This window comes from Ruditapes philippinarum, unplaced genomic scaffold (genome assembly GCF_026571515.1).
Source record: "Ruditapes philippinarum isolate M1 unplaced genomic scaffold, ASM2657151v2 ctg5527_1_1_1_1, whole genome shotgun sequence".
In the NCBI taxonomy this organism is placed as follows: Eukaryota; Metazoa; Mollusca; class Bivalvia; order Venerida; family Veneridae; genus Ruditapes; species Ruditapes philippinarum.
The window spans coordinates 1-65,267 of NW_026852289.1; the positions used below are offsets into that span (position 1 = coordinate 1).

General features: G+C 31.2%; 2 protein-coding genes and 1 long non-coding RNA gene across 3 annotated transcripts; all 3 read right to left on the reverse strand.

The window, feature by feature from the left end:
* Nucleotides 1-174: 174 nt before the first annotated feature.
* On the reverse strand, nt 175-37,185 carry LOC132755406 (neurogenic locus notch homolog protein 1-like; the record flags this gene model as incomplete). Its single annotated transcript, XM_060746277.1, is given in 23 exon segments — nt 175-345; nt 855-1,025; nt 1,340-1,516; nt 4,384-4,560; nt 4,715-4,891; nt 5,341-5,517; nt 6,036-6,212; nt 6,520-6,696; nt 8,211-8,387; nt 8,622-8,801; nt 9,332-9,469; nt 12,060-12,173; nt 12,568-12,681; nt 27,787-27,900; nt 28,842-28,955; nt 32,100-32,213; nt 32,789-32,902; nt 33,416-33,529; nt 33,936-34,049; nt 34,957-34,978; nt 35,739-35,852; nt 36,504-36,617; nt 37,074-37,185. Coding segments are annotated over 23 exon segments (3,124 nt in total), but the record flags the coding sequence as incomplete, so codon positions are not given.
* A 20,228-nt stretch (nt 37,186-57,413) lies between these two features.
* LOC132755390 (uncharacterized) lies at nt 57,414-62,446 on the reverse strand. The gene is made up of 9 exons (XR_009629201.1): nt 62,347-62,446; nt 61,878-62,028; nt 61,680-61,749; nt 61,361-61,427; nt 60,965-61,049; nt 59,886-60,012; nt 58,852-58,893; nt 58,243-58,320; nt 57,414-57,965 (listed from the first exon to the last, which is right to left on the reverse strand). It is a non-coding gene; the product is annotated as an uncharacterized LOC132755390 (long non-coding RNA).
* Nucleotides 62,447-63,396: 950 nt separating this feature from the next.
* Nucleotides 63,397-65,101, reverse strand: LOC132755397 (adhesion G protein-coupled receptor L4-like; the record flags this gene model as incomplete). Its single annotated transcript, XM_060746268.1, is given in 4 exon segments — nt 63,397-63,561; nt 64,056-64,176; nt 64,350-64,393; nt 64,963-65,101. Coding segments are annotated over 4 exon segments (412 nt in total), but the record flags the coding sequence as incomplete, so codon positions are not given.
* Between the last annotated feature and the right edge of the window lie 166 nt (nt 65,102-65,267).

The window sequence follows — 65,267 nt, forward strand, 5'->3', positions numbered from 1 at the left end:
AAGAATTTTAATTAAAAAAACTCTGGTTTAAAAATAAAGTAACCATGATGTAAAAATAAAAACATTATAAAAACTCACTTACTTATCACATACCAGTAGAGAGTTATGACAAATATTGATAAAATATCATAAAAGTTGTAAATACTATTATAAAATCAAACGATAAGCATATACTTATAAAGCAAAATGGTTCATTGGTCCAAGAGCCTGTATCCTGACATTCTATCCTGCTGATTCCACTGATATAGTAGCCGTCATTGCAGGTGTACGTGGCTGTTGCCGAGACCAGGGTACCAGCTGTGTACGTTACCTGACCGTTCTCAACAACTGGTGGAATTCCACAATCTGAAATGAAATACTGGGTCAAAAAAGTTAAACGTTTTCTAAAAGAAATACACAATACAATCCATTTCTACTATCTAAAAGATTTCTATGAATATCAAATGTGATTTTGGTAAGATCCACAATATCTGTTATTCTAACTTCCAGGGTTTGTAAAAGTCACCTGACTTGTTTTTAAACCAGTCGGTGATTCTGTCGGAGTCTAAAATTATTTAAACATATGTTCACGCTTCGAACGAACCCAAAATTGATAGAAACTATACAAAAATGCAAGCTTTGACTTTAACAAAATGTAATTTTAGCGTGATAGGAGGATATAAAATCATTTTAATATTTTTGTCAATAATTTTCCCTGAGAATTCCTTTTAAGTTTAAAATGAAATCATTTGGCTGGTAATCAATATTGCTATTATGCATAAAAACATAACAAACAAGGGCAAAGTTCAAAAATACATAATATCAATTATATTTTAAAACATAACTACTAAGTTCCAGCATAAATAATATCAGACCTAGTCTACATTCTGGAACGGTTCCCCAAAAACCAGATGCTTCACAAGTAACATTCGGGTTTCCAACCAGGCCATAGCCGGAATTACATTCGTAGATGGCGACGTCACCAACCTGACTACCAGACGGTGTCTTGGAAACAGCATGTGGAACTGATATGGCGGCATCACAATCTAGCAAATAGAAAATAATAGAAATTACATATATTCTACTGAGTTTAAATAAATTTTCTTTAAATCAAATAATATTCATGCCGAAAAATATCCCTGGCTAGTATCTTTTAAATATCATTCCTCTTTTTAAAATTTAAAAATAAGATAATTTGAATCGACTTTTGTATCTGAAGTAATATGCAAAAAAAAAACAGAAAAATTTGAAACTACATTTAAATTTGTTTACTATAATTGAAGCGTGTACCATCATTATTGTAATGATCAAATATAAATCAATATTTTACTGTGGTAATGTGTTTATATAACTTTATTACCCAGAATTGTGCACACGGGTTGGTTGTCGCTCCACGAACCAGTTGACAGGCACACTCTTGAGGCAACGCCGGTAACTTCATATCCGTTGTCACATACGTAATAAACAGTTGAACCATAGATTGTGCCCGTTGAGTAGGAAATACCTCCATTCACAATATCAGCTACAAATCCACAATCTGGAAAAATAAATATAATCTGAAGATTGCCCGGAAAGAGAACAAATAAAAGCTATGTTATGGTTTTACATTTCTGACCGTTATGGTATAAAGGGAGGAGTAAATTCAAGAAAAAAAGCCCATGAACATTTTTTAGGACCAATTGTTATTATAAAAATGGGTCAAAGACAGAAAAGGCCGGGTTGCATATGTGTACAAAATATCATGAGGCTGTGATGTTACTTAAATTTTCTACCACTGTCTGACCATTGATGTTGAAAATTTTACTTAGTTGGTAAACCTGAAAAGCACCAGACCTGAAATGGAATCCCATAATATGGGACCACAGTCATGTCAATGCTGTGAACCACATATCAAGAGGCTGTGGTAAGAAGTTGTTGAGAAAACTGTTACAAAAATTTCCTACTATCTATTGATCATTAATTATGTCAAAATTTAACTAAATCGGCAAACAGGAAGTGGATGAGCGCCAGACCTGAAATCAAATCGCACAGTATGGGACCATGTGATAATGCTGTATACCAAATATCAAAAGGCTGTGATAAGAATTTGCTGCGTAAACTGTTACGAAAATTTCCAACCATTAACAAATAAGGTAAAAATTTAACTAAGTCGGCAAACAGAAAGTGGATGAGCGACGGACCTGAAATCGAATCCCACAGTATGGAACCATGTGTTGATGCTGTATACAAAATACCAAAAGGCTGTGATAAGTAATTGCTGAGAAAACTGTTACAAAAATTTCTTACTATTGACCATTAATGTTGAAAATTTAACTAAGTCGGCAAACAGAAAGTAGATGAGCGTAAGACCTGAAATCGAATCCCACAGTATGGAACTATGTGTGGATACTGTATACCAAATATCAAAAGGATGTGATAAGTAGTTGCTGAGAAAACTGTTACGAAAATTTCTTACTATTGACCATTAATGTAGAAAATTTAACAAAGTCGGCAAACTGGAAGTAGATGAGCGCAGACCTGAAATCGAATCCCACAGTATGGGACCATATGTTGATGCTGTATACCAAATATCAAAAGGCTGTGATAAGTAGTTGCTGAGAAAACTGTTACGAAAGTTTTTCCCCGCCCGCCGCCGCCCGCCCGGACGCCCGCCCGCCGCCCAACATTCACCATACTATAACCCGGGTTTGCACCAGTGCAACCCGGCCAAAAATAGGTCAAAGACAGAAAAGGGCGGTTTGCATATGTATACAAAATATCATGAGGCTGTGATGTTACTTAAATTTTCTACCACTGTCTGACCAAAGATGTTGAAAATTTAACTTAGTTGGTAATGCGGAAAAGCATGAGCATCAGACTTGAAATGGAATCCCACAATATGGGACCACATGTCAATGATGTGAACCACATATCAAGAGGATGTGGTAAGTAGTTGCTGAGAAAACTGTAAAGAAAATTTCCTACTATCTATTGTTCATTAATTATGTAAAGATTTAACTAAGTCGGCAAACAGGAAGTGGATTAACGACAGACCTAAAATCAAATCCCACGATATGGGACCATGTGTTAATGCTGTATACCAAATATCAAAAGCCTGTGATAAGTAGTTGCTGAGAAAACTGTTGAAAACAAACATTTCTTACTAATGACCATTAATGTTGAAAATTTAATTAAGTCGGCAAACAGGAAGTGGATGAGCGACAAACCTGAAATTGAATCCCACGGTATTGGACCATATGTAAATGCTGTATACCAAATATCAAAAGGTTGTGATAAGTAGTTACTGAGAAAACTGCTACGAAAATATCTTACCAATGACCATTAATGTCGAAAATTTGACTAAGTCGGTAAAGAGGAAGCGGATAAGCGACAGACCTGAAATCGAACACCACAATATGGAACCACGTGTTTATGCTGTATACTAAATATCAAGAGGTTGCGATAAGAAGTTGCTGAGAAAACTGTTACGAAAATGTCCTATCATTCACCATTAATGTTGAAAATTTAACTAAGTCGTTAAACAGGAAGTAAATGAGCGACAAACCTGAAATCGAATCCCACAATATGGAACCACGTGTTTATGCTGTATACTAAATATCAAGAGGTTGCGATAAGAAGTTGCTGAGAAAACTGTTACAAAAATTTCCTATCAATCACCATTAATGTTGAAAATTTAACTAAGTCGTTGAACAGGAAGTAGATGAGCGACAGACCTGAAATCGAATCCCACAGTATGGGACCATGTGTTGATGCCGTATGTCAAATATCAAAAGGCTGTGATAAGTAGCAGTTAAGAAAACTGATAGGAACATTTCTTCCTATTGACAATTAATGTTGAAAATTTAACTAAGTCGGCAAACAGGAAGTAGATGAGCGACAGACCTGAAATCGAATCCCACAGTATGGGACAATGTGTTGATGCTGTATGTCAAATATCAAAAGGCTGTGATAAGTAGTTGTTAAGAAAACTGATACGAACATTTCTTCCTATTGACAATTAATGTTGAAAATTTAACTAAGTTGCCAAACAGGAAGTAGATGAGCGACAGACCTGAAATAGAATCCCACAGTATGGGACCATGTGTTGATGCTGTATACCAAATATCAAAATGCTGTGATAAATAGTTGCTGAAAAAACTGTTACGAAAGTTTTTTCCCCGCCCGCCCGCCGCCCAACATTCACCATACAATAACTCGGGTTTGCATCAGTGCAACCCGGCCAAAAATTGAAAGGTAAAGACTTATTCTTAAGTAAACACATAATTTTAAGTTAACTTGACATCTACAAAGTTTTAACACTTCAGATTTCGCTTCATCATGTATGAAAAATTATACTAGATTTTTCTTCAAAATTATATTTCAGTGCAAAGTAATTTCGTGTTGGGTATTATTGTTATTGCGTACCAAGAATTTCACACGTCGGGTCAGATGCACTCCATCGGCCATCATCTTCACATGTTCTCTTGAACACACCATTGACTTGGTAACCAGAATTGCACGAATATTCCGCTTCTTCATTATATGTTGTTCCATGTACTGTCAATACCTGACCATTTTCAGGATCTGTTAGTTGTCCACAGTCTGAAACAAATCATGATGGTCTTAAAAGTTTAAATCATTATTATGCAATAGTTTTATCAGTATCACATTTGTATTTGTTTCATATTTCTTAATAATAAGCTTTTGCTATTTTAAACAAATTTAACTTTTAGTACACGCATGTATCAAAATTAACCTTTAATAATGCATGTAGGACTTGAATTATCCCAGTCTCCCGTGTTGGTACAATATCGTTCTGAGTCTCCCGTCAATGTGTAGCCAGGGTTGCATGTAAACACAGCAGTTGCTTCAAACTGGGTACCACCTGATAAATCCACACTGCCAGATGTCGGTGATTTCAAGTTTCCACAATCTGAAAAATAAATCATAGCCATATCAAAGTAGCAATGAAAATCACAGTATCATATTTCAAGTTTGTAGAAAAAATTGATAACAGTTAACACTTTGGACAAAAGTTATTTAAATAAATTCCTTTATTTACATTGTATGGCAAACATCTTGAAAAGAGAAGATCCGATCCTTTAAGAATAATAAAACAAAAACAAATAGTTGAAAATTTTATTGAGCAAACATAACAAATGCAACATCTCTCATGCCCCCTAGAACAGGCTAATTTATTAGGGCAAACCTCTTTTAAACAAAGACCTCAAAGAAATTATTTTTTTTTAAAAAACCGGAAAACTAATTAAGCTGTCACTCGGTTCTTTACACTTTGTTTTTAGTAATCAATGTCTGATACAGTCACCGAAATAACAAAGATTTCCAAAAAGCAAATTGTTTTAAAAAGTTTAACTTTAATACCTAGCCTGTCACAGGTTGGAGCAGATGAACTCCACGAGCTCTCAGCTTGACAAGTTCTCTGAAGTACACCATTAAGTTCAAACCCTGCGTCACAGGAGTAAGATGCCGTGTTGCCGTATGATGTACCAGAAGAAATATAAACATTGCCATTAGCAGGATTAGTTAACACCCCACAATCTGTATCAATCAATAAGTCTTGTCAGGAAAAATAAATACTTCTACGATGCATGTTATTAGATCATATCTCTTATTTTCATTTCAAAAGTAGGAAAATATTGATAGTAAAACATTCCTTCAGCAATATATAATAATATTCTGGTCAAGCATATTTTTAGACACTTATGAGTTTACAAGATAATATACCTTCACTGTTTTGCTAAAAACAGATAAACCTTCATTAGAAACATTTACTACTCTGATTTTTAATAAATAAAGGATATCTAGTTATAAAAATTAACAAAATTCAATATCTAATGCAGCAAAAGTGTGAGAAAAGGTAAGAAATTCGTTTGCCTAAAATACCATCATACCCCGAAATAAAAGTAAACATGTTTACTTTTTATCGTGCAATTTTCTTTTAAAAATAAAGAAATTAAATAAATATTACAGGGCGTCAGTGTGACATGCTGTTTTTTCTAATTTTCGGTAAAGTACAAGTATCTAACTTCTGGTAAAGTATAAGTATATTTATTTACCATTTATTTGACATACTGGGTCCGTGCCACTCCAAGTCCCGGACGCCTGACATCTTCTAGTACTGGATCCAACCAACGTATAGCCAATGTTGCATGTGAATAAAGCATTTGACAGGTATGTCGTACCTTCACTATTGTCAACTGCACCATTAGCTGGATTTGTGAGAAAGCCACAATCTGCAAAGCAAGCATGATATATCTCGCATGTTTATTGTAAAATTAAAGAATAAGTAGAACTTTTATGAAAGATACGAGTAACACAATTTTACCTTCGAAATTTTAGCTAAACACCGAAAAAACAAAAGATGACGATAATGTGATTTATAACAATTTTTAAAAAAGAGTTTAATATCCCTGTACTTATCATCGCAAAAGTTTAGTAGTGTGAATAATGAGCTGCAAGGACAGAACAGAATCATATTGAATTAAAGTCTGCGATTCACTTTGGTTTTGTTTAATCAGTACATGTAGCTTGGAAACAGACCTTTTATGTTGCATGTTGGCTTCGCATTATCCCAAGAACCGTCCTCCAAGCATTCCAGACTTGCAGCTCCGGCCATGTCGTATCCATTGTTACATTGAAAAACAGCCACACTCTCATAGGTCGTACCATCTGTTAGATCGACATTACCATTCGCTGGAGCAACAATTGTTCCACAATCTAAATATAAAATAGTACATCTAGTTACGTGACGCAAAGTATCGAAATCTAAATATAAAAGAGAACAACAGGTTACGAGAATCAAAATTCCGAAACTACATATAAAAGAGAACATGTTGTTATGACAATCAAAGTTCTGAAACAGAACATCTCGTTACGACAATCAAAGTTCCGAAATCTTAATATAAACATCTCATTACAAAAAACAATGTACCGAATTTTAAATATAAAAATAAACCTCTCGTTAAGACAATAAAAAAGTATCAAAATAATGTTTACTTACCGGAGATTGCAACCTTTTAAACTATGAAATTATGAAACATGTCGAAAAGAAAATCCAATTGTCCTGATTAATTTATACCAATTATGATGAAAATAAACACTAGTGTTCTAGAAAGTCAAATTCATTTTTATCTCAATAAATGAAACAAAGGATGTTTTAATGAAATTTCTGAATGAAATGTAGTTGTACATACCTGGCCATTGTTGAGTTCACTATTTCTTTAACATGCATTTATGAGGAGCTAAATAATATGGCAATCCATGCATAAGCTAGATGCAAGCTAGGTAAAAGGCTTGTGAAATATATAAGCAAGAAAATGTTACGCATGATAAAACTATTTAAAATACATGTACATAAACTTTATGAAAGAAATACCTTCAACAACAATTTGAAATGAAATAAATGTATGGATCAATGCTTTAAAATAGATAGGTTATTTTAACTTACTTTACTATGTGAAACATTTTTACGGTGACAATGCAACTTCGTATAAACTTAAAATTGTTTTAAGGTATTTCCAGTCGATGAAGTTCAGATATACTATATCTTTATTCAGGAAATCATTATATATCAAAATGTGAGAGATTTTAAAAGTAATAATAAAATGAGTTTATGTCATTTAAAAAAAAAGTTATAGCTTCCTAACTTATCAATAAATTTCTTAACAGAGTGACAACTCTTCGCCAATTATGTTTATGATATCAGCTGTGGATAGTATAATAAAGAGTTTTGACTTATTCATCTCAAAATGTAACGCAATCTAGACCTTATGAAACAAACAAAAAACATTAATTAGATTATAAGAAGTGATGTATATGCAGATAAGCAATAACAAATACTAGTTTATTTGAATCCCTTATATACATATGAAAATAATGTAAATGGATAAAGCGGCATAAGGATTAACATAGCACAACTACAACCTTGTGAAATATGTAGAATTTTTTCAGCATTTATATTGGCCTTTAAGAAATATTAGTATGCTTTATAGATATTTAGTCATAAGTATGCCAACTAGTTCTTTTTTTAACATTCTAATGTTTATAGAGCTTATAGAATGTTTGTAATTAACGATAAGCACATTGTAAGCAGGATGTGCAGTAATGGATGAAGCATAGCATATAGGCATTTTCTAATGTGGCAATGTAATGCACAATATGCATATATCGTATAGCAGAATATGTATTTAGCTGTATATCATATCAAAGCGACAAGAACTCAAAATACAAACCGTTTATCTGACAGACAGGGTTAGCACCGCTCCATACACCGGTATCTTGGCACGTTCTTGTAGCATCTCCTACCAAGGTGTAACCGGTGTTACAAGAAAACTCCGCAAGACCTTGGTACAGTTTATATGGAGTATATTGTAATGCGCCATTTAGAATAGCTGCCACGCTACCACAATCTGACAACCAAACGAATATGAATATCAGGGAAAATAGAAACTGTTATGTATCTGTATTAGATACTTTACTGCGAGAATTGTCACAACAAATTAAAAATAGAAAATTAATTATGAGTTGATATGTTTCTTTCAAAAGATTCAATTAAAACATAAATCAATTATACATTTTAGCGATGTGCATTGAATAGCTGCTGTGCTTCCAAAACTTTTCATTACATTAAACTGTTGACATACCTTTGATGACACATGTAGGCGTTGCCCCATTCCATGATTTGTCTGCCTGACACGTAACTGACGACAATCCAGTTAATGTGTACCCGGCATTGCAAGAAAAGTATGCTTTACTTTCGTAATCTGTTCCTTCACTTGTGTGATCGACAGCACCGTCTGTAGGCGGAGTAAGCGTTCCACAATCTGGTATTGTAATTTTTGTAATTTGTAATCGTTAATATGATGTCTTTAAAAGTTCTAGCGTGATTGTCACAAAGAAGTTAAATTCTAAATTACTCCATGGTCATTAAAGCTGTTTGTCTGCCGATATGCAAATATAACTTTTAATAAATATAAAGATTAAATAAATTGATGTAAAAGTATATGTATTATACTAAGTAGTCAGTACACACAATATGACTGAATTATAATTTTTATCGCTACATTTCCGCATTGTCACAAACGGAAAAACGACCTTATTTTGAATATCTTAACATATTTTAGCTATAATATGCTTATACAAATGCTTGTCCTACCGGTATTTACATAATTTGTTCATTTCATAACATTCACATATTGGAATTTCGTACAAATCAGTATGAATCTAGAGACAAAATGCTTTAAGATGTTTTGGAATTTCTTTTATAAAATTATATTCAAAACTAAATTTATATTAAGTACATTTACTAGTTTATTGTTTACAAACTATCAGTTTAACATAATATAATACTAACCAACACGACTACATGATCCTGTTGCCCCGGTGGGGTCTTCATATCCCGATTCGCAAAAGCATATACTGCCGTCACATTCGGCATTAGCAATATTGCCACAAACGACAGTTTTTGACGAACAATCGTCACCTAGTTCACCTGAATACATAGACAATATTAATCATATATCAAATTATTTAAAAACATGAACTGAAATGCTTCAAATACATGTATATGCAACGGCCATATGTAAAAAAGAACTCTCACTTTGTTATTCAGACAGTATTACCATATCCTTTGTTATGCAATTAAAAACTTATTGTATAATTTTACAAAATAATAAAAAAGAAGGATAAATAACATTAAAAACTCAATTTTCAAATATTGTTTTTCCTCATCAACTTCTTCGAAAATATCACTTAAATTACGAAAATTCCTTCAACGTTCAACAAACTTGTATGTGCCTGTTTGTGACTTAAATGAAACACACACAGGAAAAATTGGAAAGCTACTATGCTATCTCAACAGTATCCTTACGACTTTAAGGTGACAACGGACACTTTCCGTGGTACTACCATAAATGTCATTTAAACTAACATATTTTAGTAATAACTGCTTGTGCTTTAAATGAGTTTGCATATTTGAAAAAAATGCCTTTGTAAATAATAAATTTTGAACAAAAATCCTATTGTTGTTTTAAATCGTCCTATCAAAATTATTTTTTACCTTTTTGTCATCAAACTTTTGCAAAATAAACATAATCATAATATCTAGGGAACCGTGTCTCACATTTTTTATATCTTTTCTCAAAAAAAAAAAAAAATTACGTAACTTCAAACATTTTATGCGACTTTTTTCACCATACATATTACGTAAGTAAAGATAATTAAGTCACTGATTGAGCTAACAAAAATCCCTGACACGGTTCCCACCGTAAATGAATTCCCTTTCATGTGCTTTAAACCTCATATAAATTGCTTGATTATTAAAAAAAGTTATGCATATTTAAAGTTAGACCGACCCGCATCATACGAAGTGTCATATATCGTCCGTTCTCTCTCAGACCCCCGCGTTTCACGCTAAATTATTGCATAACACGCAACTATCGCACCAAAAGGGGCCACAAGCTACGGTTACATACTCTAACGGCTTTTTATGACCCATTGACATCTCACCAATTAAAAATCTGCTGATAAATATCAGTTTATAGCAGAAATTTCTTCAAATCCTAACGTGATATTCTGTCCGTCTGGTATCTGTCGCAGATGTCATGTGACTATTGGTGAAATTTGAGGCACTCTGTGGGGGAAATACCGCCTCCGTGGTCGAGGGGTTAGAGTCGATGACTTCTAATCCAGTTACCTCTCTGGCGTTGGTTCGATCCCCGGGAGATGCTTTGGTAGTTTAGCGCGGAGGAAGGTTGTCTAGTACTGGTGTAACTCTCCAGGAACGATGGTTAGGAAACTACCCGCCTATATGACTGAAATACTGTTGGAAAAAGGCGTAAAATGAAACAAACAAACTGTGGGGGAAAATGGAACGCATTTTTCATGGATAATTTATTTGTTTCACTTTCGAAGTTTTTTTTATTATCATCATCATTACATGTATTATATTATATCTGTGTCCTGCTGCCTGTGTATTCGTGTTTGAAATTTCGTTAGATACTAATTAATTTATTAACTAATTCATTAAAATAACGAAAAACAAGGCTTAATGAAGTCCTTGGTACGGTGTACAAATAGGAATGGGATATTATATAATTTTGTCCGACCAATTCATATAAATGCATGACATATTTCAATAGAAATAAAATACATTTCTCGATCAATTTGATCTGACCTTGACTTTTATTATCATGAATATTCATTGGCATATATCTCAATTCAGTTTCTTCTTGAATATACATACACTCAATAAATTTCATTCTTTGTGTCAGTTTATTAATGCTGTGTGTTCGATTTACTGGCGAACATAATATTCATATTCAAAACATTCTCTAAAAAAAATTTTCTATATCTGTCCGATTTTTCTATCGAATCATAAAAAATTTTCATCCGCAGATTATCATAAAAACATTTTAGAACTTTGTCATCATCAGTCATTGTTGTCTGTTTATTTTATACTGTAAGAATACGAGGTTGAATTTACAGCAAGCTATTGGATCTGTACAATTGTCTATAAACTCAATGTAATATCTATCAGATTACGGGACAAACAAATTATTATTTCAAACATTATTGTTATAATAGGCAGCTGTATGGTTTTAACCACCCCAATGTCGTTCGATTTGCCGCTATTCTAAATTATTTATGTTGCATCTTGACCGATTATTTCTTAATTTACTAAAAGGCTAAATAAAAGGTAGACGATAAATGTCGAGATATTCATAAAAGATGAAAAGTGTTGATACGATCCATGTATTACGAGTAATATGGTTCGGTTATTCAAGGATATATGAAAATACCGATTTCCATAATTGATGCCTTAACAGGGGGCGGAGCGTTATCGATGATTTATAGGTTACGTGAATACTAGTAGCAGATAAAAATGGTATATGTACCGGTTTAAAACGTTTAAAAACACATTTTTGGGGCTAACTGCTTCAAAAATTAAATCACGAATGTGTTCAGAAAAGGTTGATAAATCTACTGAGCAAAAAATTTCATTTTAGGTAATTTTAGTGATAATTGACTCCGCTGTCACTTTAAGCTCAGCACAACCTAAAATTATAAGATTTGTTACAAACCTGGTCTACAAGTTAAGCCTGTGAACCCGTTGTTACATGCGCAAACATATCCGTTAACTTGATCAGTGCAGGTGCCCCCATTCTGACAAGGAGACGACGCGCACTCATTTATGTCTGATAAAAACAAAGAGTTGAACTTAATTAAAATTCATATTATATACAACAGCATGCATTAGATGTAGCAATAGTGAGTTGAACTTTTATGTATTCATAAAATAGTATAAAGTTGTTCGAAACCATTTCAATTGAATCAAAGGAGAACGGAAATCCTCTCTTCAAGTTGTGTATAAATTTTAAAACGGTTAATATCACTTAAATTGTCAAAATTGCAGCTTTTTACCTGATATAAGTTTAATGTTGAATAAACGATTCAATGCTCTTGTAAAGTGGAAATAAGCTTTTTAAGCTTTCCTCCAAATTGTTAAGTTGTTGGAAGGGCTTATGATTTGTATAAATGAAATTTGATGGGCCTTGTCTCTTACTGGATATATATATTAAGCAGATTTACCTGTCTGACAATATTTGTCGGTGTAACCAGCAGCACATACACAAGTGTAATCATTTATCTCATCTACACATGTAGCACTATTTTGACAACTATGAGACGCACATTCATCGATATCTAAATACAGTAAAAATAACAACCATCACTTTACTAAACGCTCAATCATTTAGTATATAAATATCTGGAAAAAGGGAGATATCTCAGAAGCAATAAAATCAGCAATACATGTATTACAGAACCGATTTGATTGGGTCTGTACATGATAGAAAACGTGATAAAGAGCAGCAACTTTTGTCGTGAACACAATGAAAATAAGAGAAACACTTTTTAGTTTCTACTTTTAAAATCCAATTTTAAGCACTTTTTTATTTTTATTTTTATAATCCACAACAACTTTATATATAATCTAACAACTTTTTACAACTAAATGTATTTTACATCAAAATCCTATCATATCGCAATCACTTTCCTTTACAATACTTTTTAACACACACTAAACACTGTGACCATGCGGTCTCTTTTTATACTATGCTATCATGAAAAGCACGTGAATATGTTTGTGGTGGAATTTCAATGGCGGGAAAGTTAAAAGAGGAATGTAATATAATAAGACTTTGGCTCGAAAAACAAAGGAGCAAGTTAACATACAATAAAGTTAAAAGGAGAATATTCAAAGAACAGCATTTAAATACAAAGTATTCATTTCATAATCGCTATGTTAGCGACACTCCCGCCATAGAAAATGAGCGTACCATATTATTTTGATATTAGTAGAAAAATACAATATGTATGTTTTTAAGAAAAATGATTATTTAGAGCTAATTATAAATACGTAGAAACTTCTAAAGAGGATGCACATTGATTAACTTAGAATTGTCAAATTAATGCAATACATGACATATGATCTAATTCAAAATACATAAAGTAAAAACAATATGTAAAAAGTTTTTGTGTACAAAATAGTCTCTTCACAACCTCTTCCTGAGTGTTTCAACACACATTTTCAAACAAAGACAGTCTTCGTATCTCCACTCTATACAGAATTTATTGTTTAATGTTTTAGAAACTATGTCTTTGATTGAATCATCGTTATTTACATCATTGATTTTTTTATAACTTTTACTTAAAATAGTTTTTAATTTTTGGTTTTGCAATTTTCGCAGACTTTCTGTTTGATACATTATCTAGTTTCTTTGCACTTTTCTCACTGTCCGTGCCCTCTTTGTCATCAATAAAGGTAATATTTTTTCATCACATTCAAGACTATAAAGTAAGTTCAAAGGTCTTTTAGAAGGAAGCTGTACTTTAGCAGATCGAATTTCTCCATCATCAGATGCTACCTGAGAGTCGGTCCAAAGGTATTTGTGCGATATTTCTATCATTAACTGTGTCTTCACAAATTTCAAACACCTAACACTTATAAGCACTGTCATTAGCTCTAGTCTTGGTATAGTCATCTTCTTGACTGGGACAAGACGTGTTTTTGGCAAAGATTAATTTTGATTTCACATCAGTTGCATTTTTTTGCTGTAGATAGATTGTTGTGGCATAAGCCTTTGACGAAGAGTCACAAAAAACAAAGCAAATTGCATTTTACATATTTGTCTTGCGAAAACAATACTCCGACGTACTTTGATGTCAGATATCAACCTAAGTTGATTACTGATAAATGACCACTTATCGAGCATATGTTCGTCTGTTATCCTTGTATCCCAGTCGATACCACTTTCCCACATTTCTTGAAGCAACATTTTTCCATGAAGAATGACTGGTGACACAAGACCCATGGGGTCAAAAACTGATGATATTCCTTTCAGTACGATTCGTTTTGTCACTAATGAATGGTTTATATTCGAACTCACATATTTAACTGACAGAATATCTTATTTTATGTCCCAAACATATCCAGTTTCAGTGGATCTGTCAACTTCTGGAATAAGACATGTTTACTTTTTCAGTACTTAAACTCCACTTCCGAGGATTCATTGAGACGTCTTTAAACATGCATTTTGTTTCTTTATACAAGTCTACAGCTTGTTCATCGCTGGATGCTCCGGTTATAAAATTGTCCACATAAATCTCATGTTTCATCTGTTCTGATAGTTTAGTGTCATAAGTATTCAAATGAGCCTCAATCGTTGCACACAGAAGAAAAGGGTTTGCAATAATCCCAAACGGTACTCTACAGTAACAATAAAATTCGATGTTGTTTGGAAACAGCGATGGTCTTTTTATGTCTTTAATCCAAAATAATCTGGTTCATCGCGTTCTGAGACTTGCAGACGAACTTGAAGAAACGCCTTTTCGATGTCCGCAACCCTTGCCACTCTATGTAAACGAAATCTGATAAGTAGGCCACACAAGTCTTTCAGTAAAAAAGGACCTCGAAAAAAACACTCATTCAAACTCTTTGATTCTGGTGATATTTTTGCCGACGCATCATAAACAATCCTTAGCTTTGTTGTTGACTTTTGTGGCGTGATAACCGCATGATGAGGAATATAGTGATGTATAAATTCATTGCCTTTCCCCGAGTCTTGAACCTTCTCAATAACTCCTTTTGACAGTTGGCCTTTTTATAACATTGTTGTATTTTTCTAACAGGTCAGGTTTGTTTTCTAGTCTTTTCAAACACGACTTAAGTCGTCCAATTACAGATCCTTTGTTTTCGAGTAAATCTGGATTTTCTTCTTTACAATGTATCTACCATCCTGAAAGGTGAGTGTGCTTTTAAACTTTCTCATTGATAACTCATCATCATTCACTTTGTGTAGTCACATATGCCTATAGCCTCTATGTTTCAAAAATCCTCCAAATCTTAAATCGAGTGTTCACAAGAATCGATACCACAAAATACTCCTTTGTTTATAGTTGAAATGTTAACACTTCCGTGTGTGAGAATGAGCATGTTTGGTTCCTCTTTCTCTTTTATTCCTGAGTATGACCTTCCTGTTAGAATCCAACCGAGTTTAGAACACATCAGATACAATCCGGGCTGAACTTCAATCTTTTGTTGAAGTACAATGTCTAGGTAATGATCATTGCCGACCAAAAGTTCTATTTGAGATGTTTCATTTTTGTCGGGAAACGTATAAGCTAGATCTAAATTGTCTGCAATATCTCTGAATTCTTTCAGGACTTGTTTATTCAGTGACTTTCTATGTATGCGTCCACTTATCACTAGTAAAATGTTTGCTTTAAGACATAGTTTTTGTCGATTTATAAATTTTTTTTAAGTCACGCGGTTTCTTTATCACTCTAGCATCTTTACCGCCGAATGTAAACACATGTAACTCTTCGACATACTGCTTCTTGAATCTTAATTTGTCAGCTCGTGACTATCTGATATATGTTCTCTGAGAGCCACAGTCAAGAAGAATTCTTTTCCTGACACTTTCGTTAGACATGTTAGAAGTTGGGTTTGAATATCAGTTAACGCCGACTGCATAAACACAGATTCTCCGTGAGATAACAATGCGTTTTCTTCATTTTGCTCCATCGGTGAGATATTATTTTTATTTGCTCCGTTGCACTCATCTGTGATTCTTCTTGTGTTGTTTGTTTATATTTCCTAGGACACAGACTTCTATGATGTCTATTGAGTTGATTACAGTACACACACATTTTATTTGATTTGCATTCACGAATTTCATGACCATACTTAAGGCAACGATAACAACTACCTCTGATTCTATTCTTCCGTTGTTCCAACGTTGCAAATCGATTACACATGTCACTCCAATGATTCTCTGCACAATATCTGCACACTGGCTTGTTATGAACAGTTTCATTGGCCACAAATGTGTCGGCACTGCTACGGAATCTCTGATAATGATGTTGATTATGAAAATCTGTATTACAAGTATTCGTTGGAAATGCTGCGTCTTTCTTTATTCCTTAGTTCATTGAAATGAATTGACCTCCATGCATTCTATCATTCTTTCCTTTGTCAGACTTTTCACAAGCTGTAATGTAATCTCGTAGGTGATCACGCAAACTGTCAACAGTCCACTCATTTTTTGCTCCTTTTATTATTTCCAGCTGCCGGAGCACATCCTCTGGCAGCTTTGTGCGAATCACATTTTCTTTAAGCATATCAAAACTGCGTAAGGTTTTTTTCAACTTTATTTAAAAAATCGCAGGCTCTCAACCATTGTAGTTGGTGAATGAACATTAAGCATGTCTTTGTAAAGAAGATCAATGATCTCTTGTTTGTTTCCGTACCTCTTCGGAGAATTCCGACTGCAATAGAATAATAATATTGTCGTTGGTACGCGCAAGTCCAGCTAATGCTCTCTTCGCTTCTCCGCCTAGTTTGCTTAACAAATAACTAAACTTTTCTATGTTGGATAGTTTGGTGTTTCTGTGCACAATGGATTCAAAACAAAAGAGTCCCAAAATTCCCACATGTTTATTTTGTTTCCGTTAAACATGTCCAAATCAAGTTTTGGTAATTTAACCACACTTGTATTTTTTCTGTCCGTTTGCATTTGCACCATTATTTGATGTTGCTGTTCAATTTGTGTCATCATCATCTTTTGCATATTTTCTTGATGTGTCTATTTTTCTTTCTCATCATGTTTCAATGGTACATGTACAATTGACTCACAAAAGTGGTCAAAATCAATCATACAATTTTCCACCTCGAAATTTAAATTACAATCCTCATCTACAATATGTTGTAAATATTCTGTATCACTTTCAGAAAACGTTCTGTTAGTTTATCCATTGACTCATCAATTTCTCAGAATAGGATTTGAATAGACTTTTACACTTTTGAACATCTTTTATAAACTCAATTTCTGACACTGCACTCACCTCACATTTCAGAAGGTCGTTTGCTTTTTGAAGCTCAGTTATCACAACGTTTCTGTACTTCATTCTCACTCTTTTCAATGAAGCAACAGTTGGCATTTTGAATATTAATTCAGGTTACACAAACACAATTTTGTCAGAACACTTAATCGAGTAAAGAAATAATCCACCTTTGAAATGCACTTAACACCTTTTGTCACTTCTCATTTTTAATTTTCACTTCATACTTTACGTCCACTTTAGTATCCAAAACAGCAGGGCCATTTTCATTATGTCGTAAACACAATGAAAATAACAGAAACACTTGATAGTTTCCACTTTTAATATCCAATTTTAAACACTTTTTTCCTTTTTTTTTCTTTTACAATCCACAAGTTTTTGTCTCTCTCACAACTTTTTACAACTAAATGTATTTTACATCAAAATCCTTTTCATGTCTCAATCACTTTCCTTTTTACAATACTTTTTAACACACACTAAAAACTGTTCTCTCTATTTATACAATGCTATCATGAAAAGCACGTGAATATGATTGTGGCGGGAATTCAATGGCGGGAAAGTTATAAGGGGCAATGTTATATATGAATAAGACTTCGGCGCGAAAAACAAAGGAGCAATTAACGGAGTATCAGCATACAATAAAGTTAAAATGCGCATATTCAAAGAACAGCATTTAAATACAAAGTATTCATTAAATAATCGCTATATTAGCGACAACTCTCACGCCCCTAGCACCGGCTTACAACTTATCTGGGAAATATCGTGTGCTATATTATTTAGACAATTTAGAAATCACTCAATGTTATATTTTATTAAAAAAAGAAATATTCCAAATTTATCGAAAAAAAATATAAAAAGAAACGTATATGTTGTAAATTTATTTTTGATTGAGCCTGATCATGGATGTCAGTGGTAATTGCAAACTATCTCCACGCTCCCTACCAGCTTAATTAAACAATATTCACCATTTTAACATGATATTTTGTGAAAATTTTGAATTTACAAACATCCGCAAATGTGTTTATACGGCGGTTCATACAAAGCCTATGAATGAATTAAATAAAATTAGCAAATACTCATGTGACAAGAGTACACTTTTTGGTAATTTTTCGTTGTTTTTTTTTTTTTTTGTTGTTGTTGTTTTTTTTGTTGTGTATTATGTGTGTTTTTGTGTTGGTTTTTGTTTGTTTAGTGTTTTTTGTTGTTTTTTGTTGTTGTTGATTGTTGAAACCCACTGCAGAGTAGGAATAAAAATGAGCTTTTCGTACATTGATAGATAATCATATGCAATTAACAACATAACAACGGAATGGCATTTAAAAAAAATTATGAATACGTTTCAACGTTCATGATTTGCGAAGCATGTTGTGTTACATTAAATGCAGCTGTTGCGTTTCTATTGTTTTAAGGCATTTAACCTACAAAACTATAATATTATATAACTAAGTATCAATGGAATGTTTGTAAACCTTCTCTTAATACACTCTTTTAAAGCTATTACACCTATTTATTTTTAAATCCAATGCTAAACAAAGGAGAAATTTAAAAAAAAAAGCACACTTGGACTACCCTATTTGTTGTTTTTGCTTTTTTGTAAGTCTTTGAAATAAAGTAAGTTATATCAAAATATGTGAGTGAAAAATTGTGAAGTATACAATGCGATGTAAATGAGTCATACATCTTTCAAACTGGCCAGTGGTAAAAGATATAAACAATGTTATTTATAAGCTTTGGAAACCTAAATTGAATAACTGTCTGAAAATAGAATGTAAACAACTGTGCAGCCTATTAATAATTACATGGCGCAATTTGTATCATCTATGAAACTACAATGGTAAACTATTATTGCCAATATTTCGGACACTGGATAATAGCTTTACTTGCTTTTCATGTTTATTGTAAATAAGGCAATTTTGATTATTTATAAATAAAATTAAAAAGTACAATTTTTGCCTATATAGGCGAGTAGCACACAATAGTTCTAGTTGACTATGCATATTGTATTTACTTTTTAATGAAGACTTTCTCAGATTGAATTATGGGGGGGGGGGTGTTTGTTCTTTCTTAAAACCTTTTTAGGTGAAGTCAGATTTTGCTTTCTCTCTTGTGTGAGTTCATGTCATTTGTTCTGTTGTTGTTGTTTTTTGTTCCTTTTTAAAATAATTTATTTCATTATTTTTTCTTCTTTTAAGTCATTTTATTAAAAAAATATTTTTTATTCATTAATGAATCTTTTTTACAATTGCATGTGTATACATCTCTCAACCAACAACTTGTCTTCTCCAAATTAAAAAAGTCGGATTGACTTTCTGTAGTTTGATTAAAAATATTATACTTATTATACTATTATACTATTCATATACTCAATACTTTATCATATAGAATTTAAAAAAAAACTCTAGAAACTAATAACTGTAGTTTGATTAAAAATATTACTATTACATATACTCAATACCTTATCATATAGAAAAAATTATAGAAATTAATTACTGAATTGCCTTCATAATTCATAATTTTAATGATATATGGAATTTACCATAACCACAATGAATATTAGTGGTTAAGGAAATGCAAGTAAAAGAAAGCAAGTGTTTCAATGGTCAAAATCCTTATGAACTTCTAATATATACTTATTACAAGCAACTCATCTAACTGATAATAACAGTTCATTTTTTGAATTCGGATTGGAATGGAGATTCTTTTTTTTTAAATGGTAACAATTATAACAGTGAAGGAGTTGCAATCCTTCTTAATAATGAAGAAATATGCGAAGTTATTAGTTTTCAAAAAATTGTAAAAAGATGTCTTGTAGCATTAGAACATAACTATTACGAACAAGATATAGCATATATCATATATAAAGCATATAGCATATATTAATCATAAAGATGATGAAGCTTTTATTAAACTTCTTAGAAACTATGTTCTGGAAAATAATGATAAAAATTTCATAATTGGGGGTGATTTATAAGAGTTCATGATCCTCCAAAGGATAAAAGAAATGGTCTTTTTGGTTTACACCATAAGTCAAGAAACAAACGCAAAGATATCTGAAAGTGTAACCTAATTAATATATGGAGAAAACTAAATGAAAACTCATTTTAATATACATGGCGGTCAAGTACCACACCAAAGATTACTGCAGAATTGACTATTTTAATGCGACTGATTATTATATAATATCTCAAGGTAATATCAAACCAGCTTAAAAACTGACCACTTCTGCGTTACCTTACATATTAAACTTGAAAATTGTAATAGAGGACAAGGACATTTTAAACTTAATAAAAATATTCTTTTTGACAATGATTTTAAATTGATTTTAAATGAAAATATAAATGGGGCGGAAATGATAAATTCAGGAGCATCATCAAATATTCTTTGGGAACTTATTAAAGGAACAATAAGAAGCGCTCCAATAAAATATTCTAAGGAACAAAAAAAAAAAAAACAATTAGAAAAATCTGGAAACAAAGTGATCCTTCGTAAGCATCAATCACAACAAAATAACATAAGAATTGCAGACTCGGTTTGATTGAGTCTGTACATGAGGGATAATTAATAGGTGTAACATCCCTCACGCCCCTAGCACCGGCACGATCGGTACTCAATTCTCAACATTTAATAGTGCTGGCATGAATGGTCCCAAAGGACCAGAAAAATGTAACAACACTGAAGTGAAGTATGGGGCAACTCTTTAATTAAAGAATTGGCTGATCTAAACAGTGCACATCAAACATTCGATAAAATTAGTAATGACATTAATAATTGTAATACCGATGAAAGGATGAAAATTGTACTCGAAAGAATATCCATGAAACAAAATGAATTAGATAATTCATATATAAAGAAAACAAATGACCTATTAATAAGATCAAAAACTATCCATGTTGAAGGAAATGAAAAAAAATGCTAATTTAGAAAAGAGACATGCTAAGACAAAAGGTATTTCTAAATTAGTTATAGATGGTAAAGATTTTTTTTAAAAGTGATCAGATTTTTCAAGAAGAAGTGAAATATCATAAATTATTGAACATTAAAGTTCCACAGAAAAAAAAAGATATTCCTATTTTTGATGATAATACAAATGAATTATCAAATAAAGAACAAGAAATGTGTGAAGGTTTTCACTTAAAAATTATGCCTACTAAAAAGGCGAACTATCAGAAATTCAAAAACAGAGTATAATAACTATAATACATAAGGAAGGTACAGACCAATCTTCACTTTCAAATTGGCGACCTATGAGTCTTTTAAAAATTGACTAAATAAATGCTACAAAAGCAATTACTATTCGGATTAAAAAGTGATACATTATATCATTAGTCATAAGCAAACATGTGTTATGAAAGGACGCTATATAGGAGAAAATGTACGACTAATATTTGGGATAATGGAACACATTAAAAAACTAACAAGTCTTGTATTCTATCCTTCTCTGATTATCAAAAAACATTTGATAGCTAAATCATGATTTTATTGTTCAATTTCTCCACTTTTTCAGTTTGTTGAATTGCTTATTTCTTGGGTTAAACTCTTTCATAACAAAAATAAAAGTGTAATCATAAATAATGGTGATATGTCAGAATTGTTTCATATCCAACAGGGAGTAAGAGAAGGATGTCCCCTCTCTTCTTCCTTATTCATCATATGCATTCAACTTTTAACAAACAGGATTGCTAAAGATAATGACAAAAGGGGATTTATAATAAATAATAAAGAAATGAAACAGACATTATTTGCTGATGATGCAACATATATAAATAATGGACAGAAAGATTCTTTTAAAGAGGTAATTAAAGTCATTAATTACTTTAGAAATATATCTGGTCTCAAACTAAATACATCAATATCAGTTGTCTTGAAGGTTGGATCCCTCAAAAGAATAAATTTAAAATATGCAGAAAAAATGAACTTCACTTGGACATCAAAACGTGCAAAAAAAAACCACTAGGAATAACAATCTATACAGACTCCAAAATAAATATGCTTAACTTAGAACCTAAACTACGAGAATTTAAAACATGTTTAAAACAGTGGCAACATCGTAAATTAACACTGATGGAAAAAGTCACAGTAAATAAGACATTTGCATTACCAAAACTAATTTATCATTTACAGATCTTGATAACCCACCTGGCCATACTATTTAAGATATAACAACAGCAATTTTTAACTTTTTATGGGATGTTAAAAGAGTTAGAATTAAGCGTTAAACTATTATAAACAACTTTGACGTAGGAGGATTTAAATTAACAGATATAAAATCATTTTTAACTTCAATTAAAGCTTGCTAGGTAAAAAGGTTGATTTCAAATGTAAGCAATTGACACTGGGAAGCCTTTTTGAGAATATCTAAACCATTTGGTGCTAAATTATTTTTGAATGTAATTTTAGTTCTCATGATGTTTCAAGAATCTGTAAAATAAATACATTTCTAAGAGATATCTTAATTCCAGTGATTTCTGTAGTAAAAGCAATCCTCAAATATAAATGGAAATGAAGTTAGAAAACATATCATTTGGAACAATACTGTGATAAAATTGCAACACAATACAATTTACTGGAAAAAATGATATGATAAAGGTATAAATGATAAAGATCAACATTTTTAGTTTCGTACAAAGGCCTTTCATAAATTTGAAACACCAAAACAAATTAAAAGTCTTGATGCACAAGATTAGTTAAAATATCATCAATTAATCTCAGCTTTCCCAAACAGCCTTAAAGAAAATATTTCAACCCAATTTCTCTGGAATAAAGATGTTCTAATAGAAAAACTAAAAAGAACAATGCCATCATATCAGCTGTTGTATCAATTTTAAATGAATGCAATAACTGTTGTAAAACCAACTGCATCCATCAAATGGGAAAACATATTTAATGACAATGAAATAGATTGGAAACCAGTATTTCATATACCTTTTAAGTCTACTATCGACACCAATTTTCAGTACAAATTTTAATGCGTTTAGTCCTAACAAATAAATATCTGCAAATTATCATCTAGAAATGTGTGTGAATTTCGTTCTATGTTATGTAGATAGAATCTATTGAACATTTAATATGGAAATGTCTATTAACACACGTTTTCTGGAACAAAATTCAAATATATATATTCTCTAAAGGTAAGCTTAAGACAGGTGTATTTCGGTAAACATAACACTGTAACAGAAGAATCCTTGGTGAAAAAATGGTACAGGATAGACAAAAAGGTCACTATGCAGTACTTCGATACGACAAACTTTTTGTTAACGACTCCATTTATAGATACGATGATCACAATGAATGTATTGTTTTTGTTGGCAACACAACATGAACAAGTAAACACCGGGAACGTAAGCCGATTGGTTACAAATCAAGCGGGAAGAAGTGAAACACAACCACGTGACGTATCAGCTGACTTGAGGCAGCCAATAACATCAACACGACAAACGTCACAGGATGAGTATCTTTCTGATTCGACAATAGAATAGCAGGGCGGCCAAGGCATACCAAATAATCACTCACCTGGAACTGTAAACATAAAAATACTATCGTGGAATATCGGCGGATTACTGTGACAATATTGATTTAAAGTGTTTTCTCAGTTCATTTGACATTTTTGCTTATGTGAAACTTGGAGTAAATTTAAGGGGGAATATGAATTTTTTTTAAGTTCACATACTCATTTTGATTATGTAAGAAGCATGTTACCAAATGCCAAGCGTAACAGTGGTGGTGCAAGTGTTTTCATAAGCAATATAATCTATAAAAAGGGCAAAGTTCATCATATCTTTTCAGAATTTGAGAATTGTGTTGTTTTGTTGATTAACTTCTCAGAACTTTATCATTGTAACGATATCATTATATATTTTACATACATATCACCTGAAAACTCAGTGTACTATGATAGAATGCTTGAGAAAAATGGCGTTTTACAAATGTATAATAATATTGAGAAAATTAAGTTTGATTTTCCAGAGGTTGACCTATTTTTTGGCGGAGATTTCAATGCTAGGACCCAAGATTTTTTAGATTTCATTCCTAACGATGATCTTCATTATGTTTTTGGTAATGTCGATTATGAAGGTAGCTATTTTGAAATTCCACGTCAAAATAAAGATATTATAAGAGGGAATAATTTTGGTAAAGATTTAGTAAATTTTTGTTGCATTATTGATGTTCACTTATTAAATGGCAGGTGTCATGGTGATATTAAAAGAGAATATACATGTTATTCTAACGACGGAGTTATTGTTGTAGATTATGTTATTGTTTCAACAAATTTTTTTCAGTATGTTAAATATTTTAAAGTCTTAGATAAAGACGATTCAGACCATTTTCCTATCTGTTGCAATTTAGAATTTAGGATAAAAATACCTGTGCAAGATACACTTTATCAAACAAACACGTGTACTAATATTAATATGATAAACTTCCGCTGGAAAAATAATTATAATGAAATTTTCGTGAATAGTTTACGAAACCTTTTGCATGAGAAAAATGATACATTAATACAAAAGCTTAACGAAAACATTGATGAGTATATAAATTTATTAACTCAGATTTATCATGAAGCTGGTGAATGTATGAGAATTAAGTTTAAATTTAGTTCTAATCAACCTGCATGGTGGGATGATGAATGTTCTAGATTAAAGAAACGAAAATATCAATTATTACGTCATTTTCGTAACACAAATACACAAAATGATTTGAGATTATATAAAACTAGTCGTAATGAATTTAAAGTATGCTGTGATAAAAAGAAATTCGAATGCCAAAGTAAAAATAGATATAACTTAGTGAACAGCACTGATTCCATTTCTTTTTGGAAACAATTGAAATCAGCCAAACCACAAAATAATATAACAAGCAATAGCATTTCTTTTAAAGAATGGTATGATTATTTCAATAAACTATTGTATGACGCAAACAATCGGTAAAAGTGCCGTCACGCGTAAATAACGAACATGTATCTTCTGATGAAAGTGCGAATTCACTAAATTTACCTTTTACATTATGTGAAATTGAATCAGTTATTTCTAAACTTGTAAATAATAAAAGTTCTGGATTCGACGGGATTCCTTCTGAATTTTTAAAATATTCACGCCAGGACATCGGGGAACATTTGTTACTACTGTTTAACACAATTTTAACAACAGGATATTTTCCAAATACTTGGGGTCAAAGCATTATATGTCCAGTTTACAAATCTGGGTCGTCTTCCTTACCGAACAATTATCGGGGCATTTCTATCACAAATACAATGTATAAAATATTTTCTGGCGTTGTTAATAAAAGGTTATATAATTGGGCTGAAGAAAATAATAAAATAGACGAATGTCAGGCAGGTTACAGGTGTAATTACTCAGCTATTGATAATATTTCTTGTTTACAAGCCATGATACAAAAATACTTGTCTAAAAAAGGTAATCGTTTTTATTGTTTATATGTCGATTTCCGAAAAGCTTTTGATAAAATTGACCATTAAAAATTATTTGATTCACTACAGAAAATAGGCATTCATGGCATTTTTTTACGGGTTTTAAAATGTATGTATTCCGATTTAAAGTCTTGTGTGAAAACACAAAACGGTTTTCCGTAATGGTGGTCCTTTACGTCATTATGAGAAATGGTATTTCCGAGGTAAAAGCTTAAATATAACATCTATGTATAAGTATATGGGACTCATTTTCACTCCTCAATCATCATGGACTCATGCTAAGGAAAAAATGGCATCTCAAGCCCAAAAGGCAATATTATCGTTAAAATATTATCAGAAACCTTTCGGTCATTTTCCAAGTAATGAATTGTTTAAAATTTTTGACCATATGATTAAACCAATTTTATGCTATGGATCACAAATATGGGGTTTTGAATATAGCCAAACTATTGAATATGTGCATAACGATTTTTGTCGAAAACATTTATCTGTTAAAAAACTACAAATACAGCTATGGTTTTAGGGGAATGTGGTAGATTGCCCTTAAGTATTTCGTACATGACAAACTGCATAAGATATTTTTGTAAACTTCTGATCATGCCTTCATCTAGATATCCTTAACAGTGTTATTTAATGTTGAAGTCACTAGACGATGTATGTCGAATTGGTTGGGTTACCAAAGTTAAACATGTACTGTTTAGATATGGTTTTGGTTTTGTCTGGATATCTCAAGAAATTGGTGACACGAATATGTTCCTTAAACTTTTCAAACAAAGACTTATTGATTGTTGTACTCAACAATGGTATGAAAATATAACGCATTCTAGTAGATGTTTTCACTATAATAAATTTAAATCACTTTAAATGTTGAACGATACTTATTAATAGAAATACCATTTAAACATAAAAAGGCGTTTTGTAATTTTCGTTGCTCCAACCATAAATTAGGTATAGAAATAGGCAGACATAATAATATCCAAAGGGAAGAACGTCTGTGTACAACTTGTAATGATAATATAGATTGTGAATTCCATTCTTTCTTTATATGTAAAAAATATAAACAAATCCTTGATAAGTATTTATTCAATTGGTATTTTGGCGGAAAAGAACTACATGATTTTTATGTATTAATAGGTACACGTGATATAATCACTTTAAGGAAGCTTATGTTTTATGTATATGTTTTAATGGATAACATAAACAACTAGTCTTTTTTCGCATAAATAAACATTGTTAAGGTGTCGCAACCATATTACTATATTGTTGTATGTATGCTATGTATTTTGGGCCTGAGGCCTTTGAACACAAATAAAGTTATTTGAATCTTTGTAAATAATTAATATTTAAAATGAAATATAGCAAAAAAATATACCCACTTTTGAAAAATTTATGCCATTTCTCTCTTTTAGGATTAGAATTGGAAAAGAAATATCGTAAATACAAGACAATTTACAAATTTTTTAAGAAAAATGGTCAAATTTCAGTGAAACTTAATTTTACAGACCTTAAACCACACAATTTATTTAGACATGTATACACATAGAAAAGGAAAAGATCCTTAATTCTTTTCCGCATTAAGTCCATTTTTTTATTTTTTTTTTCATAATATAGTTTTTGTTTTTTTAACTACAGCTTTGTTAAATATCATTATAAATGCATTTTTATCAGCTACCTGTTAAAGGGACATAACTGACCTTTATCCTTTCTCTCCTTTTTTTCTTTTCTTTTTTTATTCCTCATTTATCTTTCCTTTTCTCATACACTTTCTATTTATTTTTGTATGTCTCTATCATACTTATTATGCATTTTATAGTACTATAAGCTTTTCTTAGCAGTCGTCGTAAGATCTTAAGATACAAATATACTTGTCACAATTTGATTGCATTGATTTGAAATTGCACTTTATCTATTTAATAATTTTGATTTGATTGTGTGTATATTATGATTGAAAAATAAAAAAAATAAAACAAGGCGGAACTCACTTGTTTGACAAAAAGTGTCGGTATATCCGGCAACACACGTACATGTGTATTTATTGACACGGTCTACACACGTGGCGCCATTCAAACAAGCATGGTCATCACATTCGTCAATATCTGCAAACAGATTTTTAAAACATTATATCACAGTACATTGTAATACATTATATCATGTTTCATAACTGTTCAGTAGACGATATTACAGACATTTTATTATTGTTCATTTGTATATAATGTTAATGATATCAATGTTGATAATCAATCAAATAAATAAGAAAAAAATAACATTTAAATCCACATTTTCGTGGATTAAAGATATACTATGCTCAAATTTGAATTTTAGAAATATTAATAATTTCTACATGGTGTCTTTGTATGTATGAAATAAACATGTTTTGACTTCATTTAAAGTAGATATGTTATGTTTTGAACTATACACGCTACAAGTGGTCACAATATAAATATATAGTGTCATTTAAAAAACTGGCATTTTTTTTAAAGAAAAGACCAACTTTACTTAACCTGCAATAGGGAATGCAGCTCTCTATATACATAATTTATTCATTATTTTATTCAAATTAAACATATTCAGTAAGAATTTCATGAATTTCAATACATTTCTAAGATAAAAATATGTTACTCAAAAATGAGCATAGTATATCTTTAAAGTCAAAATAATAAAAATTACGAAATGATAAAAATGTTTTTATAAAGTATTTTAACATGTGAGATACATACTGTCTCAAAAAAGTAGCTTTAAAGATAAATAAATGTAAGAAATGCAGCAAATAATACTGAACAAAAACTTATAAAATCCAATCGCTTCAATTTATGAATGAATAACATCGTTCAGCAAATAGTTACATGGGAGGTTAATACAGTTTACTCAAAATACCATTTTAATTTTGCATTAACTTCCAAAAAGATTTAACCTGATTACACATGGGTTTAAAATTAATATAAACGAAACATGTATTATATCACATACATATATCACGTGTATTTTCCTCTTTACTTTGTTAATAGTCACTTGAACTTTTAATGTTACGTATACTAACTTGTTGCACAGAATTCCCCCGTATACCCGGCAACACACGTGCATGTATATTGATTGATCCCGTCAACACATGTAGCGCCATTATCACACGCATGATCAACACATTCATTTATGTCTATATATAGAATAAAAATAATAACACAGTAGATGTATTTAATAACTCATCGTTTGCCAAGTAGAATGTCAGTTCCTTCACTATGATCTTTCATCTGGGCACCAGTAAATAAATGAATATATCGTAACCAGTGTTTCATTAAGAAAAGATATAATATATGTGGCCAGTGTTTAACTAAGTAAATATAAAATATAGGTAACCAGTGTGTCATTCAGAAAACGTATTAATGAAATAGGTAACCAGTGTTTCGCTAAGAAAACGTTTAAATAATATAGGTAACAAGTGTTTCACTAAGAAAACGTTTAAATAATATAGGTAACAAGTGTTTCACTAAGAAAACGTATTAATGATATAGGTAACCAGTGTTTCGCTAAGAAAACGTTTAAATAATATAGGTAACACGTGTTTCGCTAAGAAAACGTTTAAATAATATAGGTAACAAGTGTTTCACTAAGAAAACGTTTAAATAATATAGGTAACAAGTGTTTCACTAAGAAAACGTTTAAATAATATAGGTAACAAGTGTTTCACTAAGAAAACGTATTAATGATATAGGTAACCAGTGTTTCGCTAAGAAAACGTTTAAATAATATAGGTAACACGTGTTTCGCTAAGAAAACGTTTAAATAATATAGGTAACAAGTGTTTCACTAAGAAAACGTTTAAATAATATAGGTAACAAGTGTTTCACTAAGAAAACGTTTAAATAATATAGGTAACAAGTGTTTCACTAAGAAAACGTATTAATGATATAGGTAATCAATTTTTCCCTAAGAAACGTATTACTTATTTACATTGTAGATAACCAGTTTTGCACTAAGGATACGTATTAATCATATAGGTAGCCAGTGTTTTACTAAAGAAACGTATTGATAATATAGGTAACCAGTGTTTCAGTAAGAAAACGTATAAATAAAATATGTCACTAGTGTTTCACTCAGAAAGCGTATTAATAATATAAGTAATCTGTGTTTTACTGAGGAAACATATTAATAATATAGGTAATCTGTGTTTCATTAAGGAAACAAACATATTAATAATATAAGTAATCTGTGTTTCATAAAGGAAACGTATTAATAATATAGTTTAAACAGTGTTTTACTTAGGTAACGTATTAAAAATATAATTATCTGTGTTTCACTTAGGAAACGTATTAATAATATAAGTAATCTGTATTTCACTAAGGAAAGGTATTGATAACATAGGTAATCTGTGATTCACTAAGAAAAAATATTAATAATATAGGTAATCTGTGTTTCACTAAGGAAACATATTAATGATATAGGTAATCTGTGATTCACTAAGAAAACGTATTAATAATATAGGTAACCAGTGTTTTATTTAGGAAACGTGTTTTTAAAATAAGTAATCTGTGTTTCACTAAGAAAACGTATTAATACAATAGGAAATCTGTGTTTCATTAAGGAAACGTATTAATATTATAAGTAATATGTGTTTTAGTAAGGAAACGTATGAATAAAATAGGAAACCAGTGTTTTTCTGAGGAACGTATTAATAAATAGGTAATCTTTGTCTCATTAAGGAAACGTATTAATAATATAAGTAATCTGTGTTTCACTAAGGAAAAGTATTAATAAAATAGGAAAATAGTGTTTTTCGAAGGGAACGTATTAATAATATAGGTAATCTGTGTTTCATAAAGGAAACGTATTAATAATATAAGTTATCTGTGTTTTATTAAGGAAACGTATTGATGATATAGGTAATCAGTGTTTCACTAAGGAAACGTATTAATAATATTGGTAACCAGTGTTTCACTAAGAAAACGTAATAATAATATAGGTAACCAGTGTAACACATAGGAAACGTATTAATAATATAGGTAATCTGTGTTTCATTAAATAAACGAATTAATAATATAGGTAACTAGTGTTTCATTAAAAAATGAATTAATAATATATGTAACCAGTGTTTTACTAAGGAAACGTATTAATAATATAGGAAACCAGTGTTTCACTAAGAAAACGTATTAATAACATATGAAACTAGTGTTTCACTAAGAAAACGTATTAATAATATATGCAATAATTTATGTCTTTCACTAAGAAAACGTATTAATAATATAGGTAACAAATGTTTCTGTAAGAAAACGTATTAATAATATAGGTCACTAGTGTTTCACTAAGAAAACGTATTAATAATATAAGTATTCTGTGTTTCACTAAGGAAACGTATTAATGATATAAGTTATCTGTGTTTCATTAAGGAAACATATTAATAATATAAGTAATCTGTGTTTCACTAAAGGAAACGTATAAATAAAATAGGTAAAGCCATGTATTAATTATATATGTAACCAGTGTTTTACTAAGTAAAGTATTAATAATTATATAGGAAACCAGTGTTTTACTAAGAAAACGTATTAATAACATAGGTTACTAGTGTTTCATTAAGAAAATGTATTAAATAATATATGTAACCAGTGTTTCACTAAGGAAACGTATTAATAATATATGTTACCTGTGTTTAACTAAGGAAACATATTGACAAAATAAGTAATCTGTGTTTCACTAAGAAAACGTATTAATAATATAGGTAATCTGTATTTCACTTTGAAAACATATTAATAATATAGGTAACAAGTGTTTCACTAAGGAAAAGTATTAATTATATACATTGTATGTAACAAGTGTTGCACTAAGGAAACGTATTATTAATATAGGTAACCAGTGTTTCACTAAGGAAAAGTATTAAATATAGGTAATCTGTGTTTCACTAGGGAAACGTATTATTAATATAGGTAATCTGTGTTTCATTCAGGAAACGTATTAATAATACTGGTAATCTATATTTCACTATGAAAACGTATTGATAAGACAGGTACCCAATGTATCAATAAAAAAGTATTGATATAGGTAAACAGTGTCACCAAGAGATGTATAAACATAGGGTACCAGTGTTTCCCTTACGATACGTATTAACAATATAGGTAACCAGTGTTTCACACACGAAAAAAGCCAGAAATTTAAGAAAAAAATTAATTTAAGGATATCGGAATTTTCACTTGAAGAATATAAATATACCAGTAAGATGATTATTTTCCGTACGACTTGTATCAGAGACTTATCATTATCACTGCAAGCACTTTTAAATGTTATACAATCCAAATATACATGTACTTACTGTTCTGACAAAATATTCCATTATAACCTTCGACACAGTCGCATGTATAGCTGTCTAGACCATCAACACAAATAGCTCCATTTTGACACTGGTTAGTTTCACATTCGTCTATATCTGTTTGTAATGACATGCTACATTGTTATTGTTGTGTTTATTTATTTACAATCTACACAGTCTGGAAAAGGGAGATTCTTAAAAGCAAATAAGCTTTAAAATGCAAAATAAAAGAAAAAAAAAGATTCCAGGTGAGATCCTGCAATAAAAACTCTCAAAATTGAAAATAAAACAAAATCAACGCTATGTTCCGCGAGACTGTACACCAAAAACACATTGATTCGCCTTGAAATATAGTATGCAGTATCCCCCTGTCATTAACCATAACTTTAATAAAAGCAAAAAATATGGGCAATTAACGTGTTTTTTTCCTCAGATTTCTAAAGGTATATCTTATATTATTATCTTACATATTCCTAAGAATGAAATGGCAAATCAATTAAGGTGCGTCCAAGACGTGTTCTGGTTCGAACTCAGAACTGACAAAATATTAGATTCGAACATTTAATATAATAGAGCCTAAACCGATCACAAAGCCGTGCAACGTGATCACACTCCTGTTCAGGTGGAAAATGTATTAATATTAGCACTTAGAAGATTATACATGCTATAACTTCTTTTTATTTGTTACTTACTTGAAGTACAGAAGGTGCCTTCCCAGCCTGCGGTACATACACATTCATAAGCATTAACTCGGTCAACACATGTAGCTCCATTGTTACATGCATGTGTTTCACACTCGTTGATATCTGAAACAGTTGAATTATGCATTTTACTAATTTTCATTCAGCATTCGCGTAAATAAGTCTTCAAAGGCAACAAATATGTACGAACATTTTGAGAATGTAATATGCTTTAATATAGAATATGCTGATTTACAAACATTTTAATCATGTAGACTGGTATATAAGCTTACAAAGGTTTGCTATTTAGCTTTCATTTAGAATGACAATCGGAAAACATGGCATTGAAGATAATTCAGCACAGGTGATTCAGTCGTATTATAATCGTTCTTATGGTTAAATTTTTATACCATTAATGATAATTGCCAATTGGCAAGTGTGATATTAACTTGATTTCACTAATTCACATATCAATTGTAATGTTCTATTTAGGTGTTTCACAAAAAAAATCAAAATCGGTTTGGAATAGAAGATTCTCATATTTAAATTTCATATCATTGACAAAAATTGACGATGTATCAGTATGATATTTAAATTGTCTTAACTTATTCACAAATTGGTTTTAAATTGGTTACTCACTGGTTTGGCAGTTTTTGTCAGTATAACCTGCCGCACAAACACAGGTATAGTCATTGACAGCATCTTGGCATGTACCAACATTCTGACAAGGTGATGTAGCACAATCATCAATATCTAAAATGTTACAAATGACATGCTGTTACTTTTCACAAAACAAAATGCAAGCGTCGCACAGCCGAAGCACATACACAAAAACACCACATAATTTATACTTTATCCAAAAATTTAAAATCTACAATAGAAATTATATGAATGTGCACATAGCAGAATAAAGTTCACATTGGCGTCAGAGAATGCAATGTTCTAGCTACATAATTAGTATGTTGACGTATTTCTTTTTCTGATTTATTAAATGTCTGAAAATATTCAAGATTGGTTCGCATGATATTATTATAAATCTATTCTATAAGATGATGAAAAATTTACAAACAATTATACAAATTTGGAATAAATTTTAACTAAATGTCTTGCATACATCTTGTGTAATATTTCTTCATTTTTAAACACCAAGCATACTTACTGGTAGCACATGTTTTGTCTGTGTAACCTGCGACACAATTACACGTGTAATCATTTATCTTGTCCACACATGTTCCTCCATTTGTACACGGATCAGCAGCACATTCGTCTATATCTGAAATCATATTTCTATATTGAAGTTTTCATTGTCATCATAATGACCATCATGTAACCAAAAAAAAACACGCTCAGTACGTAAATCATATTTTTTAATGTTCTATCATTAAAATAATTACCGACAACAATTGCTCAATGCATAAAAATATACAACTGATCTTCTTGCAAGTAGACGATACTGTATAATATTTCAATGCATTTTTAAAAGAAATGCCCTATAATCATTTACTAACCATAACATTTTACTTGTCGATTCACCTTAAGCATGGTTTGTAATATATGACAAAAAGGCAACACATATGATGAAAGTAAAAGAAATTACAATACTAGTACTAAGTCTCGGAAAAAATGACACAGTGACGAAAACAACAAAATGAACATGCGACATAAATTGAAATATTTTGTTCCAAAACATTTTAAACACACAATATATATGCATTCTTATGAATGATAGATATGACTTTGATATTATTACATAATTGATAATATTCATTTAGTTGAAACTATATTCCATTTGAAAATATGTCATGTACATGATCATTATTGATTGTATCGGTTAGTAAATGGGTTTTATCGCTTAACAAAAACACATTACACGGAAGGTTGAAGTTATAATATATAACAATTAACAAATAAACGATATTTGAAACTAGACTATATCATAAACTTTATTAAAATTATGTTAACAATCAATCATCAAATACAGTATTCATTCTATCTTTTATATATAAATTTTACTAAAGTGTTGATACATAAAGCTTTATGATGCTCAAATTTGATATTTGAAAACATCAACAAATTTCGACTTCGTACAAATGTTAAGTTTAAAATTTTACACAAGGAGACCATACACAGTATCATTAAAATCTAGCAGTTTTTTTTTTCTAACAAAGGACTAACTTTACCTGTAATAGGGAATGCAGTTTCCTGTACATAATGTTTACATTATTTTATTCATATTCAGTAAGAGTTTCATAGATTAAAATAAATTCTTGCGATATTTTTTACTCAAAGATGAGGACAGAAACATACACTACAGGACAACAGTTTAATTTTAGCGGCTCTTGAGAACATATGCACGAGAAATCACGAATTCGCGAGAGTCGTTAAATGTCTTATAACTTTTATGTTGTTACGAAAATTGTGTTTCTTTTATAATTATAATATGTTTAAATACAAATAAGGTCATTTATTGACAATTTAACCACAACTTTTATTTGTCGTAAAAATCTTATCTATTAGTATATCAATACACGAGTTGAAGTTACAAACCAACATAATAAATGTAAAACATAAATAATAAATATCAATTGACATTAAATTTTACAATGACATTACTTATTATTACCCTTCACTTTTTTCGTAATGCTAATTTCCCATAGGCCTCTGGAAGTTATTTTTACTGTTAATGCAAGTGTACCACGTGACTAAGAATTTTGTACTGTTACATAGGTAACAGTATTTTTTAAGAGGTCACGTGGTCTATTTCCTAAATAAAGTGAAATAAAATGGCCGCCATTTTTTCTTCGATTCATTCTTATTTTCAACGTTAAACCCTGATAGGACAGACACCTGCTGTTGTGAAGAATAATAATTTGGAAACAAAGTGAAACTCGAAAACATTTATCATAACAAAATTACAAGAGAATTACAGTCGGTTTGTATGAGTCTGTACAAGTCAACTTACTGTTTTGACAGAAATTTGCGTCATACCCCGCCACACATGTACATGTGTACTGATTAATACCGTCGACACAAGTGGCTCCATTTTGACAGACATTTCCAATACACTCATTGATATCTGAAAAGCAAATAGAAAATCAAAATTTTCTTTGAATAATAGATATTGAAATAAAATGGCAACGTAAACTAGTAATATTCCTACAAGAGGCTCAATTAACTTTCCGTATAATTCCTTATAAGCTATCATTACTGTATTCAGTGTTCTGAAATCTGCATTACTTTGTTACTATTTTTCCAAGATATAAGATAGATATGCTTATTCTTCTCATTTTTTATTTTAATGGCCACATGTTACTTATGGCTAAGGGTATCACACTATTTGCATTCAAATGTAAAGAAAAGCGAAGTATTATAATTATTATATCTTTTATTATTCAAGACCTTCATGTGGATACTGTGTAAAGATTTTATATTTTCATTTACATTGTACTATAATTTTAAGTTTAATTATAAATACTTCTTCACTAAGTTAAAAAGTTTCTGAATTTTAAGACAGGCACTACTGATAACTATCTTTTGAATGGTTTACTCTTTGTACTAATTTATCCAAAGCTGGGCTTTGACAATCACCAGTAAACTGCACATGTCTTTCATGATTATATAGCGAACTCTTTTGGACGAAAAGACTGTAAGTAAAATAATGACAAAGTACAGCAAGTGAATGATTACAAAAGGATACTTTAGTCTGATTAGGTTATAATTCACTCACTGGTTTGACAGTTGTTCCCTTCATATCCGGCAACACAAGTACATGTGTATGCATTAATACCGTCAACACATGTAGCGCCATTTTGACATTGATCCGGTGTGCACTCGTCAATATCTGTAAATCAATAAGCAACAAAAATGTCATACAAATGATGGGAAAAATCATTCTAAGTTGGAGTGAACACTTTTCCAAATTTATCTGGAATGGGGCATTTCTTCGTAGATACACATACATAATGTGCACTATCATTACAAGCTTAGAGCGTAAATGTAAAATAAAACACATTTCGAAATGTAATATAGCAGTTCCACAAAGATCTACATAAAATAATATAAAACCACCTTCTTAGATAAAAGTGCAGCATTTGTTTGATACTCTCTGAAAATACTTTTACAAATCAAACTGCAGTCAAAATTTTCAATGTCAGAAGCACCTGAAAGCAATTATCCGTCGGTGACAAAACATCTTAGTAAACTTCAAATTGCAATTTTGGCTGATAGAGCTAAAACCAATTCTTTGCATTAGTTCAACACTAAGGTTATGAACATTACCAAAACCAATTTATCTTACTATTTTCACAATTGTCTCCGTTATACCCGGGAAGACAAGTACAGGTGTAATCATTGATGCCATCTACACAAGTTCCACTGTTTTGGCATTGATTTGGTGTACACTTGTCAATTTCTGAAATTAAAACAAGGCGTTGAAATAATTAACGAGTTGAGAAGCGATTACATTGTTGGGGAAAAGTTTGCATTGTTGGGGAAACATTTACATTGTGAAACAATGCGCACAGTGTCCGACTTTAATATCACCTAGCGAATACATTAGGTATTCCAATCTGAATACTACAATATCTCTCAAGGAAAAAGGTTCTATGTTACCACCCAACCTTCATACTCATTGTCAAATTAAATATTACTGACACTATTATATTAGTAGCCGTTTATTTTGTAATGTACATTATGCACTTACATTTCGTCTTTACGGCACAAAGATTTAGCCCTACGCAATACAAGACACCATCTTAATCATGTTAATTTACAAGAGCGGACGCACCTATTGCATTATTAAATGCTAATCATGAATAAATACATATAGATATAAATGTACAAGTAATATACTTACTATTTTGATGGTCATCTATTTTGATGGATTTAAATATACTAGTAATATACTTACTATTTTGACAGTCACCACCATCATAACCAGGTACACATGCGCACGTGTACTGGTTAATTCCATCTGTGCATACACCGCCATTTTGACATGGGCTTCCAGCACATTCATTGATATCTATAATACATTATTTCGTTGTATACATATTTCTATTTTTAAATTCTATTTCAAGCTTTAAATGAAAAATGAGGTTTACATATAAAATTGTAGAGAACTAATAAAATATGTTTGTTAAAGGGAATTGGATATACCTATCATATGCCATTCATGTCATGAAGCATTAAAAAGTTAAAAACTTTGTTATAGTTTTGATAACCGTAAGAACAGAAAATGAAAATCAAGATGAAAAGTAAGGGAGAGGCTTGAAATTAAATTGAATGTCATAATCAGCGGACTATTTGTTAATGTAGAACTCGAGCCAGTAGGATCAAAACACAATCACGTGAAGATCTAAACTATGTGGTACTATTATTCTTATTTGCAACAGCTCTTATTAACGAAAGAAACAAGAAACATCTTTTTATATAATCCTATGAAAATAACACTCACTGTTTTCGCAATAAATGCCGTCATACCCGGCAACACAGTTGCAAGTATAGGATGCTATTTGATCGACACAGGTAGCCCCATTTTGGCACGGGTCGGTAGCACACCCGTTTATCTCTGAAAACCAAGTCATTGTTATACTTAACATCACAATATTCTTCACAACTACCATTTGACAATACAACATTTGACCATACAACGTTAAAAGATTAATTTGCATACTAATTTCTCAATATTTTTTTCATAGTAATAGTTATGTAATTTATTAACTACATTTACTAGATTTAGATGTATCTGGTGTTTTATAAATTCGTACAAGTAATGTGTTTCATGAATTGTTTACCAGAACATGCTAATCCCGTTCCGTCATCTTCATACCCGGCATTACATTGGCAAGATGTAAACGCCTCACATCTTCCATTTGCTATGTTATTGCATTGGAATATGTTTGTTGAGCAGGCAAATTTTAAAAATAAAAATTATTAAAGGGCCGTAACTCTGACAAAAATCATTGAACCGGAAATACTGACAAAATGCACAACTAGACTTAGCACTGATCGTTCCTGTAAAGTTTGAATAAAATTGCACCAGTAGTTTATGAGGAGTAGTCCGGCCAAGTTTGGTGACGGACGGACAAACGGACAGATGAGCCATTTATGTAATTACAGTTGTGTATGAAACATCGCAGGCAAATTTACGTGATAATTATCCTTACAAAAACGAGCCTCAAGTCATTTTGAATAATCCTGATTAGGCTCGCAAACATCAAAAGTATTGTAAGAATACCGTTTGTTTAAAGATAAAGTGTTAAATAAGTAGCTTTTAAAAGCAGTGAAATGAAATAATGAAGATTCATTTTAAAAGACAATCACCCACCTGGTTCACATGTTGGTTCAGCACCATCCCAACCAGTATCTTGCTGACAAGTTCTCGTTGCCGTGCCAACAACCTTGAATGTGTTAACACACGTGTATTGTGCAGCATCACCAGTATGTGTACCGGCTGGTGTGCTAACTGCGCTATTGTCTGGGTCAGTCAGATCTCCACAATCTACACATTTAATATATAAGTCCTTAACTAAACTTGATATACCACGATACTAGTATAAAATATTTTTCAAATCCCGAGTAACTGAAAAACCTGAGTTACATACTAAAATTTGACTGACCAAAAAATTGCAAAACTGACTTTTTCCACGTAATCCTGTTAATATTTTACTGACAATTTTCATCACTATAATCACATTAAGATGAAAAAAGACAAAGTAGGTCTTAAATTCATTATTAATATTGTAAATTTTTGTCTCTACATAAATGAATTTAGCACTACGATCTATGTTGTACACATATCTTTAATGAAAACTTCTTAAACGTAGTATTCATTCATTAAGGAATAAAACAAACTTACTGTATTCGCATTCAAGGGTATTTGCTGCTGTTGTATACCCAGCAAGGCATTCACACAGCAGGGATCCTAAATTACAGTACGAGTTTGGAAGGAAATTCGGACAATTCGCTTGTGTTGCGGTATTACATCCTGAAATGATTTAAACATAATTCTTTCATCAATGATTAAAACACTTAATACCGAAATATTGCAAATATCCAAAAACACTCACTTGTACTCATTAAATGTAAATACAACATGGAAAGCTACATATATGATTTGATTTCTTCTATATAATACTAGACAAATGATGCAGAAGAACTGTGATATATATTCAGTTAAAAGAATATCATTTATCGTACGGTCATCACTCGCAATTTTGAATACATTTTCTAATGTTATTAAAGAGATCCCTAATCAAGGTGAGAAGAACCTATAAATAATAACCAGAGTAGTGGTACATATACTTCTTAAATATTTTCCAAAGAAAATAAATAAATAATTAAAAATTCAATTCCATGAAACTTCAAGTAACACTTCCGCTATTAAGATAATTATATAAATTGCTCTCCTCAATATGATAATATAACATAGCTGGAACAGAATATCAGAACACAGTCACATTCAAAACTGAGATTGTTCTACGTATTCAAGAAGCATAAAGTGTTTAACTTTACAAGTACCTCTTTTATATGTTTGTATGACAAAACATTGTTGGACCCGGTACTTACGGTCTTTTAAGTCTCAAGTTGAATGTGGACTATTCTATTATTATGCACGCAAAAGGAACTTTCAATTGTCGAGTGAAAATGGAAGCGGAACTCGGACATCTATTATATTGTTTTCAACACCAAATAAATACGTTTCTCTGATTTCAAAATTAGAAATTGGTTTAACTCAATTTAAAATTGCGTAGCAATCGAATCAACCGCCGTCTGCATCGAAACATTTTGTTTTCATTTATTCAATAAACAGATTACAATTTCAAGAAAATCCAAAATATGGTTGGTTTATGTAATTATAATTCATACGATGCAATGTCGGTGTATTAAGGGGTCGTTTCGCACACATTTGTATGTGTTTTACACAAAGTTAGGCAAAAGTGGCGTCCCCTCGTCAAACTGTACAGAAATGATTGCATAAATGGCAAAGAATTATATCGTGTGCGTGTAAGTTGGAAGAGAACATATTTGGTTCCTGTCTCACTGGGTGTTTCCTGTAAAACATAAAAAATAAAACAAAGTTCAGTCAAAAAACCAACTGAACACAGCAAACGGCCATATTTTATCCACCGCTTCTTTGACGAATACTGCACCGCCGCTGCGATGGATCAACCGCTTCTGTGAAAGCCCTAGCGAGTGTGATTTATTTACCAGTTATACAAAATATCTTTGCAGGTATGAGCATTTTATACCAAACAATACTTGGTCCAAGCTTTAAACAACTTATGATCAAACAAAACAATAAAATCGGCACAAAATGAAGAACACAAAATTGAATTATTAACTCTCAGATACAGTGTAAAACACATTCAACCAAAAACATTAAATAATCATCACAAATCACAAAACAGGTTAAACCAAAACAACCAAATTTGAATATTTACAGATATTTTCAAAATCAAAGCATCAACTATGATAATCATGACCAGCACAACTCAACCAATATCAACCAAATATATCTAACCAAACAAATAAAACTCAACAACTTAATACAATACAGCTAACAACAACAAAATACATACAACCAATTAACTTAGATCAATTTCGACCACCACAATTAATATCAACCAAATGCAAACAATCCGAAATAAACAATCTTCAAAACAACAATATGCTCTTCTAAAAAAACGCTACTTCACGAAACTAAATTAAATGTATTTTTCCCCGAAAATTGCATGATCATAAATATTTGCATCATTTATACATTTATAATTTATATGTAAAGAGAGCAGCAACAAGTTTTAAACATCTGTTATGATAAATCAGTATGATATATATTTCTATGGTGGCTGATAGTTTTTATTTTTAAGCCTCGAGGAATTTCACTGTCAGTTTACAAAATGTCGCATCCTCAAGACTCGTATGTCCAAATTGTATAAAATGTTGCGGCTTGGCTAGTAGAACCTCACGAGTCGTTTGTAACACTTCAGTCGTAAAAGTCCAGTTTTACTTAGGAAACTGCAACGTTTTCTCTAAGCTACGCAACATATACCTAGTTTATGTAACCAATTTCGCCATTATAATCCGCGATATTTTGTTTTGATACATACCTTGTAAAAGGGTATGGTCTATAGCCTTGACTTTTTATGTCGGGAGTTGTATCTGTGTAAAATGTTGCGACTTAAAAGTCGCAGATTTCTTACAAATTTCAGATTTCTTACAAAAATAATTTGTCCCTTCGACTTTTAATAGAATTTCTACAACACTTGCAAATAATATCGTGGATTTCTTTATGCTTCTCAACATTTTGTACAACAACGAGGGATAACATGCAGAATCAAACCATGGACGCTACCGGCCACTGAAGTCAAAATGTTCCTGGCTGTTTCAAAAAACTGTTATAAAATATTGATGTTTATACGTTCCCCTTGACATTTTGTACGATTTCAATAGAAAATCTCGCGGATTTGTAAGTTGCAAGCGACATTTTATGACAAAAAGATAAAAATTCTCGCGGGTTTGAAATGTCCGTAACCGGCCACTATATTATGCTGACAATGTTTGTCAATGTATTTCTAGTATGTCATGTGGCGTTCTTGCTTCCTTTGAATTGAAATACTGGTGTCTTTAACAAACTGCACATAATGCAAAATGTTCTGAAATCTGCTTTGCCATCGAAAGCCAAAACATGATGTTTCTTGCTCTTCCATTACATGTAATGGTTTCAACTTCTTTTCAACATCAACGATTCCCTATTGTTTATTTTGTTATTTAGATATGATATCAAACTTTCTACTAACTTATCCTTTATACTCAAATATTCAAAACTTCAGTATAACACGTTCCTATCAGCAAATCTCTCGAAATACATCATTATACTTAAAAAAAAAACGAGAAAAAAAGATTATTAAGGAATTATATGTTATTTTTATTCTTAAAAAAAAATAAAGTTTGTTTGTGTTTTCCTTTCAAAACGTGTACTGTTTGTATAAGATGTGCTACCACTACATATTGTTGATAGACTGTGTTAGATGTTGCTTTATACTGCATTGTAATGTTGTTTTTGTGGTTGTGTGTTGTTGTAAATGCCTTATTTTGTAATTTTAGCATATAGCTATGTGAATGACAGAATACCCAATCTAGGATTTTAATGAATGCATATCTCTGAGTGCTTTTACTTTCTTTTTGTTTTGTTTCGTTGGGTTTATGTTATTGTAAAGTTCTTTGGTGTTTTCTATAATAGTATGGTGCGGAATTCTATCAATTACTTTCGTCTACATCGGTAAATATGTTTCTATAAATTCTGCTTTCTATTTATCTGTTTCGTTTTGTTTTGAACAAAGCAATACTATTTATTAAATGCATAAATGTATGTTTCAAGTTTAACGTGTGATAAAGAATTCAATAAAAGCATTGCCACTATGTATATATAATAATCAATGTGCTCATAAGTAAACTTTGATTGTTATCAAATATAACTGTTACCCACCTGTCAGTCCAATTTGTCCATAAACTTTTACAACACAATATACAAGGAAAAATAACAGAACTTTTTCCTTCATCTTCTTTTTTCAGGACTATTATACACGTCTTACTTCTCTCAAAGAATATTTTCACATCACATATGGGTCAAAATAGATATTTAAACTATTTTATGAATATCTCAAAAATACCAATATCATTTCCAAACGCGAAAGACAGACCCAAAAAACATGTTAAAATATTTAAATCTTGCAATGAAGTGTGACACTGTTTTTAAGCCTTTTATTTTTTACACAATAGATTAAATGTTTCGATAATCTTTAACAAGGCAAATGTTATCGAAGTTAACGATCTTTGGGCATAAAACAAAAGCACTAAAGAATTTAACACGAAAAATTGAAAGATTTCGTTAGCGATAGGATTTGACCGATAATGTTTCACAGTATAAAACCCATTTGAATACAAATCCGACTTAACTGGTTACCTTTTTTTTTAATTTGCTCGGTATGGTTCGATTGAATAGGCCTCCGAATGTTAAATGACATGTTACGCTAGCTCCGTATTATACAGATTTTGTATATTGTTGACTTCAAAATTCCACACAAGGTCATGGTCAAATTGGGCAATTGCCTTTATTCGTGTCTACGCAATATTCAAGGATTTATTTCCCCTGGTTTTATAGAGAATACCATTTACAAACAATCATAAGAACTGATTTTAAAAGCCGTACTTGAATATTAATATGCTTAAACAGACAGCTGTTGAAAATACGAGTTTTTCCGGATGTATTCAGTGACGCATGCCATTGCTAATTCTTCTTCTTTGGTCAATGTTTAATGCGGGTCAATCCGCCTGTTAACGCATAACAGTAAGTTTCGCTATCGAGTACAGACCCGAGACATGTCACCAGTCATTTCGAAATGTTGATAACGTACGTTCCTGCAATTTCCTCAGGGTCACACATATAAAATTTGAGCTTTAAGGACGTCATTGTGCACCTGTGACAAGAATGAAGGTAGCCCTGATAAGGGCAGTTGGTGCTAAGCAAAGGGTATGTTTTTTTAAGCCGTCACTGCCTACTAGGGCCTCACGCACCCTTGTTCACTTCCTCGTCGCCCCTGCCTACTACAACCCTCGACTTCAGTCACGACATCGGCAACCGAGTTGTAGAATGCAAAATTCGAAAATAACTGATGGTTTGACCTCTCCGCGTCTAAATCACCACCAGTCAACAGTGTCCTCGGTGAATCAAACCAGTCGGCAAAGCTCCAAATCTTCTGTCGATGGCCCGTGCCTCTGAACGACGTGTTCGCACTGAGGGGATTCGACAGGTTTCATGGCTTTCTGTTATCATCTAAATAAATAGCTGCCGAATTTCTGTACGACTTAGTAACAGTGTAACAGAAACATAATATTTATATCATTGTCAATTTTGTTGTGAAACATTGACATATAGACAAACAATAACCATAGGCAAACGGATAATATGATTAGACGCTTTATTTTTGACAAAGTATGAACAAATGCAAGGTAACCCTATAAGAAGAAGGTTTGTATCACAATTTATAATTATAATTATTTAATAAAATAAAATTTGAGATATTCTAATCGATAAGAAAACATTATAGACATGAAACATTCCTTTCCTTGTTGGGCTACGGACTTGTTCTGACATATAATGGAAAACATAACACGAAGTAATAAAATTGTTTTATCCTTAAATGCACTGTACAGTTTCGGATTTTCTTTGGTGTAATTTTATGTCCGCATCAACCCAAAGTTATTTGGCGATTTTTTAGTTTATCTTATTGTGGAAGACCTCAAGTCCCGTCCGTGCATTATTTCAGGTACGAACGAGCACCCTAGTAGAACCACCGACGTTTCACAAAATGACTGGATAGTTTCCTCACATGATAAAACACAAAGTCCCCGGTTGGATACGAACAGCGGAGACGGGCAAATGGTTTGGTTTGAAGCCAACGGCCTAATCCAAGACAAATAAGACAGTCACAGATAAAATGTGTAACAACAAAATCTTGGTTGTCGTTATGTTTTATTGTTAATAAATATACAAATTATAAAGTTATGTATATTAATCTTTGTAATAAAATATACATGAAATCATACAACTTTATTAAATGTCTCTGGAATTTTATTGATTTTCTCCCCATTAAGAACTTGGACCCTTTATCTATTCTTATTTTCATTTTAGGCCATATAACTTATAATATTGACCATAAACTTCAAACTAATCATTATTAAATTTTTACCAATTAGAATCTATAATGAAGAAATTTAACATTATATTCATAATTGTTTTCCCATTTTAATACATTATTATTCATAAATATTTTTATATTTTCACTTTTAGTGTATCTTTTATTCATGTTTTTATATTTTCACATTTAATGCATCCTTTATTCATAAATGTTTTTATATTTTCACATTTAATGCATTCTTTATTCATAAATGTTTTTATACTTTCACATATAATGCATCTTTTATTCATAATGTTTTTTACTTTTTCACATTTAATGCATCCTTTATTCATAAACCTTTTTACTTTTTCACATTAAATGCATCATTTATTCATAAATGTTTTTACTTTTTAATCTTTTAATCTTTAATACTTCTAATTAATCATTTTTTTTATAAAAGTTATTTTTTCCACTTTAATACATCTTTCATTCGTAGATGATTTTATTTTAGAAATCGTGAAAATGTCTGTATTTTAGATCACTCATATAAAGGTAAGATCCTTGGCATTCTATATTGCCATTTTCTAAACATTGTCACGGGAAAAAGTATATCCTATGTAGTCTTAATCATTTCATATAATGTTTCTGTCTGTTTCTCAAAACCATATCTGAAAAGAAAAAGCAAACTATTCTTAAAACTGATAAAGCATGACAATGTCATTGGAATGCAGTTCAGACCTTTATCCCTTTGAATTGGTTTGATGGATATGTCCAGTTTCTATTTTTGAAAGTGTCCATTATCAACTTTGGGAATATTAAGTTGAAAATTTAACGAAGCTCCACTGAGGTCCAAAAGCCATAACTATGATAGTGTTTTAAAAGTTGTTGTTTCCTTCGAAATTCAATGTAAACTTTGATCTTTAATCAACATGGCCTTTCAACTGTACATATTTTAAAAATATCATACTACGAATACTTTGTGTACTCAAGCAAAAATTTTAAAATGCAAATACTCTCTAAACTTACTGTTCAGACAATAAGCAGAACCACAACAAGCTAGTTGCAAATTTCTTTGTAAATTCACAATGAAATGTCAATCAATTTCCTTACCAATATTGCTTCTCAAAGGTTTCCCTCTTTGGTGTTTCTTTAAATATTTCTTTCTGCTTCTACTCTATTCTTCAGACATAAGCAAGAGCTAAGTATACAATACATATATTAAAAGATATGACTACTGCTGGATTAATCCTAGTACGCCCTATAAAGATATCACCACTCCTACTCCTTCCTTAAAGATACGCAAAAACGTTGTCTTAAACAGTGCTCAGTCAGTGTTCTGCATAAATGCCTGATGAGTCACCAACATGAAGTTGTTAGCATTAACCACCAGTATAGAGCAATAACAGCTGATTGTAAGAGGATCCTTTGTATTTTGATATTGAAATAAAATAAACTTTTAATTGAATGTTTCAAATTGAAATCTGGGCAAATCCATTAAACAAATTCAGCAGGTAAGAGTTAATTAAAGAACAACACATGTATAAAGACTCAGAATGTTGGCAACCCTAATGACTCCTTAGATACAAGTATTTGTAGACCTGTCTGCACAGTTTAAGAGTAAGACTTAACACTTACCTGTTGGCTGCTCAATTAAAGAACATTGTATGCATATTGAAAGCACAATGCTTTAAATAAGCAATGAACCATGCAAACTGAGTCAAATAATTGTTTTGGTGGGTTTTACGTTACACCAACTCTGTATAGGTCATAAGGTGTATTTCAAGCTTTATTGGTAGTGAAAGACCTAGCATGCATCTCTATGCATGAATTCAGTCACAAACAGGCCCCTGTGTAGAACCACCAACTTTCCATAAGCAAATGGATACCTTCATCATATGAAAAAATCCAAAGTCCTCTGTAGGATTCTTATTTATAACAGTTATGAGGGGCAAATGGTTCAAAATCAAAACCTTAACCACTCAGCAATTGATGCCCCATCAATGTCACATTAAACATTTTAAATGAAGCATTCACCACATTGTGTAAGAAACAATTCAAGTTAATAGAGTAGACCACTGAAAAGTTTTCAATAATATATGCATTTTTCTAATTTACGGACATATTCAAGACATTTATCTATTTTTGTTATTGTTATTGTTAATTTACCTCTCAAACTAAAGATATCTCAAAAATACATTTTCTGACAATCTTCTGCTCTTTTATTCCTTTGTTCACCATCATAAATATGACACTAGTTCAACAATTTATGTACTGTATGCTGAAAATTTGTGGCCACCATCCATCTTCTGTCTAAAACAATATCTCCTCCCATAGTATCTATCCAGTGTCCGTTTGCAGATTTTATGAACCTGAATTTATACATATATGGTTATCAATCATTTATGATTAAATGATGAAAAAAATATTTGAAATTACATGTTTGTCATTCAATTGTACATAATTTTTAAGTCTAGAAAATGCTTTGTGTATCACTTATTATACTTTTAGAAATGATTGATTTACATTTATACAGATTTCAATATTTATGAATAGTCTTTTTGAGAAATACATGATTTTATCATTTGGTTTCCAATGTCGGTAAAAGATTTAATATTTTTGTTCAGTAAAGTTTCAACAATATCTCAAAACAGATAGAGTTCCTAATTGCTCCGTTCCTTCTACATATTTACTACCATAAAACATATAAGAAAATCTTCATACAGAACTCTTCCATGTAACAAAAATCACAAGAACAAGAGATGTCACAGAACGTGACAAATTCCCCGGAGGATTCTATTTATAAACCACCTGATACATTTTAAGTGTGGTGGAAAAAAATGCGAAAGTTCGAACCCTAGCAGTGACCTTTAAGTTAGACAAAAACTTGGATCCTGTTCGCAACATCCGTGTTGACTTTATATTTTTTGAATAAAAATTGAAACTTTCACCTATATGGAAGTTACAGAGCAGACACAACAACCACCATTTATATGTATATAACATAAATATTGAAAAGGTTTTAACCCCTGCAGTAACCTTGAACTAAGGCGTTGGAACAATGGTCATAAGAGCAACTCATACATTTATGATAAATTCATATGTGAAGCCTTTCATGCATATTAGTTTCAGAACAGACACGACAATCTCTGCCCATATGTATATTAACATCAAAATTGACCACCACCATCTTTATTTATATAATATTGAAAATGACAAAGTTTGAACTTCAATAGTGACATTGACCTTAGGCGTAGAAACCCCAGTCTTGTTTGCGATATATTTTTGTATTTTAATGTTAAAAGGAAATAAATCCTTCCATGCATGCATCCATGCATGCTGAAGTTTCAGGACAGACACGACCACCACCATTTATATTTATATAATATAAAAATGACAAAGTTTCAACCTTCTCAGTGACCTTGACCTTAGTGGTATAAACCCGAGTCTTGATTGTGACACATCATACATCTATGGTAAATTCATATGTGAAAAATTTACAATCCTTTCATAAATAACAAAGTTTCAAAGCGGACACGACCACCACCTCCTTTATTTATATAACATAAAAATGACAAGGTTTGAACCACCACAGTGACCTTGACCTTAGTCGTCGGAACCGAGTCTTGTTTGCAACACACCATAAATCTATGGTAAATTCATATATGATAGAAAATTACAACCGAAGTTTCAGAGCGGACATTACCAACACGTTCTATATTAATATACCATAAAAATGTCAAAATTTGAACCCCCACAGTGACCTTGACCTTAGTCGTAGAAACCCCAGTCTTGTTTGCGACACACCATACATCTATTGTTATTTCATATTTGAAAGAAACATTACAATCCTTCCATGCATACTGAAGTTTCAGAGCGGACACGACCTCCACCTTCTATATCTATATAACAAAAAAAATGTAAAAGTTTGAACCCCCACAATAAACTTGACCTCTGTCGTAGAAAACCGAGTATTGCTCGCGACACACCTTACATCTATGGTTATTTCAGATATGAAAAAGAATTAAAATCCTTTAATGCATACTGAAGTTTCAGAGCATACACGACCACCACTGTTTTTTTTTTTTTTTTTGTATAAAGCCGGACGAACTGACAGACGGACTGACTGACAGACAGACAGACAGACAGACAGACGGAAGGTTCTTTTGAATATGCCAAACTTTGGTGGCATAAAAAGACCGATCCATATCACATTTCTAAAAGCACTGTTTGCATCTTTCCCGTTAGTTTTTAAAAGATAGATCTTTGTGAGTTCCAATTCTTTGACTGTCATATCAACATAAAGATGATATGGCAAAAGGATGATCATTAACAATATTGTAGACCACAATATAATTCTATATGCAACAGCTAAAACATTCTGCTAGAATAACAGTGGTTGTGTTGAATACTCATCATTGAATTTCTGTCAAAAGTTCCTCATAAGCCACTGATTATGATTTATAGATAGTTGTCCTCTCAAACAGAAGTTGGTGTTAGCCATATAATTATCCTACTGTTTAATCTTATAGTCAACATTAACTCTGTTTAACAATGCCAAACTAGTCCTATCACTTAAGGTGATTAATACCACTACCAGCAACTTTGACTTTCTTTTTGAAAATAAGTGGTCTGAAGAAAAATTTGAACTCAACCTATAATTAATGAAATATCAACTTATTTAAAATTAATTGCTATACACCAAGTGTGATTACAATATCTCATTTCTAACTTATGTTATTGTCCAGAAACAGTTTTCCTAATTTGAGTAATTGTGACCTTGACCCCAGGGGTCCAAATGCAATACCAACCGGGTCTTCATATAAGCTTACTATACATTAAGTTTGATAACTATATCTCATTCCTCAGTCTAGTTATTGTCCCGATCTTTTTTCTATTTTAGTAACAGTGACCTTGACCTTGATCCAGATGGGCTTAATGCAATACAAACCGGGGTCTCAAAATAAGCTTGCTCTACACCAAGTTTGATTACAATATCTTATTCGTAACCGTAGTTATTTTGCTTAACCTTGACCCCAGGAGGTCCAAATCCAACACCAACCCGGGTCTTCATATCAGCGTGCTATACCCAAAGTTTGATTGCAATACCTCATTCCTAACCGTAGTTATCGTCCGGAAACCATTTTTCTATTTTAGTAAATGTGACTTTTAGCTTGACCACAAGGGCCAAATGCAATACAAACCTGGGTCTTCATAAAAGCGTGATTACAATACCTCATTCCAGACTCAAGTTATCGTCCGGAAACCATGATGTGGATCGATCGACAAGCTGACTTCTATATACCACCCTCAAATTTGTTTGTGGGGGTATAATTATCAAAAAGGTCAATAAAACTGATCACTTATACATGTTATAGCGAACAGAATGTATCATCAAACTTTTACAAGGTAACTCAGTTGGCTGAGCAGCAGAACAGTATAACAATGGTCTGGGGTTCTAGTCCCAGTTATGCTAGAAAGCACCATTTGACATTCAGTGGTATACTGCAGGGTATCGCTCTAAAAGTCAAATTAATAATGTTCTATATATCGACTAGGAATAACATAAAATCAGTATTAGTAAGAAGAATTTCTTGAACATTGTAGTCCATGTAAAAATGATGGCTTATAACATTATTTGATTATTCACTAATTTTAAGATCTTGCCTTGAACTTGCATGAAAATGTGTGAAAATAAAAACACAAATTAACATCAACTATATTTGACGTGCCCAGTTTTAAAACTATGAATTAATTTCGCCGAAATCACAACCTATTTTATTATATGAGAACCGCGAGTAGTTCGACGAAATCATTTTCATCCCATTTTATTACTGTGCTAGATTTCTTTCTTTTTCTCAAATCTTTAACGTGTTTATGTGCCCAAAGAATATCTACTTGGTGGCGTAAATTATTCGCCGTCAATATTCGCTTCAAGTGCCGGAAGCTAATTTTAATATTGTGTTGACAAAATAAAAGAAAAACGATTTCAAAGTACTTAAATCCAGTGTTTTAACATTACTTCACCAAGTTTAGTCTAGACTGTTTATTTTGATTTACTGATGGTATATTGTGAGGTTTCACAGCTTCTGCATGGCTTATCAGAACTATTGAGAAAAGTACAACCCTCGCACTCCAATGCATATTTTTTTACAAAAATAGTTCTTTTTCACCCTCCGAAACATTTATAAACAAAACTTCATAAACAATGCATTTGCTTTGATATTTTCCCTTTCCATTGCGTTTTCACTGGATCATGCAAAACTAACATAATAAAATCCTTGTGCCATGATTTGAGTTTTTTTTCAACTGATTCTATAAATTCATCACCATTCGTAACTAGCTGAGAGACATCATTGATAGCATGAATTAAGGCGCCAGAATAACTTCACATAAAAGTTGTATGAGTGGACAATATTGATTTATCTATCGATGTAGATAACATAAAATTCAGAGTCATATCTTAGAATAAACTGTCGTAAAGATAATAAAGTAGACTAATACTTGAATAAGAAAGAAATTTAACATACGATACTTGAAATAAATCCACATGTTAAAATTGGCAGCGGATAAAATATCCGCTTGAAGAATAACCTCAATAATCTCCATTACTTTGTCTCCTTTTTTGTCATGTTAGAATCGTGATTCACCATTCAGGACTACGGCCTTGGTGGTTAAGCCTTACGCACCGGTGTTAAATAAAAGAGAAATACCGCTCTTCATAAGGGTATTACATCTAAAGTTATGTAGTACCAGCAGTGATCTTACTGCTTTACATGTATATATAGTGACATGAGATAAGATTGATAGGCACACATAGGATTTAATTAAAAATGTAAAGAAGCATTACATATCCGCTGTAACTGGTTGATTGTCTTGCCCTTTCTAACAATGCAACTTTTCACAGGTGTGTTCTTTTTGACACCTATTTTGTACCCTATGTTTATTGTTTCCGCCACTGGCAGTTGATTATTTATAGGTACTAGTAATAAATTATAAATGACAGGGCATTAGTGCTAAATAATAATTAATAGCTTTGAAATAATAAGTTATAATTTTTAAACTAATAAATGTCTCTCCAGGACTTCCGTAAAATATTGTGTCCATATTACAAAGTACTATACATGCAGTACGTATTCCTAAAAATAACGCTGTTCCGAAAATATCCTGTTCTGTCAGCCATTTACTTGATAGGTTTTAGTGCCACATTGAACACCATTTTAAATAATGAAGTAGTTATATAAAATGCAGTAAATATTTCTTTTCAAAGAACTGTTGATATAATGCAAAGTTCGGGTGAATTATCAAGTTTCTCGATCGGACTATAAATGATTTTTATAAATACACTATTAAGCTTATCAATAACTTTTTTAAAGATTTTTTTTGCGAGCACAGTTGCCAGAGGATTTTTTCAAAAGAGAAATCTTATTACAGAGGGTATACTTTTTGATATTTCAGGTGTGATAGAGAGTCATTTTTTTATATTGAGTTTTCACTTGAGGACACATTATGCTTCAAAATATGTAAAAGTTACTTTTTTAGAAAGGGTAAACATAAATTTTATAAGGTTTAAATAATGGTATGTTTTTTAGAATGCTATAGATGAATGTGAAACAATTTGTCATAAATGTAACAAAATGTAAACAACGTATTTTTTGATTTCCATAAAATACTAATTTACTATATCTGTACTTATTGCCGAAAAGCAACAGATGAAAATAAAAGAATCTGGTAATTGGCCGATGAGTAACCTTTTAGATTCTATAGAAGTACAACAAAATTAAAATTTTAAAGCTTTTTTAAAAATACAAATAAAAGCATACTGGGTCTTTAAAGGGTTATAAACTCGTTGAGTTCGAAACAAAACCATCCCCACTATATATTCCACTGAGTACTTTACATTATTATAAAGTTCCACTGTTAATGTGTAACTACTTAAATAGTAAATGCTATATTGTTGAGTACTGCGTGTACTGACTATTGCTTAAAGCCGCATATACGCCTAGTCAAAATTCTTAAATGTCACATTTTGATAAGCTAAATAAATACTTTCAAAATATAATCAGGCACATGTTTTACTGAAATGTCTCATTAAGATTGTCCAGAATTTATACCTTTGTCTATGCTAAAGGCTTCAACAGACGGCAAGATTTTGAAGTACAACACCAAATTAAAACTAAGATGTACAGACAAATCTTAATGTGTGAATGCTACTATTTCTTGATTCCGGAAACCTTAAGTCTAGATGTAAGAGATAGGACATGTTCTATTTTGAAAATCTTGTCGTACAGATTTTTACATACCTCCCACAATGATAAGCAAATTATCTCCTGATAATGGGTGTAATGATTGAAATTCCAGAACAATTAGGGCTAAAAGGTAAACATAGTAGTAAGATGGGGTAAAAATGATGTTGAAAAACTCTTCAAGAGAACCAAAGTTGTGTTATGTTTGAATCCCAAATTATTCTGAAAATGATTATGCCACGGTATTGAATTGTTCTCTAATAAGGGGAGGGGAGGTAGTTTGTAGGCGGCCAGATAGCTTAGTCAGTAGAGCCCCAGTACGGTATTCCGAGGGTTCCAGGTTTGAGTCTCGGCCAGGCTTCACATTAAAATATTTATATTTATATTTTTAATGGAGATGTTTCGATCATTACTCCTGGCGAAAAAAAGTATTTAGTGAGTATAGTATGTAAAGGATCAATGTAAAGGGGTCCTTTTTATGGGAAACCTCAGATGAATCTTACAGTGTAGAATTACCGTCTGAACGCAAGTGTTGTATGGCTTTGAAAATTCTACATTTTATTTCTAATAAGTGCTGTACAACTAAATCCTACCGTCTGTTGAGGCCTTAAGACTATCATGTTTCTATAATATGAGAAAGTAAAAACGCGTGGAAATGATGCAATTAGCTAAAAACAATGGAGTTTATGAAATTTATACATTCTTTTAAAATGAATGGATAATGTGAGATGAAATAGATTTTGAGCTTATTGATTGATACAAATCTTTATTTGATGAGAATTTTCCACTAACTGAACAAAATCATTTAAAATCCCTATTGATTCTATTATAATTCAGGACACATTATTCTTTGAGACACATAATTGAATATTAATATTTAATAAATTATAGCCGTTAGATTTAACATCAACTATATTCTGCTATTGTTATCTGATTTTATGAAATTCGTCAATTTGATAGTCAATCAGAATAAAACAAAAGAACATATTTAACAATAAACAAGTGTTTATTATTATTATCCCGGTATTGACAAAGCCGATCGCTGGTTTTAGAAACATTCATAATCTTTATTTCATTTAACCATGCAATGTTATATTTAGGTGATGTTAAGCGTGTCGACTCTTCAGTCATAACATCCTTTAAATCAATTAATCTAATTGGTTAATCTATTGCCTTTGTTAAAAGTGAAGTTTCCTTTCTTTTCTTTTAAAAACAATTATCATTGAACATTTTAACACTGAGAATCGCCGCAAATTAAATGCTATTACAATCGTCTTTCTTTGATATTGATATTTCCAGAAGAAAAAATGAATGCACAATGGTATAACTAATAGCTTGAATGTTCTGTAAACAAATATTAATTAAAATATATAAATAAAAAAAAACATTCATACCTGGAGATTAACATGCATCTTAATATCCATAAAATATACATGTACACAACGTTTGGGATGTCAATTGTTTAGTAGTCCGCATTTCTTACATTTATTTGAATTGTACACATTTTCATTAAGGACTTGTATAGACATCTTTCTATTTCTACATATACATTCAATCATTTACGCAACACTTGTCACATCAACTGTTAATAATTTATCAATAAGATAAAAATTAATAACAGTTGTATTTGTAAAGGCCTCAACAGACGGTAGGATTTTGCAGTACAACACCAATTAAAACTAAGATGTACAAGCACATCTTACTGTGTTAAGGCTACTTTTTCTTGAGTACTTTCAACTTAATACTAGGTTTACAGATAAGACATTTTCTGTCTCTTTATACTTGTTGTCGAGACCTCCCACGATGACAGATGACAAATTTCCCAATTATCCCTTGATATGAAATTCCAGAAAATTTAGGGCATAGTAGTACGAAGGGAAAAAACTGTTGCAAAACTCTTCAGGAGACCCAAAATTGTGGTATGTTCGAATCCCGAATTGTTCTGAAAATGATTATGTCACGGTATTGAATTGTTCTCTAATCAGGGGAGGTGGTTTGTAGAATAGGCGGCCGGATAGCCCAGTCAGTAGAACCGCAGTAAGGTATTCCGAGGGTCCCAGGTTTGAGTCTCGGTCAGGCTGCACATTAAAAAAAATAACATTTTTAAAAACAAATGGAGGTGTTTCAATTATTACTCATGGACAAAAAATATTTTTTAGAAAGTCAAGTATGTAAGGGAGCAATTGAAAGGGAACTGTTTTTGAGGGAACCGGATGATTCCTACAATGTAGAATTACTGTTTGAATGCAAGTGCTGTATTGCTTTAAAATTGTACAACATATATCTTACTGGTGCTGTACAACTAAATCCTACAGTCTGTTGACGCCGTAAAAAATCAAGAGCCATTAATGAATATGATGAGATGGATTGTAAAAACAGTGCTTTGCAACTTTAAAATATAAGTTAATGATTATCTTTTGATGATCACATGCTCATATTCTATTTCTGTCCAATTATTCTTTTACTTTAGAGTCCTTACTGCTTTGCCGCCACATACCTTTCTGTTCCATATGGTTTTATATCAAGTGTCTTCTGAAGATATGTAGTGATACTTGTGGTAAGCAAAGAAACAATATTTTGGTAGAATTACAAAATTTCATTACCGAATTATTCAAAATGAAATTAAATGAAATCAAGACCTAAATGACCGACGTATGGTCAGACATACCTATCTAAGATCTCAATGATGTATCGTGCAGCCGTCAATTGCTGTTTTGAACCATATACAGGTCTATTTGTCTCTGTATACTAATACCCGACCAGACCATGGCTGAGCCCCGCCAAAACGGTCATGATTAGCAACGCATACGGTTGCAAAATGCTCATTAGAAATCTTCATACACGGACTCGTCTATTAGTTAAGTCCATAGAAAATCAGGGTTTGTTAGTGAACAGTACTGGGGTCCAGTCATTCAACGTCATCCGACGTGAGCGCGCGCCAATTGCAGACTTACTGGATGTGTTTTCGTCGTCTTGCTCACATGCCAGATCTTTAAAAACGGTTTTGGATTTTTTGCGTATAAATTCAAATAACCGTGGTATTCAGCAAGTCATTTGACAATGCAGTACAAAGCGCTGACGTCGCGCTTGGACAATAAAACAACCTTCACGCCGAGTTGTGATCGTCTCACGACGACCACCATGCCTATGCCTGCCATTTTCGCGAGTTCTTAACCGTTCCAACATCTTTGAAACAGTGCTCTAGGGCACCATAAGGACAACTGCAAAATGTCATCTGGAACGTTCTGCCTCAAGCTACCCAGTACCCCTATTTATCTCTCCGGCGTCACTATGCCGTCTTATTCGTAGTTAAGTTAACATATTTGATTGCATCAAATACATGTCAAATATGAAACAAATGATGAGTATATAACAAAAAGCTAATGGGTTGGGCAATAAATTCTAGCAACATTTCATTAAGCGTTTCCCAAGCCATACACAATATTAGCTTTGCACAAGCAAAGTTTGAATATAATCGATGTACACATGAAGGAACTTGCCGATGACACATCCTTGTTATAGATAATATCAACTTTCCGTGGATATCAAGCCAGGTATGAGTTCATAACAACATCTTCTGAACAGGTCGGGTATGTCATTTGAATAATCTACATGAATGTATAAAAAAAATCCTTATCTTGGGTTTACCATTAAAGGGATATCTAGGAAATTAAAAGCGATCCAAATTTAGTATATATTAAATATTCTTAAAAATAAAGTGACGTAACATTTTTCACACGATACATTTGAATTCAAAGCTAATTTTGATAAGCATTTATCATACAATTGAGAAATAAATACTGAGTCTTAAAATCAGAATTCAAAGAATCTTCTATAAATTCAAAATCATAGCTTAATATAAAAATAAATTTAAATACGCTCTAAATGAAATTTTTGTTTCATTGCCATACTTACATCAAATATATAAAAAATGTAATTTGAGAGCTCTTTTTGAAAGACAAATTTGTGATAGATACATTTCTATATGATCCATCTCCATGATGTAGCTGTAGCAACATTTTCCCACCTATAATATTTTGTTGTTTATTGCTACTTAACTGCATATATTTTTATTAAATGTCTTTTCATCTCGACAAAATTAGACGAATAGGATTTTATATTAAGATCTTTCTTGTATTATTATTTTCCATATTGATTTAAAAGTTTTCAAGTGATTAAACCGTCATCTTTGTATAATTCAAAGACTTGACAATTGTAGACATTCTGTCGATGAAACAGATCTTCCGTGGTCGATTTTTGCGTCACCTAGAATAAATTTAAGGTTGTCTCGTTTACAAAGTTTGCTTAAAATTTCATTACGCTATCGATAAATTTGTTTTGTTTGAAACAAACATAAATTTCATTACATTTATTTTTGAATTTTCAACATTGATTAACATGTCTTGATCTAAGTAGTTTATATAAAAGAAATCGTGTTTATATATATTTTACTATATGCATGATTGAATTATTTCTCCTCTTTTTTAAACATCCATCAGATTTTTAGAATGTCAGGTATCATTTTTTTAAATATAGAACTTACTTATACTACCACCTCTTGCGTAAATTTTCTTGATGATACTTTCTCTTTCTGTTCATTTCCTCGCATTGCCTTTTTAACCTGATTTTTAAAATTGCAATGAAACAGAATGATGTCCTTTCAAACTGGACAATACCTCAACTAACAAAAAACGGTCCGTCAGTAATTCTACTCAGGTGCCCTTTTGTGCCTGAAATAATGCAAGGAGGAGCACCTAAGATGTTCCTCAACCATAAAGCTGGAAAGTCGCCATCTGACCTATGCTGTGTTGACGAGACGTAAAATCCAACCAAAAACATGTACAAATAAAACAGTGGGGGACGGTGATATAAATAAAATTTAAAAAAAAAAAAAAAATGGTTAAACGGTTCATTCGAACAGGTTAGGAACAAAGTATGCTAATGTGTTATGTATTACATTACCAACATATATTTCAAATATGCGTTTAGTAACAAAATAACAAAATTCTTTTTCTCTGAAATGTGTTTATATGATAAGCTTATTCGTGCAAGTCATTTATTTATACATATATTTCAGCAATGTTTAATATTAAAAATGATAAAATAAAAAGTATACGTAGATCTACGTGTACGTTATCAGTTCAATATTTACCTGTTTATTTAGGACGCACTGAAAGATAAATATGAACACTCCCTGAAACGAAGGAAAAGAACAGAAATTGTATGATTATTCAATATAATGAAACATCAAAACAATAGAAAATACAGGGAATTTAATTACATTATTTCAAAGAAAACTGAGTGTTATTAACATTCTGTAATGTTCTATCTTGAGCAATTGTAACGTGCAATACAAAGTAAAATTCAAATGACAAAATTTTCGAGTAAAAACATTCACATTTTGGAGAGGCAAACACTTGAATTCATATAATTTGCATTAGAAATAAAAGTTTCTTTTTGCATGATATTTGTACATAGATTAATTAAAGTCGTTATATAATTAATTGTTCATCTATGTCATGGAAATTTAAAAAAAAGGTTTAAGAATAATTTGTTATCATAGTTGTAAGTTATATCCATTTAAATGATTTAAATGTGAATGCTACATTTAATGATATATAGACAGAATGAAGACTGCCTGGAAAGGCACATTCATCTTTTATCCTTGTGTTTTAAGGTATAACCCTTCTAATGTATTATCCACACAACTGGTAAACCCTACCGTGAATTATGTTTAAAGTTTACATAAACATTTTGCATACACGTGACCTTTGTTGCATTTAACCGACCTATGTTGTCAATTCATCAGTTACTTATAGTATCCATAATGGGGATAATGCCTTGAAATTATTATTGAGATAAAAGTAGCAAAGCGTCGTAAACTTAAATAACAAACATTTCTGAATAATCAGTATGGCTGTCTTACTAAGTATGTTTAGTTTGTTTTAATGTAAACGTTTATAAAACATTTTACAAACTTATTTTCAACATATAGAACAGATATAAGTGTTATATAGACTTGGAAGAAACTAATCACTAAAGCACTTTACGTTTCAAATTCTTTTGATAATATTTGATTATTTTGGATTTCGTACTTTTTTGTTATATACACGCTTAAGAATATGATAATTAGTTCGTAAAAATCAATGTAACCTATTTAAATGTACGGAAATACTATAAACAAACCTGTAGTCCATTAAAAACTGCAAATATGTACTGTACAGAGTCTGACTTATCTCCCATGTAAAACATTCCAACAATCCATGTAATTCCTAGTAGTGGAAGCATTACACACAGTGCCCATATACTTGTTCTAAATACAATTAAATAATTTATATTAATTATCATTTTAAAGGCAAATTATACCTCAGAAATCCATATATTCTTAATTCTTTAGATGTGAAAAATGTGATTAATAATGTTTAAGTAATGGACTTAGCGCATGTTCAATGTTAAAAGGTCTATTATGTCTCAGAAATGCTTTTTTATTCCGTATAAAGGCTTTTTAATTTGGGTGAACTTTTATAGTATCAAAAAAGTTCTAGTTGGCCGATCACCTAGACCATCTGTTTCATCTGTTATTTTTTGGCAATAAGTGTAATTTTAGTTAATAAGTATTTTGTATGGAAGTCAAAATACTATTTTGTTTTCATTTAGCTATTTTTATGACAAATTATTTCACATTTATCACTAGTTTCTTCAGATAACATAACAAACATCTAATATTCTCTAAAACAATTATTTAAACATTATAAAATTCTTGTTTGTCCTTTCTAAAGAAGTAAAAATGTATCTCAAATATATGGCAAATGAGTATTTTACTTTTTGGAAACTGAATCAAGATACAAAAATTTAGAAGTTTTTGGAGAAATAAAAGTGATAGCATTTCTGAAGCATTAATGGACCGTTAAAAACAGCAATCGTAGTTATATAAAAACAATAACGTGACATATTTTATCATCTTTAAATTATCATTACAAGTTTAAATTTACATTACAGAAACAGATAGTTCTATAAAAAAAACTAAAAACGACTGTGTTATTCAAATTATCATGGCAATCAAGGGCATTTAATATTAAAATTTTTTAAACTTAGATGTTTTAGATGTAGATATATATATTTTTTTCAATTTCAACCTGAAGAAATTAATTAAATGTAATGATGGAACTTTGTAAATATTTAAATAACAAAAGAAAGCAATATCTGAATGCAATAAAAAAGGCTGGCCCAACAAGGATAACATTTTTCTAGAATAGCAAACATACTTTATTTTCTTGCCAACTGGCTGTATCTTTACTGCTCTTGTACGATAATAGCACGTATAACCAGACATAGACATATTGCATTGAACTTGAAAAGAAATACATAAATATATAAATATTACCAATATAGTCATCATAAATAAGCTTTGTTGTTCGGGATGGTGACACTGTTATATCAAATACAGATGTATTTGTAGTATGTTTATAATACAATCAGAAATTACAACATGTCTATAATATAATAAGAAATTAAGTATCAAATTCATAAAGACTATTAAAGAGTCTAGAGCATTAGTCATATTTCAATGGAGTCACATAAACCACCATTTGTATTTGCTTATTTTAAAAAACTCGATGGACGATAAAATAAAGACAAAATATAAAAAAAAACACGCTCACAGAAATAATAGCAATGGCTGGACCAACAAATGACCAGATCAACCCATTGTCTGACGTTAACCAGCATCTGAAATTATTTGCATGAAGACTTTACTATACCATTTATAAAAATAAAAAGGAAAAATAAGTTTTATGTAAAATAGAAAGTTATTTTTTTATACAAACATCCCAAAACTTTGGAAGAAACACTTAAATGATGATCGTTTGTATAAGTATTATCTTTGACCCTGTCAAAATAAGGAAAAGGATAAAAACACTTTAGATGTTCATATAAATATATTTAAAATAATGCATCTAATAAAGATGTTTAATATCTTACAGATTCTTATTCCCATAGCCGTCTAGCATTGACGCGCACATTGAAATGGCAACAATACCAGCTGGTAAACCTGAAAGAACGGACATGATGTTAATGTACACAATCTTGTCTGGTCAAGTATAACGTGATTTCAATATAAATAACAAATACAACAGAGGTGACACATAATATTTATTTTAATAAGGAAACATCGCTTACCCCATGCTATGGCAAGAAGAGTTTTCAAATTGAATTTCGTCTTGAAAACATATTGTACTGCTATGGCAAGTTGGATTCCATGTACAAACATTATACCAAATACAACAAGGAAAATATAATGCAGAAATACTGCTATTGCCGTGCAAAGTTTCTGTAATAGATATAAACGATTCTATAAATTAAGTTATAATTGATCCTAGTGGTAAAACAGACATTCAATTAATTATATTTATTATCAAATATTCCTTTACATGTATGATTGTATATCAGAAATAATGAGCATTTACTTTTTTTGTATTAGACCGTAGAACGTACCCTGTCCAGACATCCTTTAAAATATATGCATTTACCTCATAACTTATTTCATCTGTCTTTTTACAAATACGATACAGAATGCAAGATAGTAACAATTGTTCAATAACCTATTCACATGTAACAATTTGCTTAAAACAATTCACATTTAACTTACTTTGTTCTTTGTTCTGTTGATACCAATTAGGAATAGTAGGTATGCGAGAATTAACCCAACGCATAAATGAATCATCAAAGTTGTTCGCTCACTTTTTTAAATGCCTACAGATAAACCATAGAAAAGTTACATTTTCAACAGTATGAACTGTATGAAAATTGATATTTTTATCAAAAAAAATATGACAACATTACTAAAGCTTATATGAAGGTATGTATTATCCGAAAGAGCAAGCAAATCAGAATGACATTAACAATTTGATAGAAAATACAATGCTTTCATTATTAATGATCAAGTTCCAGCTTCTGTGTTGTTTTTCAATAATAACAAAGAAAAATTGACAAATTCATTTAAGATGTATATAGTAAAAGTTATACTTTCTTTACTCATTTAATCAAATTTGTTAAAACTTGTTAATATTTTTTTTTTAGAAAATAAAATTCCCAAAACGTCCGTAACAATGTCAATAAAATAATTTTTGTTTTTAGTGGCAGTAACTTTGCATTATATTTATTCCTTATTATGCCAGACTAAAGAAGCTTATTTACTTGGCAAACCAATTAACTACATGTTCATTCAAATGATCAATCAAAATACAATACTAATGAGTGACTTTATATATTTATTTATATTATATTTATAAAACTGTAACAATTCTGGAATGGGAAAAAACGGAAAAAAGTTGTAGAATTGGTTATATTCATTCTGTACCTAAAAGTTTTTGGGAAAAGAAATATCTGTCACAACTCAACTGGAGCACCGAATAAAGCAGATTCAACACTCAACGCTAGTTGTATTGGACTCAATAATCCAGAAGAACCGACAAATAACAACACGGAGATGAGACGTGAAAGTTTTACAGTCGCAGCCATACACTTAAGATCTGCTGTTGTGTATGTAAACATTTTAGAAAAGTTTTTCCATGATAGCAATGAATTAAAAGAAACAAAAATCAATGACAAAGAATAGATGAATTTGCAAAACCTAGATAAATGGAGTCCATTCATAAGAGATCATGAATACGCAGCAACATTTCATGCCCCTAATACTGATTTGCATATTTTCTTACCCTCATCGCAATGATCAGAAAGTGTCACAAAAATACACTTACTTCCAGAACGTAACGTGTACAACAATAGTTGCCACCAAACAAAGTATGGATAAAGATAGGCAGACAATTGAAATAATGCGAAGATCCCAAGCTGATTGATCCTTCTGAAATATTAAAAACTCATTTCTATATCTGGTAATGACATACTTGCAGATCAAAATTGCTTTGAATTGTTTTTAAGACATATACAAACTAATTATAAAGAAATTTATACATAATCTATATGACTGACAGTAACGCCAGACTGACAAGTTAGATGAAAACAAATTATGAAATGCAATTAAGATAGAGAAAAAACGCAATCACATAAGAAAGACCCAAATGGTAAAAACCGAACATGTTGCAGGCTCGGTTTGATTGATCCTGTTTAGCCTGAATATCACTCTTTTTGACTCCGATGATAGTGTTTGTTTTCTCTTACTATCAACAATTCGAAACACTTAAAACTTATAATCAAAATGTAAAAATGTAACTAAAAACATTGAAAATCTTTCAATTTTAAATCGATTAATTATAGCTAAATAAAAACGATTGTTGCATAAGTGATTACTCTGACTTGTGTATTGTAAGTAATACTTGTATATTTGTAGTATTTTACCTGTTTGATAGGGCTCATCAACACAGCAAAATTTGTCAGATGCGAGCACTCACATACTGTAACGTCATTGCTAGTTGTAACAAGCGCACATCCATCGTCTGACCAAAGACCCTGGGATTCACTGATAAAAATATACATGCATATTTCTCTTTCCTATGCAAAGTTTAACCATTCCATTAAAGAATAAGGTTGAATATTTGATTTTAAATGTTGTATACTACATTTTCTTTCATAAATATAATTTTTATCTCTACAAACAATTCAAATGTATACTCTATCTGGATTATTTCATACCTCGTGTACTGCCAAAACACACAGAGTGGAGCCGATAGACCGCTCTGAAATATCAATATGACAGCACATTAATACTAGTTGTATCTTAGTTTGGAGACTTGCACAGACAGTTTAATGGAGTGCAGGAATAAGTTACCTGGAATCACTGTATGTCTAGAGCATGCTCGTTGATTGGCTCATTTTTTCTGGGGTTTACTTATTTTGACGACAGGGAAAGAGATAACGATAGAAGTCATATTCGAATGCTCGTATATTTGTTACTTTTTTCTGGGGTTTATGTTGTGAAGACAGGGAACGTGTTTTTAATTTTGCCTATGATGATACAAAACAGAAAGAACATCAAAACACTCGACAATCTGATTTACACTCGGGTACAAATCAGATAGCCTCGTGTTTCTATGCTCTTTCTATTACATAGATATATAAGAGTACCTAGCAAATCAATTTTAAAATCCATTAAAAATCCAAAACCTCTAAATATGTTACGATTTGTGATTAACAGGTATGTATGTTTTGTTTTGTTTTACCTTTCCAAAGAGAATGACTCTTATGAGGGAGCAAATCGATTTATAGGTTCTTATATAATCATACAAACTCCTTTATGAATACTTACGTAATGATGCTCAACTGTTATAGAAATAGAAGATTCTAACACTTCTGATTGTTGAGACGGTATTGTCATAGCTAGGACTGGTCCATTTATTGTATTTTCGTCTGTACTCTCTGAACCATCTGCAATACCCGAACCTGTACTATACATATGAATTACAAATACATTAACTCATTACATAATTAGTAATTAAATAAGTCATTTGTTACGTCGCTCTTCATAAACTCTATGTAAAGAAATGCACATACTGTTTATATAATGTTGACTTTCGTACATATACATAAAATTATATTTTAATTTACGTGATT